Source organism: Lutra lutra, chromosome 1 (genome assembly GCF_902655055.1).
Source record: "Lutra lutra chromosome 1, mLutLut1.2, whole genome shotgun sequence".
Lineage (NCBI taxonomy): Eukaryota > Metazoa > Chordata > Mammalia > Carnivora > Mustelidae > Lutra > Lutra lutra.
Window position 1 is genome coordinate 71995910 of NC_062278.1, and position 72089 is coordinate 72067998.

Below are 72089 nucleotides of genomic sequence, written 5' to 3' on the forward strand. Positions count from 1 at the left end.
TCAGAGTATGCCATTTTCATCAGAAAATGGCAATTTGAGGAGGTGATAAAAGTGGAGAAGGTAAAGGAAATAGGATAGTTGAGTACTTACATTGTATAAGATATTGTGCTATTTTTATTTACATAAATTATATCTTTTTATAACCAAACAATCCTATGAAATATGTTAAATCATTATCATTTTACAAATAACATGTTAAATGCCAGGCCTAATCAAACAGTCAAATATGGACTTGTGATTCAAATTCATAATTTTTCTTTGCACTAATAGTATGACATTCCTAGTGATGATCTTTAGTCTTTTCATGAATAAATACGTGGAAAAATAAGTTTGAATATACTCATCCTGTCTACTGCACTGTCAAACAACTTCTTTTCAAGAACTAGCTAATTTCGACTGAGAATTATCTTTTCACTGTGTTTCCTCCAGCATTTATATTTTTACATCACTTATCAAAAATCTTCCTCTCATTGACTTGAAGGGATTTCTTTTACTTGACAATGTATCTCTGGTGTTCATTCCTTAAAAAAATAAAATCCCTGAGCCTTGCTTTGCCTCACTCCTGTGGTATCCTTCAAGATGATATTTAGAGTGTTGGAAAATTACTTAGGTGATAATAACAATAAATAGTTTTCTTCAGAACACTGTGTAGTCCTTTAAAGAACTATCAATAAAAAGACAATTAAGATACACCCTAATGCTTATAACATTGGAGTATTTGATAGATGTAAAGTATAAATGACCAATTATTTACTTTGTATAGTTAAGATCCCTTTTTCTCTTTCAATTGAGTATATAATAGAGAACAATTTGATAATAATGAAAATCTGTTCTAGACTAAACACGTTTTAAAATAACTTCACTCAAAGGTTACTGGAAAGGAAAATGCGTGTTTGTTGGAGTGTTCTCTTTGGGAGACAAGCAAACTACACTTCCTTATATTTAAAACAGTTGCAATTTTGATTCAGCTATGATTCCCCATTTGCTTCACGCAAAGCGATAGCAACCCTGCAGCTGAGATCAGCAGTTTATGATCTCAAATACATAAATGGAGAGGAACCATCACTCTCTGTCAGAAAGTAGGGTTGGGCAAACCAATTTCCATACATTACATTTCCCACTAGTGTTTTTATGTTTTTTCTAGTTTACATTGGAGCACTGACACCGAACACATTTTTCCTGCTTATCGCTCATTCGCATCGAAGAAGTCCAAAGCCCACAACCGTATTTCTGTTTGACATTTGCTGAACATTGACATATGATACCCATATCAAGTGACAATGAGGCACAAAGGAAACATCAATTTGTTTAGGGAAATCTTTAGGTTTTCTGTCTCTGCTATGAATTGAAGGCATTTACTGGATTTTCCATTATTTTTAGAAAAATTACTCAGAATAATTAAGCTAATTATTGTTAATCGTGTGCATGGACCATGTCTTACTTAGCTAAACACATCAAAAAAACTTATGCAGTGATTTATGTCAGCTTGGGAAATCTTAAGAACAGAAAAGTTCAACTTAATTATCTGTATTTGTGATTTTTCAGTAACTAGAATTTGGTGAATGCAATGAATATAATACCTTCACTGACAGATTGTTATTTTGACAATTAAAAATTGTCTAATCTGATTCCCAGAGCATAATAAATAGCTATATTTTCTCATAGAGTGATTAAATATCAGGAAGAATGACGGGTAATTAAAAGGATTATTTTTTTAAAGCCTTCTGCCAGTTCTGTGACAGTTCTTCCTTACAGATGAGAAAACTGAGGTTTGAGAGACTAATTTATCCAAGACCACACAGCTATTAGATATCAGAGTTGAGAGTAAAATCCATCTGTTGTATTTCATAGAAGATCCACTTTGATTCCTCAATATTACCATGACTATGGGTTCCATTACCAAGAAATGGATGCTATTTTGGTCATCTGGTTAATTATAGAACAGATGTTCTATGGAATTATAGCCATATCATGTTCTTTACTGAAGTAAAGATGTGTTCTTCTCTTCTCTTTCCCTTTTTTTAATTTTTAAATTTGATTAGCACAGTAATAATGTACATACTTTGTAATATGTCTGTCTTATAACGCATGTAAGGAACAGTCCCCTGCCTCAAACCTCCTCATAACTTTCCTGCTTTTCAGAGGTAAATATATTGTTAGCTGATACTTCCGATATTTACATTCATATTGCTAACACATGATTATTCTACTTTTATTTTTGATTTTAGATATCTGTTGATTTTCTATGAAAAAATAAGAGAACATGACTCTTCACTGTACCACTCAACCACATATACTTTTTCTCTTATACTCTTAGTATAGTTATACCATAATTTTGGCCTTTATAAATATTTATTGTTTTTGTTATTATAGCTATGTAAATATTGTTCATGGCTCAGTCACCTGTGTACTATAATTAAGTTCCATCTCTAGTAATAGTTGTTCCCTCACCTTGATGTCAACAGTTGCTAATATTTTGTTTGAACAGTTTTATGAATTACCCATTTTTTATAGTCTTCCAATTGTCTGACAGAATTATTGTGTCTAAACGATCTAATCTGATAAAACAGAATCCTCTTTCCTTTTCCAAATTGCACTTGGCCTCAAGGCCTATAAAGGGCACTTGTCCCAGGACTTTTCTTTACCATCACCTTAAAATATGCTCTTCCTCTCCTTTCCATGTGGATTCTCCTGTTCCCATGATCCAGTGCACCTTTGTTTCTCCTTCATTTTATGTAACATATTTGACCACATCTTTTTGAGGATGGATAGATGGAAATTAAATGTTTGAGTCATTGGATAAATTAATATATGTTGATTTTACCCTTACAAGCTCAGGTTTTTTATTGCTTCAAGGTCCACTGAGAGGCCAACAAACTTCTCAGTATTAAATGAGGTCATCTTCTGCACCTTCTGGGCAAATGATATTGAAAATTAAAACCACAATCTAATTTGAAGGGTAGCAAAACCACCAAAAAGATTTATGAGTAGACTGAACAACTCTCCTCTGCCAAATTATGGGCCTGATAGAGAAAAAGTGACACTCTGAGCCCTTTTGTCCCTTTGTGTGGACATGTTTGAGAATCTCCAATTCCTTAACATTCCAAGCTAATTGGCAAATCTCCCTCCTCCAGTTAGAAGAGAGCAGTTTCCTCTTGGAGACAATACAGAGATGTCCATTTTAGAAGGTGACTCATAAATTTATGATTTTCTACTTCAAAGAGGGTACCTCTCACCTCTCAAAGAGTAGCCAAAGAGAAGACACAGCACAATTTGAGCAAGGGGAATGTAGTTTCTTCTCCAGAAGTAAATATATTATACCCAGAAAGAATTGCAAGACCTCACTACAGGTATGCTAATAACTGGGAATACAACTGGGTGTGGTTCTTGTGAGTATTAGATCAGGGAGACCTTTATAAAAGGCCAGAAATTAAAAAAAAAAAAAAGAATTTGGAATGCTCTTTTATGAGTCGAAGTTTAAAGTCCTGGTAAGAATTCTTATAATCAGTCCTACTATGCTACTATGCTACTGGGATGACTCTAAAGTTTGGACATGTCGGTGTCCTATAGGGAGGATACCAAATTTGCTTTGATCCAAAATTGAGAAGATTCATGATAGCAGAGATGTTAAAAGAGATTTATATTTTCAGACCAAAGAATCTACACCCTGGTTGTGAAGAAGAACTAGAAGAACTCAAATTAAATTTCATTCAATAAGACAATATAAAATAAATCACATACTTAAGAAGATTAATGAAGATGGTGCATCACAGACCAGGGTTGAGAGAAAGACTATCATATATGGACTAGCTGCCATATAGGGTACTACAAAGAGTGAAGCCACTGTTAAAGCCATCATAAATCAGGAGTCACAGTCACCTCTCTAGCTAACAGATATGGGAGCTCAGCTGACAGTCTGCTCCAAAGGAGAAGAGTCATCAGCTGCTTGGCTGAAAGCCAGCCAACCCTCCAAAGGAGGGCCACTTAGATGATTGACAGCTGGCTACAGACATATGAATGATCCTAGAGGAAGAACTGTCCCAGCTGGGACCAGAGCAAATTGCAGATCCACAAAATTATAAGCCAAACAAATGGTTGTTGTTGTAAGCCACTAAATTTTGGGATAATCTATTATACAGAAAAAGCTAACTGATAGAGAAATTGGTCCATAGAGTGGGAGTGCTGCCATAACAAAAACCTTGAACATGTGACATTGCCTTGAGGAGGCTGGAAAAGTGGTGAGGAAATTTTAAGATATTCTAGCAAAATAGCTTATAAACTGGAAGTGCCTCCTTAGGGCTGTTAGAATGGCTATGTATATGTCTGGGAACTTATAAATTTTTTTTAGGTTATCTAATTTGTTGGTATGTAAGTATCAATAGTAGTTTCTTACAATCTTTAGTATTTCTGTATTATCACTTGTAATGACTGCTCTTCCATTTATAATTTTATTTATTTGAGCATTGACTCTTTTGTAATTAGTCTAAAGGTTTGCCAATTTTTTTTATCTTCTCAAAAGTCAACTCTTAGGTTTACTAATATTGTCATTGTTTTTTTGGTCCCTATTTCATGTATTTCTTTTCTGGTCTTAATTATTTCCTTATTTCTGCTAAATTTAGGTTTGACCTACTCTTCTTTTTCTAATTCCTTGAGGTATAAAGTTAGTTTGTTTATTAGAAATCTTTCTTTTTTCTTAATGTAGACATTTATCACCATAAACTTCCCCTTAAAACTGCTTTTGCTGCATCTTGTAAGTTTTGGTAGGTTGTGTTTCTAGTTTTATTTATCTCAAGATATTTTAAAATCCTTCTCCCTCCTCCCTCCCTGTCTTTCTCCCTTCCTTTCTTCTTTCTTTCCTTCCCCATTAGGTTATTCAGGGGGTTGTGATTTAATTTTTGCATATTTATGAATTTCTTCAATTTTCTTCCTTTTATTGATTTCTAGTTTCATACCATTGTGGCTTCAAAAGATACATGATATGAACTGCTTGTCTAACTGCCAATATTCTCTTCTCCCTTCCTGTCAGAACCTAAAAATTTTGTTGGTTCAATTTTTTTAGACAACAAAAAAATCCCAGCTACAAAACTAATTTTCTCAGCATCCCTTAAGCCAGGGGATGACTATTAGACACAGTTCTGGTCAATGCACTGCAATTAGAAATTATTTAGTATTATATACATGAAAGCTCCTTGGAAAGAGGACAAACTTGCCTGGAACCTCTTTTTGTTTCCGTCCTGTCAGGAAATTACTTCTGATCTTTGAAATTGAGTCAGCTATTTGCATCTACTAGAAGAGGTCTAGAGAATCACAAATCCTTAAGTTTGTATATTTTTGATTCACTGAATAAATGCTTATGACGAGATTTACTTTGTGAAAAAGATAAAGTCCTACTAGGCTAAATGAATACTATTTTTTATATACACTTCTGTAATAGAGAATAAGATGGAATAACATAGTTAGCTTTTAAAATAGGCAGAAATCAATGGGTTTCTCCTATATACTGATTAACTCTTTTTTGACTGGGCGATTATATAATGAAAATCAAATATAAATGCAATAATTGGCTTGAAGATATTATGAGTCTTAATGTAAAAGACTCAGAAAATCTGAAATTCATTATTAGAATTTGTTGCATTTTTCTAAACACTTAAGTATATTAATTATAGAAGATGTAAGTCAAAGTGAACACTAGTGAATATTTCCCCCAAAGAATGACTATGTTAAGCTTTAGTCTGAATTTTGAAAGAAGCTTGCACATAAATAGCAGAAGAGAAATGTAGTTAAAAAAGGATCATCTTATAAATAAGTCTGCTATCTGTCTGCTTGTTGTTTTGTTTTACATAGAAAATTGTTGTGAAATTATCACAAATCCATGTTGTAAGATGACAATGGAAAAATTAACGATAGAATGTATTTGCAATGGAAAGAGTAAATAAGAAGAAACAGCAGAATCTCCTATTTCTTTAAGTTATTATAATTTATGTAACATGATAATGAAAATATTGAATGTGCAATCATTAGAGAGGCAAGAAGGGGAAGTAATAGAATTAACTGTACATGCAAGTACGTAATTAATAAAATAATTAAAAGGAGAAAAAATTTATACACAATTAAAATCTCAGGTTTATTTACTTATTTTTCTTTTCTTTCTTTCTTTTTTTTTAAATTATTTTCTGCCTCTGGAAGCAAAACAAGAATAGTCATAATTTTCACGTCTTACCTGTTTTTGGCAATTGATGTGATACGCGTTAATCAGCTCCGGCTGCCATAACAAACTACCACGGACTAGGTGGCTTAAAAAACCTTTAAAGGGTCCAAGATTTCAAGTGCATGTAATGTAGTTTCATTATGAGGCCTCTTCTCTTCCCTTATGAGTATCTCCTTTCCCATTGGGTGCCCACTGACTTCTTTATGTATTCATAGGGAGAGAGAGAGAGTGAGGTTTCTGGTATCTCTTCTTATAAGGGCCCCAGCCTCTTATGAGAGCTCTACCCTCATGAGCTCATCTAACCCTAATTACATCTCAAGGGCCCCATCTCCAAATACCGTCAAATTGGGGATTAGGGCTTCAACCTATGAATTTTGTTGGAGTACAAACATTCAGCCCATCACATAATAAAAGCTTTTTATTGTGATTATCAAATTGATTTCATTAGCAAGCTAACAACTTTACTAATATTGTAAAACATACACATATTCATTCAATGTGAATGAAATTACATTTGATTCATTTAAATAGGTCTGGGTTCTATCTTTCATTGTAAAGCCTTTAAAACTTATTTGAGGATGCGAGATATGATAACTGCTTGTTTTCTGGGTAGCAAGAAGGTTTTTCTTCCTTTAAAATTTAATCTTGGGTGTTTGGTAGACATAATAGTGAGGACAGGGGACATGTTCTTTTTATCTTGGGGACAAAAGTTTCACTGTGGATGTGGATTCACTAACAACCTAATCTTTTGGTATCACTACCTTTGCTCTTAATACCAGCCAGATCTCAGAATTCTGACATTTCTTTTCACACTATAAAATTAAGATAAAATGAGTTAAAGTTTATGGTTGGTGGTGTGGAGAATTCCAAAATGGAGTAAGGAAGTGTATAGACTTGCCAATGAGTCATCAAATTCTCTGAGGTCAGGTTTATCTACCAGTAAATGGTTAAGTAACAACAAAACAAACAAACAAAACATGGATCCCAATTCTCACTGATAGATACACATTTTTCGTATATACATATGCTTTCACTGTATTTATGTATGTATTTATTGAAATCACTGTAAAAAGCTCTTGAGTTTTGAATCACACCTAGATCCTAAGCCCTTTCTGCCCTGAGGAGTTGTGAGACCTTCTAAACATGTTGAACTTTGGATTTCTTCATAAACTGGTGAAGACATCATGGTTGATAATGTCTAATGTTCCTCCAAGCAATTAATTGTCCATGATTTTCCAGTCAGTTTATCAGAGGGTTGAACCTTAACACTGTTCTGCTCAAGTATGTTAAAACAAATAAATCCGGGGCACCTGGGTGGCTCAGTGGATTAAGCCTCTGCCTTCAGCTCGGATCATGATCTCAGTGTTCTGGGATCTAGGCCTGCATTGGGATCTAGGCCTGCATCGGGCTCTCTGCTCAGCAGGGAGCCTGCTTCCTCCTCTCTCTCTGCCTGCCTCTCTACCTACTTGTGATCTCTATCTGTCAAATAAATAAATAAAATACTAAAAAAAAAAAATCCACCTTGATTTTCTTAAAGGAAGAGAATATGATAGGAGTAATCTCTTATAGTCAAAAATTCTTCTGAACCAAGAAGAAACAAAGGAAATTCTAGAAGGAGGCCCTGAAAGGAGGAAGAAAGAAATAATGGGTTTGTTTTGTTTTGATTCTTTGCCTAGAGTTGCGGATCATCAGGCCATACAAGAATGACTGAGGCAGAAGGAGGGACAAGTTTGGGAACAGGTATGGGGTATGCACTGAACATTTCTTAGACTCTCAGCTTTTAAGCCAAAATAATCGATTCAGTGCTGTGCAAAGGGAAAAGTTATTGATCGCTCACTGTGTGCTTTTCAGTGACTGTGACCTGCACATTAAATGTTGGTATTATCTGTGTATCTTCCTTTAGTTTTAAGAGAAGTTATTACTGGAGGATATGTCAAAAAAGAGACATTATGAACATTTAATCATTTCAAAGTATGATCAATATACCCAGTAATGCTCATGTCAAGACATTTTGTGGAATAGTTAAGTAACAGGAAATTGTGAGACATGATGCCATTGCAGATATATGAGGAAATATATTTGCCTTGTGAGAAATGACTTAATATTCAAAATCCAAAACCTAAATTAAAAAATCCAATTATATGTAAGTCATGCATACAGATAGTTTAAGAACATGCCAATCCTTTCCCCATAGCCCATACAAAATACTTATGTATTTTTCTAATATTTACAATACCAGTTAACTGAAGGAGTCTATTTTTTATTGAAAAATTACCAATAATGGGGCGCTCAGTGTAGGCTCAGTGGCGCTCAGAGCACTCAGGGTGCTCAGGTAGCTCAGTGGGTTAAAGCCTCTGCCTTCAGCTCAGGTCATGATCTCAGGGTCTTGGGATCAAGCTCAGCAGGGAGCCTGCTTCCCTTCCTCTCTCTCTGTGGGACTCTCTGCCTACTTGTGATCTCTGTCTGTCAAATAAATAAATACAATCTTTAAAAAAAAAAAAAAGAAAAATTACCAATATTAAGAAAAGAAAGAAGCAGAATGTCCATGTTTATCTAACAGGTTTCTCTGCTTCACGTTTATTTTTTAGGCAAAGCATTAATTGTTGCTAATGATTTGTGCAGGATTATCAATTACAAAGTTCCTTTGTTTTTTTTTCAAGAAAGGATATGAAAGTGTTCTCCAAATTCCTACCTAAGGTATTGTGAGAGGCTTTGGTGGCTCTGAGTTCCTTGCAGTAGTTGAAGACATGATCCTTCTGTTGCAATACTAATAATATTTGGTTTGTTCAAAAGCAAGGTTGACTCTTAATATTACGTTTGTCATAGTGGAAGAGTCTTCACTAGTTTGTGAATAAAATAGTTTTCTGCTAAAAAGTATCTGGCTGAAGATTAGGTCACTTGAGGAAGTCTCTCCTACATAGTTTCTTCATAACTTTTTGATCACATATATTCAGTCTAAAGTCATGTGCTTTAACTGTATAATGAAACCATTATTCATTTTAAAGTTATTCATAAGTGGCATCTATTTTCATTTTGGTTTTATATTAATGATTTCTTCTAGCCATATAGTATTCTTCAAAGCCTAATTAATGGATATTGCACTAAACTATACTTTTGAGTGTCTTATTGATCTTTTTAATGAAGGACTTCAGTGCTGTTTATTAGGAAAAGATCTTATTAAACTATACAGAAAATTTACTTTAAACTTTCTTTTTCTGTGACTGTTCATTTTAATAAAAACTTTATTGGATTTTCTGAGGAGAAACTCAGCAGGGGATGTTTCCTTCATTAGAAAATTTACAGTGCTTAAGGGAGTAGAATATGTTAGCTTTTTATTTTCAAATTCATTACCTTTTTTCTTATATTTGGCTAGTGGGATATTAGGCAAGAGGGAAATTGTCTTGCATTTTCCCACACTTGATAATCTATATTTCTTTACAATGATTTTTGCAAGATCTGAGCTTAGAGAAGTTTTACACAATGCATAAAAATTTGGGGAGATATGTAAAATATGAAATTCCTATCCCAGGATAAAGAGAAATAATAAACACATACACAGCAGAACAGTTTATTTAAATTTCATTCTACCTGATTATATTTTCACACTTCTGCAGTAGCTGTAGCACATGTGAATTCACTGCAGCTTATTAGATCTATAATCTGATTTTGGCTTCTGGGAATTTGTTTTTTGTTTTTTGTTTTTTGGGTTTTTTTTTCCCCCCTAAAGTTTTCATATGAGTACATTTACTTTAATCTGCATAAAAATATTCACACTGTCTGGAGCTAAGAAAAGGATTCTTATGTAAATGAGTTATTTAAAATTCTGAATAGCAGCTTCAGACAAATGGAGGAGAAATGACAGGGAATTAAAACTTTGGAGGAATATTTTCAATATGGTAATTGGATTCAAATAGTTTATTTTTTTGGAGAACATCAAAGACCCACTCACAAGCTTGTGCCCAGATTAAGAGAAAGTTAGAAGACATACATTTGAATATATTTAAACTTTAAAATTTTTCTAACAATTTAAAAATGTAATTCCCACATTCATTATGCTGCCTTATTATGCCCCAGGCTTCTTCATGTCAGTTTTCTGAGTGGGAGTGATAATATTGATCAGATCTTTCTGAAACGGGTATGAGAAACAACTGACCAAATAAGATGGACAATAGGCCAAAAACCTTTGTTCAGAACATCCCAGCGTCTACTGGATGAAACCTCAATCCTGGCTCTCATTAATCACTTTACTCTAGCTTCATCATGGATTTCCATAAGGAATCTCCGGCTCTTATGACTTTCTTTGAGACTTGGGCATTTTCTTTTTGTTCCCTGGACCACCTGGATCTTAGATCCCTGGCCAGAATCTCTTCTCTTCCCAATCTCTTCAAACTGAGGGTTGCTGGAGGGGAAGGGGTATAGGAATTGGGGTAACTTGGGGTTAGGCCTTAAGGAGGGCATGTGATGTAATGAGCACTGGGTATTATATAAGACTGATGAATCACAGACCTGTACTTCTGAAAATAATAATATATGTTAATTAAAAATAATTTTAAAATGAATAAATGTAAAGTTCATCATCTCAGATTAACTTCAGTAGTATACATTTATGTAATAAAAATACTAAATATAAAAGTGGGGTTTTATTTATCTTTTGATATATATTAAGGTATGTTACCACACCCTCCCTTTTCTCTACCATCTTACCCTTGATATATTTTACCAATTTATTCTTCATCAGATTTATATAAAAGTACACAACTCACTTTTCCACACTTGATGGATACTTTTCATGTTTATTAAGCATATATGTATAACAATGCTATTTTATTATTTATATTTTAAAACAGAAATTCTGGCCTTTATATCTAAATGCTTAGCAGGAATTGGCTTGGGATAAGTAGTATGCTTACCTACCGTTCTTTGTGAAAAGGTGCTGCCATTTTCCCTTAAACATGCATAATTATATTTGGATATATAAAAGAAATTCCAATATGGCTCCTTTATGAAATCCTGAATATTGTATGAGCTAGGCTTCACTGAGGGTCATAAGATATTATCTAATTACATGAGTATATATATAAAAGCATTAAAATAACAAGTCTAGCCTGTGAAAAATTTTTTAGTTCTGTCACATATAGTATTAATATACATTGCTCTATCCTCCATTTTTAGTTCTTTTTTAACTTCTTCATTACAAAGTATAAAATTTAACAATGACTATTCATAAGGGTTCACAAAACATTCATTCTGATACCAAATCGATGATCAAGACTATATTTACATAAATTAAATAAGCAAATATTATGTTAATTTAAACTGAGTCAAAATCAAAGAATTACTAAAGGTTCTTGAAATTTTGTAGAAAACTGGAGAAGATTTTAAAAGAAAATGCATCTCTCCCTTGATAGAACAAGCTAATTTACAGTCCTATTTCAGATACATGGCAATTTTCCCATGTCTTATTAACCTAACTTTCTTGTTTCTTTTCATTAACACCTGGTTGGAGTTCAGTACCCCATTGGGAAACACCTGTCCACAGTTAACAAGGTGTTAATTGTAAAAACAATAAAAAGTGAAGTCAGGGAATTAGTTCACAGATTCTTAAAACAAATCATAAATAATCCAAGATAGTAGACAATAAAAAAGTAGGTTATTTTTTGTACAAATCAATAGTTTAGAGTGATTCTAGCTCTGTAACTTTGGGCAAGTTCTTGAACTTCTCAGTGACTTTCTTTACCCATCATGAGAATGTGGATATTGATTATGTATATGGCATAAAATTCTTATAGAGATCGATGTAGGCAATACAGGTAAATGTTTAGCACATGGTAAGCACTAAAAATAATAGTGTCATCATTAAAGTTATTTTCCATACTTTTGGTTGGATTTTCTGTATGTATGTTTTTATGTGCATGAATAGAACATTATATTGTACTATAGATATGTATGATTTTCAGTGTTCTATGTGCTATTGTGTTCATTCACTCAATAATTCCATGAAAGCTAGTGAAGTGGTCTGTATTATTTTCTCATGGCTAATGATTTTGAGTGTACATAAAACAACTGCTAGTGAGCCAATGTGGTTTATAAGTATTGTGATTTGAACTTGTTAAATAATTTGAATTTTTACTGCATGTGGCCTATCTTTCTGCTATGCATATTTGGTTCTGGCAAATAATTTGATCTATAATGGCTTTTAAAAAGTACATTTGCTACTGCATTAAAAAACAAAGAGAATCATGCTAAATATTGATTGATGTAGAAATTTTGACTTTTACAACTGTACATGCTGACCTGCTGACACAACTGTAAGACCGATTACATATATGAGACATATGTTTTTGGGTATTGGAAACAAGGGACATAGCACAATGGTTCTTGAGAGAAGGAACCACATGAGATGAATCCTGTTATTGTCTCAATTTTTAACATGGTGGCATGTCCTGCTGTGGCCCAGAGAGGTGGAGCCTAAACAAATTATGGTCGTTCTGTTGATTTGAGGAGAAAGTGACTTGGTCTCCAACTAATGGAGCATCTGAGCACAATCATAAAAAAGAGGGAACTCCTAAATGGAATCTCCAAAATTCTATGAGTTGTATATACCATGGGTTTTTGAGTGAAGGCTAGACGTACATGTAGAAGACAAACCACAAAAGTCCAAGCAGAGTTCACCTGTTGGACTGAAGCTAAACTGTGATGCCAGAGTCATGAAACACCAGAGTAAAGAGAAATTGACTAGCACCTCAGCACTCAGTTAAGTCTCATGAAAGGCTGTGTTTAAGGATGGAGAACCATGCCCTAAAATAAATGCCACTTGCTAGGATTAAGTTCAATACCAGAGTCAACCCTCTCTAACCAGAAATAAAACCAAATGTTTTGGACCAAAAGTTTCAGCTAGTAAATCAACTGCCTGATGGAACAAAAATTAATACTCTTTAAAGGAAAATGTCACAATCTCAATCTTTATAATCATTATATACAATGTGCAACATATAATTGGAATTTCTAGACATGTAAAGAAGTAGTAAAATATCCATAATCAAGGAAAAGGCATTGAGACAGCTAAGGCATTGCTGTTCTCAGATGAAAACTTGAAACAGTTACAAAGTACAGTCTTAAATATTTGGAGAGAATGTAATTATAAAAAGTGAATAGTTAGTGAATCTCAGCAGATAAACCAGGGCTATTAAAAAGAAAAATAACCATTGAATGGAATCATTAGACCTGAAATGAAAATTTTACTAACCGGTGTTATTAGCATTGAGATTGCAGAAGAAGGACTGATAAATATGAAGGAAAAGCAATAGAAAGTATTTAAAGAAAAATGAGAAGAATGGTTAAAAAACCTTGGAGTCTCAGTGATTTGTGAGACAATATCAAGCAGGATAACATAATTATAATTGGAATTTCAGGGGAAGAAGTTCAAGAGAATGGAGGAGAAAAAAATATGCTTGAAATATTTGAAAATAATGTTAAAAATTTCCAAATATTTGAGAAAGATATAAGAAACTCAGTAACCCCCTAAGTATCAGGATAAATACAAAGATATACCTAGGCACATTATAGGCAAGTTGTTAAAATATAAAGATAAAGAGAGAATTTTAAAAACAGCCATAAAACTCAGTTATATGCAATACTTAGGACCATGTACAAACAGGATGACTGACTTTTCATCAGACCAATGGAAAAGGGAAGACAGTGGGATGCTATAAAAGTCACGGGCATTAAGGAGAACATGTGTTGAGATGAGCACTGAGTTATATACAACTAGTGAATCGTTGAGCACTACAACAAAAGCTTATGATGTACTGTATGTTGGCTAACGGAACATAATGAAAAAGTTAAAAAAATAAAAAAAAATAAAGCACAAAAAGTCAAAAATATTCCTCAAAAATGAGGGCACAGTAAAGACATTTGCAGATTAAAACATGGAGAGAAATTGTAGCCAGCTTATCTGCAGTGTAAGAAATTCAAATGAAGTTTTTCAGGAAAATGACACCATATGGAAGCTTATATTTTCAAGAAGAAATGAAGAGCAACAGAAGTGCTAAATGTGTGGGTAAATATGAAAAATAATCTTTTATATATATATTAATTTTTTTAAAGAAAAGTGAATATTTGAAGTAAAAATAACCACATTTCATTGTGAGACTGAAACCTTAAATATGTATAAAGTAAATGTGCCTATAGTACCAAATGTGGAGAAAGTAAAATAATTTTATTAATGTAAGGTTCTTGCATGTTACATGAAGTCATATAATGCTATTTTTTTTTAGTTAAGACATTTTATTCTAGTTGCTATACATATAATGCTATTTTTAAGTTTATAGTAGTAATTGTTACATATTGTAAGCCCCGTAGCACTAATTCTAAACAAATCGTAATTTTTTTCCCCTCATAAGACATTTCGAAGAACATGAAAAGACTTTAATGATCTAAAGAAACAGTACTAGCATCTAGAGGGCAGAAGCCAAAGATGCCACTAAATATCCTGCAGTATATAAGGCAGCCCCCTTACAGTACAGAATTACCCAGCCTTAAACATCAGTGATGCTAATACTGAACCATACCCTAAAGAACTATTTACAGAGTTAAATAAAGAGGCATGGCTGAAATGCCAACAGAGAAATTAAATTAGCATATGGAGAAGTATTAACTAACCCAAAAGAAGGCAGGAAAGGAGGAATTAAGGAAAAAAAAAAAAAGAGGTGGCAACTAGAAAGCAAATAGCAAGATGGTAGACTTAAATCTTAATATATAAATATATGAAATGTGTATTTAGTATATAAGTATATTAAATTTAGTGAATTAAATTCTCCATTTTATAGGCAAAGATTGTTGGGATTAAAAATATGTATATGCTATTTATAAGAGACAGTTTAAATACACAGAAACAGAGAGATTAGATGTAAAATAATGAGAAATGCTAACATAAGAAAGCTGAAACATCTCTACAAATATCAGACAAAAGAGGAAAGAGTATTATTAGGAAAATGAAGTTACATTGTGATGATAAAATGTGTGCATTCATCCAATAAAACTTCAAAATACATAGAGCAAAAATCGATAGCACTCTAGGCAGATATCAGTAGTTCTGCAATCATATGTGAATATTTTATCACCTTTTACTTAGTAATTTATAGAACTAGATAAGATGTCACAAAAAACATAAAATATTTGGAGGAGGAGTCAAGATGGCGGAGAAGTAGCAGGCTGAGACTACTTCGGGTAGCGGGAGATCAGCTAAATAGCTTATCTAAAGATTGCAAACACCTACAAATCCAACGGGAGATTGAAGAGAAGAAGAACAGCAATTCCAGAAACAGAAAATCAACCACTTTCTGCAAGATGGAATCAGCCTATAGGAGTCACCAGCAGGAGACTGAACAGTGAGAAAAGTGTGAGGCTTTCTTCTGGATCCCTGTCACCTCTAGTCTCCCTGCTCATCCCCCTGGTCCAGAAGTGGCTCACTGTTCCTCTCAGGTTTCTCCTCTGTCCCTTTGGTTCCTCTCCACTCTCCCCACACCTTTGTAATTTGTCCCCTGTAAATAAACTCTGTTGGATTATCTTAATTTGAAAAAACAAAACAAAACAAAACAAAACATAAAATATTTAAAGACTATCAAACAAATTAATTGACATTACCAAAAAAACATTACCATTTGATAACTAGAAAGCAAACTTTCTTTTCCACAGTTATATATAATGTGTATATATATAACTTTCACAGATCATGGTCTCTTTCACAATGGAAATAGTTAGGAAATTATAATAATAAAATTATTTAAACATTCCTAAATCTTTGGATATGAAAAGAACACAATTTAGAGCCCATAGGTCAAAAATGACAAAATATTTAAAACTGAATGTGTTTTTGAGATATAGATAAAGCAGTGTTTGAGGGAAATTTATAACTTTAAGAAGCTATATTTAAAAATAAATATTTAAAATCAGTGACCTTAATTTTTCCCTTAAATCCAGTGAGAGCAGAGGAGGTTAAACTCCAAGTGGAGTTAAGCTCAAAGAAGATTCCATGAGATAGAAAGGAAATAAATGGAGGATATTAACAAAACCTAAATCAGAGAAATGGTTTAAAAAATCCATTTGCAGTATAAGCAAATAACAAAACAAGCAAAATAAATTTTTGGAGTGAAAAAAAATTAGAACTTTCACTGAAAAGTACAAAATGTTGAGATGACCTAAATAAATGGAGAAGAAATAAACCATTCTCATGAATTGGAAAATCTAATATTGTCAAGATGTCAGTTCTTCCAGATTGATGTATATTTTCAGTACAGTGTCAATAAAAGTGCCAATAATCTTCCTTTGAAGAATTTGATAAATTTATTCAAGTATTAATATGGAAATTCAAAGAATTTAGAAGACTCACAGTAGTCCTGTTCATTGTAAGGACACACACTAGCTGATATCAAAACTTACTATAAATATATGATAATTAATACAATATACTGTTGGGCAAGAATAGAAAAACATACTGCATGCAGAACAGAATGGAAAATCCAGAATAGAAAATCACATTTATAAAGTCAATTGATTTTAGAAAAAGTCCTAAGGAAAATCAATGAGAGAAGGATTTTTTTTTCAGCAGAAGTTTGAAAAAGATTAAAAAATGTTTGAAAAAGGTTTTTTTCAAAAATCTTTAAAATACACACATGACAGACAAAGATGTATATACTGAATCTAGAAATAATTCATGCAAATTGATATAAATGTCAAATAACCCAATTTAAAACCTAGCCAAGAGATTTGAAATAATATTTCACAAAAGAAGACATATGAGCCACAAAAGAAGGTTTATAGATGGCCAGTGAACAAGCGAGAAAACCATTAATTATCATTTCTTCTCAGAGAAACAGAAGTTAAAACCACAACATGGTATATGTACTGGAATTGCTAAAATTAAAATGATAGCAAGAATAGTTAATTAACAAGGTTGTGAAGTAATTCAAACTCTCCTCCTTATTAAGGAAGTATAAGATCATATGACCACTTCAGGGACAAGTTAAAAAATGAGCAAAAATTCGTAGTCAAGTAAGGATTAGTACAAGCCTTTGGCATTAAAAAGAGCATTATAAAAATCACTTTAGCCTGAGGGGGTTAACCAGTAATTATATGAAGAAGATTAAAATAAAGTAAGTCTTAAAATATGTATTGAGTCGGAGATTTGAGAATTAAGGCTAATTGTAACTATAAAAAAAAACAAGGAACAAGATTTACCAAATCCATATACTGCTATTAGAAAAATAGTTAAAAAAAGAAAATCATTCACAGCAAATAGATGCTGAGGGGGACACTGTTTTGTGGCGAAGTGCATGAATTCTTCTTTGTTTTTACGATTGTGATGTTAATGGTGCCAGAAGAGTAGGTAGGCCAACTCATGTGTCCTGTCCAACATTTTGAACCGGAACTTTTACAGATCCTTTTGTGAATGCAGATCTCCCTACTCTCCTCTCTGCCGTGAATTCTAGAAGATGGAGAGGAATGGAAAGAGGGAGATGAAGGTCACGTTTTTCTTAAACTGAGAAAATTGCTATGTAATTTTAAGTGGTCATAAAGCTGTCATACAAATAAAAGAATAAAATTGGAAACCAACGTGAACACTAGGCAGTGATATTCAAACATTTTCCTTTTATACCTCCTAAAAGAATTTTGAGAAAAACTCTGTCTGCCCTTGCACATTCAAACTTAACATCAGCAATTTATTATTGATATTTTATTCAGCATAAAGGATTCTGGCATGTTATTGATTGGATCCTGTTTTAAGCACACAATAAAACCTATTGATACTACAAACTCTGGTGTCCTGCTGGTGGTTTCCACCCTTCATAGCAACTTCACTCTGTCATTTCTTAAGCTTCCAATAATGCAACCCTACATTAGTGCAATTTAAGTGTTTGAACTTCACTTTCAGTGGTAGGGTGGGATTTTATTTTGTTTGTCAACACCTTAAAGCTTCAGATTCAGTTTCTTCAAATTTGGAAAATATCTGTTCTATAACGTAAATAGCAAAGGTAGTTCTTAGCAGCCAAAATCAGACCCAGTTTCCATAAAAATACCTATCTGCTTCCTTTTCAGTTTAATCAACTTTGTATGCCTGTGACAGAAGTCTCTCTAGTGAATCGGAGATAAGTAGGTTAGATCAAATATATAGAAAGCCCCACCCTCCATTTATTACCTGGATAAAATAGAATGCTTCCTCTTCATATCATTCTCTTTATTTTGCCCTACAATACTTTCCTCAAAAGCAATGGATCTGGAATACTCCTTTTTTTTTTTTTTTTTTAGATTTTATTTATTAATTTGACAGAGAGAGATCACAAGTAGACAGAGAAGCAGGCAGAGAGAGAGAGAGGGAAGCAGGCTCCCTGCTGAGCAGAGAACCAGATGCGGGACTCGATCCCAGGACTCTGAAATCATGACCTGAGCCGAAGGCAGCGGCTTAACCCACTGAGCCACCCAGGTGCCCTGGAATACTCCTTTGATGCCTAAATGTGTGTTTACTCTGTGACAATGTCACCTCATTAGGTGGGATAGGTGAGAGGGACCCCTTTCTTTTGTATAGTGGTAAGAGGGGAGGCGAAAAAAAAAATGTTGCCAAATTACAGATGTTTTCTGGCAGATTGATTTTTGGAAAGGACATATTTCTAAGTTGAGGGTCTGGAAATTGATTTCTTAAAGACACTATGTATGTCTATGACTCCATACCTACTAGAAAATCTTTGTGTAACCTTGGATATTTATGTACCTTTTTTTGAAGACTACTGCCTTATAAAATATTAGCTTAAAAATGTTTTTCATATTGGCTTTCCACTGATAAGACTTTAAATGTTGCTCGATAAAAAGTACATAAAATAATGATTGAAAATATGAACAAGCAAGGCTACAAATATGGATTTGCTCTTATCTATTACTTTGGCGTTCACACATGCACACACATCCATAAATGCCCAATGTTTGTGCAACAGAAAATTTCCATTCATGTTTTATCCTCAGTTATTAAATACATTAATAGTTATTTATCTACTAGACACTCTGCTAGGCTCTATGAATATAAATATTTATAATCTGCAGTCTCTAATCCAAAGAGCATTCAGTGTAGAGAGGAAAAATACCAATAATCATTCCCTCTTCACTTCCTGAGTGTCTGATCACGTGACGGTGATTGGTGCCCATGCAACTACCCAGCACCAGCACTGCCTGGAGCTGCTCTGCTGCATGATGTCCTGTCACCTGGCAACAGCAGGTGCTGGCATATTCACAGCTACTTCTGTGAGGTCCCAGGTGATGTTCTCTGTAGTGGTAACTAAGGGTTGAGGAAATGTTGCTGTGTCTATAAAGGTATAATTGTAATGTCCTGGTTTTTTTTGTTTGTTTTTTAAAGATTTTATTTATTTATCTGACAGACAGAGATCACAAGTAGGCAGAGAGGCAGGCAGAGAGAGAGAGGAGGAAGCAGGCTCTCCGCTGAGCAGAGAGCCGGATGAGGGGCTCCATCCCAGGACCTTGGGATCATGACCTAAGCCGAAGGCAGAGGCTTTAACCCACTGAGCCACCCAGGTGCCCCCTGTTTGTTTTTAAGAGTGGTCCCAAATTCAAATAAGAACTAATACTTCACCCTAGATTAATCCTATGAGAAATTTGTTCCTTTGGGTTTTCATGTAGTGCCTTGCCCTGAAATGAGTTATTCGTGAGGGCTGCCTTATATTGTGAAAATAAGATAGCTAAATAGTCTTAACTATGAAAATGAGAGAAGGTATTTGAATGTGTAGAGGGCTATAATTTCAATTATAGCCATAAAAGGAATGAATAAATTAAGCTTCAATAGCTTCTTTGGGCTTTGCTTATTTCTTATACTAATAGATTTTTAAAAAGCACATTTGGCATAAAAAGTTAGGCTGATTCGATTTCTTAAAATAAGTTCCTATCATCAAAATTCATTGTCTTTAACTTTGCTTTGAGTATGCTTCATGGCCATTAAATGAATCTATATTGAGCAGAAAAAGATACACACTTAGAACATAAAAACTGCCACTTAGAAACAAAAAAAGGAACCTAAGCGCAGTTTGTATTTTATAGATTTTCCGATGCTTTAGTATAAAGATTCCTTCCTGCCAGTCACTAAAAATATGGCAATGAGGTTCATTTTGTTGCCACACAATAATTTTTATTTACCAAAAGTAAGTCTCAGATAACTGCATTGATTCTTCCACACTTGAGGCCATTGAATAAGGAAGAAAAAGCATTGTACAAAAGGCATTTTAAAATAACAATAGCAGCAAAGGGCAGCGGCTGGAGCTTTAATGAGATTTTCTGTTCAGATAAAGTTTAGCATTCCTGCAGAACAAGATCAATATTGGCTTATTTTACTTAGATATTCTGGAAGGCTTCCTAACAGTGATATTTTTAAATCATGGAGTCTACTAAAGGGCTCTTATAGCAGGTGGCAAAAGGATCCATACAAATTGCTCAAACTGTACTAAAATTGACCACATTCAAAATATTGGCTTGTCTTCTCCCTAAACTTGCTCTACAGAAGTAAGAATTTTCTGGACCAACCATATGGAATACTAGACCTTATGAAAAGCAAAAGGAAAGATACATAAGATACCAGGAAGAAATATAACCAGACAAAATTCCCAATGCCATACTTGCTTGAATGTGCACATTTCACAAAACCATGCCTGCTGTTAAAATAAGTAACTTCCTTTACTAAATATGAAGTTCTTTTTCCTGCAGACCAATTCGAAAGTGATCAGAATAAACTTAAACTCTATTGTAGGAGGCTGGTGGTTTTGGAGGACAATGCAATGGTAATTATTATTATTAATAATATTTCTGTTATCATCATTATTTTAAAAATTTATTAATGTACTCTGCAACTACTGTGTGACAATAAGGTCTCCATATGTATAAACTTCATTTCAAACACAGATAATCTAACCATACCTGTGAGGAAGGTGTTTTTAATCTTCATAATTTTATAGGTAGGGTCACCAGAGCTCAAAAGAAGTAAGTTATCCAGTGTTGATCTATGAATAAGTATTTGATCCAGGGTCTAATTGTGGGTAAGACTGGTGTCAAATCCTATGATCTTGCCAGTATTAGCTAAAAAACCTCTAAACAAGAGATTTCAGTACTAGAATGATTATGGTTACTAGTATCTAGGGATTCATGAAAGGAAAAAGTCATGAAATAATAATGTCTTTACCCTCCATTTCAGAAATGGTATGCAGACCTGTAGGATTCACAAAATGTAATTGTCACAATCCCTTAATACATTTGAAATTTTAATTCCAAGAGACTTACTAGAACTAAATTATGGTATTTCATTGGTGTACTTCTAACGATGTGTTTCATGAATGCTCTGGTTTGATATTTAAGCCCTTAAATTTGTCTGTCTGGAAGGGGACATTTGGAAGTATTCCTTAGAATAGGTAATGTACTGGCCATTGATCCAAACAGCAAATACAATCATTTATTACTCTTCAGTTGACAAACATTAATTTTTAACTGTGGCATTCAGTTTGTTCCATTACTTAGGATTGAATCTACATCCTTGTTCATCAGTAAATCTCTTGGGCTGAGCTTGACTTAGGTAATTTTGTTAGGCAATCTCTAAGCTCCATGTGATACAATAGAAATGCCTAATAGAATATGTTCCCTGCACACCTCCTGAAATTTTAAATGACTTCAGTGCACAACATTCAGATTGAAACAGTAGTAAAATATTGTATTGGTATATACTCTCTGAAGCACATCAAATATATTTTTTTAACTAAAGATAAAGAAGGAAAACAAAAACATTACCAGTGAAATCTGTTCAATGCAGACTGATGTATTTGATTTATTTTTTTGTTAGAGTTGGTGGAACAAATATATTTTGCTTAACACTTTATTTTAGGGACGGGTCCCTTGGTATTCTCACAATGCACTGATTTGATTTGGGAGAGATGGGAGATAAAGGCCAGCCTTATTTCCACCGTAACATTCTGAACAGTATATGATGTTAGATAACTAACTGCATAATTATATGGGAAAAGTCCGAATGAATATGCCTAGTTCTCAAAAGCATTGTTAGTTCTGTCACATAATATTTGCTTTACTTGAAAATTCCTCCAAGCTTAACTAATGTGTATTTTTTCATCTCTTCGAAAAAGCTTAATTTTCTCTGCAAAATATATTGCTACTAATAGGAAGTTTTTAGTGTTTGATAAAACATTAATTTTGATCGAACAAAGCGGTGTCAAAGGTATATTTTAAAAAATCAAATCAATAGTTTTGTTTTTTTTTTTTTAGAGATTTTATTTGCTTATTTGTCAGAGAGAGAGCGAGATCACAAGTAGGCAGAGAGGCAGAGTGAGAGGGGTAAGAAAGCTCCCTGCTGAGTAGAAAGCCTGATGCCATGCGGGGCTCAATCCCAGGACCCTGGGATCATGACCTGAGCCAAAGGCAGAGGCTTTAATCCACTGAGCCACCCAGGTGCCCCAAGTCAACAGTTTTAAACGTTGGTGTATGCTCGTGGTTCCGAACATTCACTGTTCCTCAGAGTTACATGTAGATCCTGGGCCTCACCCCAGAAATTCTTTTCTGGGGTCTAGATTTGGGCCTGAGCAGAGACACTTGTCTAAAACACCCCAGGTAATTCAAATGTGCAGGCAGAGCTGAGAACAACTGGTTCAGATTAAAATCGAGGAGATGAATTAAGAACAGTTTCTGAATCTTGGCAGAAGATGGAAAGTGATTTTTAAGAGAAATACTGCCTTGCTAGAACAAGGGTATTTACTGCCCAGTATCAAATACATGGTGGTTTTCCTGTCTCATAGTCACCTATCTTTCTTATTCCTTTTCATTAACAATTAGTTTCTATTGGGAAACATCTCTCCACTGTTTAACAAAGTATCTACTGTAAAACTATTTGACAGGGGATTCACAGAGCTAGTATATGGATTTTAAAGGAAGAAAAACATTTTTGAGTGGCAATGACCCAAACTTTACTCACAGCCCTCAGAAGCCATGCCAATAAATAAGTTAAGAAAACCCTGATAATTCTCACTGATTTTTTTTATTAACATATAATGTATTATTTGCCCTAGAGTTACAGGTCTGTGATTTATCAATATTACACAATTCACAGCACTCACCATAGCCAATTCCTTCCCCAGTGTCCGTCACCCAGCTGCCCTACCCCCCCACCCCCCCACTCCCCAGCAATCCTCAGTTTGTTTCATGAGATTCAGAGTCCTTACGGTTTGTCTCCCTCCTGATCCCATTTTGTTTCATTTTTTTCCCTCCCTACCCCCCACAAACCCCCATCCTGCCTCTCAAATTCTTCATATCAGAGAGATCATATGATAATTGTTTTTCTCTGATTAATTTATTTCACTCAGCATAATACCCACTAGTTCCATCCACTTTGTTGCAAATGGCAAGATTTCATTTCTTTTGATGGCTGCATAGTATTCCACTGTGTGTGTGTGTGTGTATGATAAATATATATATATGTATATATATAATGATAAATATATCTACAATGGAATATTACTCAGCCATCAAAAATGATATCTTGCCATTTGCAATGACATGGATGTAACTAGAGGGTATTATGCAAAGCAGAATAAGTCAATCAGGGAAAAACAATTACACGATTTTACTGATATGTGAAATTTAAGAAACAAAACAGAGGAGCATAGAGGAAGGGAGTGAAAAAAGAAAACAAGACAAAATCAGAGAGGAAGACAACCATAAGATACTCTTAACCATAGGAAAGAAACTGAGGGTTGCTGGAGGGTTAAGTGGGTGGGGTGGATTGTTGGGATAACTGGGTGATGAGCATTAAGGAGGGCATGTGATGTCATGAGCACTGGATATTATGTACAAGTGATGAGTCACTGATGTCTACCTCTGAAACTAACAATATACTATATGTTCATTAATTGAATTAAAAGAAAATAAAATTGAAAAAAAAATGAGTGTCTAAATTCCAGGATAAAATTGCTACTACTTATAATAATCCATAATATGGGGTGCCTGGGTGGCTCAGTGTGTTAAGGCCTCTGCCTTCGGCTCGGTCATGATCCCAGGATCCTGCAATTGAGCCCGCATCAGGCTCTCTGCTCAGAGGGGAGCCTGCCTCCTCCTCTCTTTCTCTCTGCCTGCCTCTCTGCCTACTTGTGACCTCTGTCTGTCAAATAAATAAATAAAATAATAATCCATAATATGGAATATATGATTATTGCCTAGGACTATGCTAATTACTTTGCACTTAATATCTCATATTTCGTACCATAACATCTGATCGGTATTTCTGGACAAAAATATTTTCCTGGTGTCCCACGAAGTCTCAGCAAATAGGGAGATTCATATCTGTGGATGTTCTTTTTTATTCAGAGATAATGTGACCAACATCTTTGCAAACCAGGCGGTATTACTTAAGTCTCAGCACAACACAGTGCATAATTTATTGACATGACAAGAGTCACACACGGATTCGGGAAGCATTCCCACTGCAGCTAAAGGAGTCCAGCTGCATCAGCAGGACCAGCAGCTCTGCAGAAATATTCTAAGCACTGTAAACAGCTTCATGATATTTTGTTTGTGTATAGATTTGGGGCTCATATAACAGAAATGGACAAGTTAAGTTCTCAAATTACACAGCATAGAGTGCTTATTTTGCAAGCTTTAACCAAAATCTTGGTGTAGTATTTATGGTCCATAGCATCATATGATTCTCTGCCCTCTGACCCCAGGTTCCATGCACACTGGCTTTCTTCCAGTTTTTAAAGTATGCACATTCTCTCTCCTCTTTGCCTTGTCTGGTCCCTTGGTCGTAAATGCTCTTCTTTTTATCTTGTGGTGGTAAGCTTCCCTTGTCATTCAACTTTAATGTTAAATTTAACTGCCTTTGACAGATCTTCGCCTGAATTCATAATCTAGAGAATTACTCAATCACTATCACATGAATGTATCTCATTTCTCTGCAAAGCACTTGTCACCACAGGAAATTTTCTTGTTTATTTATGCATGTATGTATTTACTTATCATCTGACTTTTTCCACTTCAGTGTAAGATCTTGGGCTTTTGATTCTCAAGTTCCTGGGACCTACTAAGATTCAGTAAATATTTGTTGCATCAACAGATGAAATTAACTCTCAGCTGTGTAATGCAAGTCTACTTTTTGAGACATATGGGTTAGAAAATAAACACCTAGGAAGAAGAGTATGTTGACTTATTGCATGAGGTCTTTAGATGTAAGCCAGTTAAATATTGAAAAGACATTTGCCCAACACAGTTACGTAGTGTTTAGACTAATTGATATCTGGACTTTCTTCTGTATAGTACATAATGGCGTATTGATGTTTTAAACCAAGGCCACATCATCCTAATTTGTAAGAATAAAACCATACTAGTATGTAAAGGAGGAAAGGGTTGCTTATCCTCATATTTCCTGTTGAGGGATATTGGAGCAAATCAAGGATACTAAGTATTTGGTTCTTCCTATAAAATATTATCCTATCAGACATTGTCAAAATGCTGAGTTCACGGAATTGGCTTTATAAAACCAATTCAGCCGCAGTATCGTCAGCCAGGGACAACAGTCCGTTTATTCAGCATGGCACTTACCGGATTCCTAGCCTCACAGTCCATATCCAAGAAAAACCCAATAAAAGCCACAAGTCCTCTTTGTTACCTTGAGTATAATTAAGAATTATTGGTGAGCAAATCAATACCAGTGATGGAATAGCAATGCCTAAAACCAACCTGCTTCTGTGGTAAAACATTGACTACAGAAGGATTACAGTTTCTCCGGTACAAACTTGCATGGTGAGCTACTTGATTACAATGGAGAAGCAAAGAGTTGACTTTTTTAAGAAGTGTGATAGACTTTTCAAAACAAGTATGCCTGAAATAGATTTTTGAAATAGTGAAAGCCTAGCATTGAGTGCTTTCCATAAATATTCTAGAGACAAGAAATATTTCTCATTGGTATATTTAGATCGAAATTTTAAAATGTGTTATACAATATGATATGGTATAATAACATTTATGTACGCATATTTTAAAGTATTCAATTACATGGTACATAAAATTAGCAAAAGGGACAGTGCATACTAAAATACTGATGATAGAGTTTTTCCAGGTAAGAAATAACTGTCCAGAAATTGAAAATAGGACAACAAGATAGCTGGTATGCATTTTCAATGTATACTGGAATAAAGTACTCCCCCCCAGCCCCAGCACCAAGTTTAGGGAAATATACCTTTCAATTCACTGCATGTTGTTAATTAAAGGCCCCCATTTAGTAAAGTGAAAAGTGACTTTGTTGATTTTTGTCCAGTAGAAATCCAATTTTTACTTGATGGAACAAATAACTCAAAGGTTATAGTTTATTGCCCTTTCGAACATTAACCAATTTTAAAACTGATGCAACCATTTTAACTTAATATTCTTTTTTTGAATTGCCTATAAATAGCTAGTTTCTCAAATGTTAATGTTTTCCTCTTAATTAGTTGGACAAAATATTTGCTACATTCATTTTTTTGTTTCACAATTTTTTTTCACAATTTTGCCTTTGCAAAATTATACTTTAACAGCCCTTAATCCATATATCAAATTAGTAATACCACCTTAGTATTCTATCTCCTAAAGCAGCTTTCTGTACAACCCACATCTCATGCTTTATCCATGGTGCCATTGCCTTAAAAGCCCTTTGTCTACAGTATAAAAAACATACTATCAAAGAAAGAATTATAGTTCACATCTCCCTCATCTTCTATGCCCCTATCGTCTATGCCCCAAAACTTGTGAGTTGTTAATAGTTAAAATGAACATGCCCAGCTGTTTCATGGAGCCTTTTTGATTTTGCTATTGTATTTTATTTTTTTATTTATTTCGTGGTCTGGGAATGCCTTTATTCTAAACATCTGTCTGGCTCCTTGTCTTTTTGTTTCACAAAAATATCAAATAACACTTTTTTATATAAAATATTTTTGGATTAGTCACCTAGAAATGCCCTGGGTGAGGCTAGATTTCTTCTATGGTTCCCTAATCCTAATTGAAGAACTCCCTCAGTGACGTGCAATTCTTTTTCACACTTATTTATTCACATGTCTTTCTCCATTTGCCAGACTCTATTTCTTCAGGAAGGATTATGTTTTATATGGCTTTGTCTCTGTAGTAATTCTGCTGCAAAGTTCTCTGATACATAGCAGGTAAATGACACATGACTATTGGAAATGAATTATAGAAGATACGGATTGGGGAGACATTCATGCGGCCTAAGTCATAAAGTGAAAACTGGAAAGAATTTTAAAGATTAGCTATTTTACTGATTCTAACAGATCACATTCTGGGTGGGTAACTCATCTAAATTCTGTATTTTATTCATTAAGAGTAGAATATGGAACTGTCCTTGTTTACCAGTGAACAAACACTCCACATCAAATCCCCATTTATGAGAAGAAATTGAGGCCCAGAAATAAAGCAAATTGTCCACAGTCATACAACAGTTATGTGACAGACCTTAGATCGCTTCTTTTGTCTTGACTCCCTAATGAGTATTCTTATAACTAGTACCCAGGAAAGGAAGTAGTTTTTAAAATGTCTTTTTCAATTCTGATGCTGAATTAGCCCTTTCCTTTAGGGAACTGCATTTATAGACAGGCCTGAGCCTGAGTAGAAGATGACCCTTTGCACCACATTGGCTTTTCACCATCCCTAAGGACATTATGACCTTTTAATTTCAGTTTCTTAATTCTCTGGGATGACCATATCCCCATCAGAGTAACACCAGGAGTCATTTCAGTTTTCTTCTGAGACAAAGAAACATTACAGTGCTCAGCTTCTGCTAATAACTTGACCTTTCCATTCAGTGGTGCTCATACTGGTATCACATGAGATTTCTTTAAGAAAGGAAGGGGGGAAAAAAGGGAAAAAGAAAATAGCAAGAGGTTTATGTTTTTCTATTAGTTAGAAATTCCAGCCTATTTACTACCATGGTACCCTGTCAGAAAGGCTCATAAACCTCATTTTCCTTTTTCTATCCAAAATTATAAAGCACTTTCTGTTTATTTTAGGCAAATAATGACCAAATTAGAAAAAAAAAACTTTAAAAATATGTGTAAAAGCAAACAGCCTTTAAAAAATGGTTTAAAGAAGAGATTATTGGAAGAGTCTTAGTAGGATAGGAAAAAAGAAGATTGGCTTTTACGCAAATGTAATTCTGATATTTATAGACTTTAAAGCAATTCATTTAAAATAATTTTAAAATGATAATATATCCCTTGGGGATATATTACCCTAACATTTAAATTGTTTGTCTACATCCTGGAAAATGAATTCTTGGGAATAGAACTTAACATTGGGTGATAACATGTGATTTCATTCTCTTTCGTGAAAAAGAGTGGAAGTACTATGTTTAAAAGAAATTGAGACTTATATTTACCATCAGGCTATATAATCTTCTATTCTTAAAGCACAAAATATTGGCAATTCACTTTTCTTCTTTCCTCTCTTCCTCCTTTAACCCAATCTCTTTGCTACACTCCTCATTCTTCAATTGCTCAAGAATAATGTTTGTTGCTGTCAATATGTTTCCAGAATAAATGCAAGGAGAGGGGACCAAGAAACCATCCTTGTTAGCTAAGAAAATAATAAATATTTCATAGTTGCAGATATATTCGTCTATAAACTATTTACTTTATTCTGTTGGTAATGTAATAAAAATCTAGTTATACATCACAGAGAATATAGGATTCACATACAATGATGTAAGTAGGCTTGCAAACAAGATTATTTTTAAAGGCATATTGACTTCATTGATTTTCATAAGGGCATACTCCATTCTATGTAATGGAGTTTTTATTGCAATTTAAAGGTAAAGAGTTGAAATACTTTAGGGCATGTTTTTCTTACTGTAGTGACAGAAGCTAAAGGTGAAATGTGTCACAATTAACCTTGAATCTATTGGGTTTTATTGGTGCGTGTTTCAGCCATCTATTACTTAAATATGTCTGTGTGGTGGTATGCTTATTTACTAACACCTACTTATATAGGACAATTCTGTATTTCAAGGTTAATGGTGACAATCCTGAATTACAGGGTTTATTTATTTATCTCACTTTTCTTGTAGTGAGATAGAAGATAATACTTCTTGAGTGTTTTAACAACAACAAAAAAATGCTACTTAATTTTTTCCAGGAAATGTGGTCAGTTTATAATTGTCTACTGGATAACCATGTGCGCCCACACACATCCACAAATGTACATGCATAGTTTCTGACTGTACAAGTCCCAGCAAATGTTGAAAGTTTACATCATTTTGCTTTCTGGTGTCACAGTCCCTTCAAAAATAATGATCACTTTACTAGGAAGTTTCTACTTCTTAGTAAATGCCCCCCCCCAGAGGGCATCTAGTTGAAAATAATTTGAGTCTCCTCACTCATTCAGGATCCTACATGATTAAATGTCTTGATTTTGAAAGAGCTTCAAAGTGAGATAGCATGGTGCTATTTAGAAATTAATGGAGATAGTTAAACTACTTGAAAACTTGATGTGGAAAGACCCCAATCTCCCTTTATTTAGGTATTTTTTTAATGGGGGAAGAATATATTTACAAATTCTGAGGTAATAAGTTTCATAATGATTTTGGGCAGGATCCTGGGATGAATTATTATCCAAGTACTTTAAGCCTTTCTACCTTAATTGCTTCTGTTTAAAGCTAAGACTTTAGTCCCTAGAAGGCAGAGCAGGGGGAAAAAAATAAACCAGAAAACACCCCCCAAACAAACAAACAAAAAACTGATCTGACTGTGAATGCAGATAAGACAGATTTGGAGTCCAGATTTACAACTGTATGACTCTGGGAAGGCCATTCAACTTTCTAGCTCAGTGACTTTTCACAAGTTACAAGATCTCTTTCTCATTTTCCTCATCTGTAAAGTGGACATAACATTATTATCTTTCTCATAGAGTTGCTGCAAAGTTTAATTTAGTTCATATTTGCAAGACACGTCGGGTGCCTTGGTGGCTCAGTAGGTTAAGTGTCTGCCTTCAGCTCAGGTCATGATCCCAGGGTCCTGCAATTGAGCCCCACATAGGGCTCCCTGTTCAGCCGAGGAACCTGCTTTTCCCTCTGCCTCTGCTCCTATGCTGTCTCTCTCTCACTCACTCTGTCTCTCAAATAAATAAATGAAATCTCAAAAAAAAATATTATATGTAAGACCTAAAAAGGGGTTGGCATATAGTGTTAGTGTCTACTATTATTATTACTAGGGTGAGCAGAATGATTGTCCCTCAGAGATATTCATATCCTAATCCCTTGAACTTGGGAATATGTTACATATATGGCAGAAAGAGACTTGTGGATGTGGTTAAGGTTGCACCCCTTGAGATGGGCTGATTATCCTAGAATCTCCCAGTAGGACCAAGATAATTATGTGAGCTCTGAAAAGCAAAATGTAGAGTCAGAAAAGTGAGTCAGAGAGACGAGACAGAAGGAGAGATTTGAATCATGAAGAGAACTTACCCAAAGAGTGCTAGCTTTGGAGATGGAAGAAGGGAGACACAAGCCAAGGAATGCACGTGACCTCTTCTCAACCCTATTACTTTAAGGAACTGAATTCTGCCAAGAATCTGAATAAGCAAGGAAGTGGATCCTCCCTTAAAATCCCTGGACCAGCTCCAGGGACAACTGCGTTATTTCAGCTGGTTGAGTGTCTGTCTTCCTCTGCCTTTGGCTCAGGTTATGATCCTGGGGTTCTGGGATTGAGTCCCCAAATTGGCTCCCTGCTCAGCGGGGAGTCTGCTTCTCTCTCTCCCTCTGCCCCTCCCCCTTGTTCATGCTCTCTCTCTCTCTCTCTCTCTCTCTCATTCCCACTCTGCTCTCTCTTTCAAATAAATGGGTGGAGAGCAGGGGAGAGGAAGGGACAGCCCTGACAGCACCTTGATTTTAGCTTGTAAAACCCGTGTCAGACTTCAACATGCATAACTCTAAGATAATGAATTTGTAGTTTTAGGGGCACCTGGGTGGCTCAGTGGGTTAAAGCCTCTGCCTTGGGCTCAGGTCGTGATCCAAGGGTCCTGGGATCGAGCCCAGCATCGAGCTCTCTGCTCAGCAGGGAGCTTGCTTCTCCTCTCCACCCCCTCCCCGCCCGCCTCTGCTCTCTCTGCCTGCCTCTCTGCCTACTTGTGATCTCTGTCAAATAAAAAAATAAAATCTTAAAAAAAAAACAAATGGTGCTTCATATTCCATAAAAAAATAAAATAAATAAATTTGTAGTTTTAAAACACTATGTTTGTGCTAGTTTGTTATGGTAGCAATAAAAAACTAAAACATTTACCATCACCATTATCTTTATTAACTTTTATATTTCATCATAGGTAATTTAAACAAATAATTGCTGCAAGGAAAACCTCATTGAGAGTCACTGTATTTCCAGAGAGACAACTGATGTTTTATTTGCAGTCAGAACCTGGGTTTTCTCATAAGGCTCTCATCTATGCAAGAACAGAAAGGAGTCCGTGATTAGTCACGTTGGTGTTGTGCTGGTCTCTCACACAGGATGTAGAGCAATGTGTCATATTACTTGGAGTCTCTTAATAGGGGCAATATTTTCCTTCGGAGAACCTTATTTCTACAAATGTTGGAGTCCCATAATCCTCTCTATATGGAGAAATTAGAAACAATATAATATTTTTTACGCCAAACAGGTAACAAACAATGAGAACATCTGTAGAAAATAAAGTTGGACTATTGCTTTTATGCCTAAGCACAGTGATCACTTAGAGTGCATGATAACATGTGTTGTTAGTTCACTTTAGAAAAAATGGAAATCCGTTTCCATGGAGCTCCTACAACATCAAGTATGTTCATGTCAATTTTTTTTTTCCAGGAAATCTTTCTGAACTGACTGGTTTGAGTATCCATCAAAGTGCCTTTTATAATATCTGAAAATCCAAAGGTTGAAAGAAGAAAAAAAATACCTTAAATTTCAAAACAGAATGTATTAAACTATAGAAGAGGGTAATAACCACACATTAGCTATCAAAACATTTTATTGTTGTCAGAGAATATTGAAGCTGGAGTAATTCCCAGATTAACACACAAAAGCTACACTAATTACTAGGATGAGATTTCAGCATCATGTATATTTTCCTCAATATTCCTTTTTATGTGAAGAACAATTGCACTAAAATCGCCAAGGTGCATAAGGCTAGTATATACAGACTTCTCTTATGCACATGAAGGTGAAACATGAAAATACATACATTATATGAATTTTATCATGTAACATTTGTAATTGTTTTTCTGTACGTGGTTTTAGTTTTCCTCCTAATCATAAATAAAGTTATTTATAATTTTTGAACAGGTCAATTATTCACTATCTTAAGCTACATTTCCAATCATAAAATGAATCAAAGAATAGTTGAATAAAATTTAAAAACATTAAAATTACCAATATTTAATATTTTTGGCCAGGTTTAATTTCTAAGTCTAAAACTAGCCAGGCAGGGGCGCCTGGGTAGCTCAGTGGGTTAAAGCCTCTGCCTTAGGCTCAGGTCACAATCCCGGGTTCCTGAGATTGAGCCCCACATTGGACTCTCTGCTCAGCAAGGAGCCCACTCCCCCGCCGCCTGTCTCTCTGCGTACTTGTGATCTCTGTCAAATAAATAACAAATCATTAAAAATAAAATAAAATAAAAGTAGCCAGGTAAGCATTATAATAGTGTTTTAAATTATTTTAAAGGATTGATAAAAACTATGATCTTATGGAAGATTGCCATAGGGCAATTCACAGTTTTTAAAAAATGTGCCTTTTGCTTGATGTGATTAACAAATCCCAGTTGTCTGTAGATACCTAGGAAGGCTACATATTCATTCTCAGCTTTTGATACATATATGCATCAATTCCCACATAATGTCCAGTCATTGTAGCCCCATTCCAGCTCTTTGATGGACGATCAAAATGGATGTTTGTATGTTATTTGCCTGTAAGTCTTTTCTATCTTCCTTTTTGTTTTTGGCTACACACACCATTTGCTCTATTTTGTAGAAACAGCTATGAATATTGATCTTTTTTCAAATATGTCAAAAGTAGCCCTAAAATGCTCTTCTCCAAAGATGTACTCTGTGTGTGTGTGTGTGTGTGTGTGTGTGTGGTAATAGCATTAAATGCAGGCAGATTTTCTCAGACAATTCATTCACAACTTACATATATGAAGTCTTATTTATAAAGAGCATCCAGTTTTTTTTTTAAAGGTATACATTATTTATTTGAGAGAAAGAGAGCTTGAGCAGGGGGAGGAGCAGCTAGAGAGGGAGGGGTAGAGAATCTCAAGCAGATTCCACAGTGTGTATGGAGTCCCATGCAGGGCTTGATCTCATGAGCCTGAGATCATGACCTGGGCCGAAACCAAGAGTCAGACACTAACCATTTGAGCCACCAAGGCATCCCAAGAGGACCCAGTTTTTTTTTTTTTTTTTTTTAATAAACATATATTTTTTATCCCCAGGGGTACAGGTCTGCGAATCGCCAGGTTTACCACTTCACAGCACTCACCATAGCACCAATGTCCATAATCCCACCCCCCCTCTCCCAACCTCCCTCCCCCCATCAACCCTCAGTTTGTTTTGTGAGATTAAGAGTCACTTATGGTTTGTCTCCCTCCCAATCCCATCTTGTTTCATTTACTCTTCTCCTACCCCCTTAACCCCCCATGTTGCATCTCCTCTCCCTCATATCAGGGAAATCATGTGATAGTTGTCTTTCTCCGATCGACTTATTTCACTAAGTATGATACCCTCTAGTTCCATCCACATCGTCGCAAATGGCAAGATTTCATTTCTTTTGATGGCTGCATAGTATTCCATTATGTATATATACCACATCTTCTTTATCCATTTGTCTGTTGATGGACATCTAGGTTCTTTCCATAGTTTGGCTATTGTAGACATTGCTGCTATAAACATTCGGGTGCACGTGCCCCTTCGGATCACTACGTTTGTATCTTTAGGGTAAATACCCAGCAGTGCAATTGCTGGCTCATAGGGTAGTTCTATTTTCAACATTTTGAGGAACCTCCATGCTGTTTCCCAGAGTGGTTGCACCAGCCTGCATTCCCACCAACAGTGTAGGAGGGTTCCCCTTTCTCCACATCCTTGCCAGCATCTGTCATTTCCTGACTTCTTAACTTTAGCCATTCTGACTGGGGTGAGGTGATATCTCATTGTGGTTTTGATTTGTATTTCCCTGATGCCGAGTGATGTGGAGCACTTTTTCATGTGTCTGTTGGCCATCTGGATGTCTTCTTTGCAGAAATGTCTGTTCATGTCTTCTGGCCATTTCTTGATTGGATTATTTGTTCTTTGGGTGTTGAGTTTGCTAAGTTCTTTATAGATTTTGGACACTAGCCCTTTATCTGATATGTCATTTGCAAATATCTTCTCCCATTCTGTCAGTTGTCTTTTGGTTTTGTTTACTGTTTCCTTTGCTGTGCAAAAGCTTTTGATCTTGATAAAATCCCAATAGTTCATTTTTGCCCTTGCTTCCCTTGCCTTTGGCGATGTTCCTAGGAAGATGTTGCTGCGGCTGAGATCGAAGAGGTTGCTGCCTGTGTTCTACTCAAGGATTTTGATGGATTCCTTTCTCACATTGAGATCCTTCATCCATTTTGAGTCTATTTTTGTGTGTGGTGTAAGGAAATGGTCCAATTTCATTTTTCTGCATGTGGCCGTCCAATTTTCCCAACACCATTTATTGAAGAGGCTGTCTTTTTTCCATTGGACATTCTTTCCTGCTTTGTCGAAGATTAGTTGACCATAGAGTTGAGGGTCTACTTCTGGGCTCTCTATTCTGGTCCATTGATCTATGTGTCTGTTTTTGTGCCGGTACCATGCTGTCTTGATGATGACAGCTTTGCAATAGAGCTTGAAGTCCGGAATTGTGATGCCACCAACTTTTGGCTTTCTTTTTCAATATTGCTTTGGCTATTCGAGGTCTTTTCTGGTTCCATATAAATTTTAGGATTATTTGTTCCATTTCTTTGAAAAAAAAATGGATGGTACTTTGATAGGAATTGCATGAAATGTGTAGATTGCTTTAGGTAGCATAGACATTTTCACAATATGTATTCTTCCAATCCAGGAGCATGGAACATTTTTCCATTTCTTTGTGTCTTCCTCAATTTCTTTCATGAGTACTTTATAGTTTTCTGTGTATAGATTCTTAGCCTCTTTGGTTAGGTTTATTCCTAGGTATCTTATAGTTTGGGTGCAATTGTAAATGGGATGGACTCCTTAATTTCTCTATCTTCTGTCTTGTTGTTGGTGTAGAGAAATGCAACTGATTTCTGTGTATTGATTTTATATCCTGACACTTTACTGAATTCCTGGACAAGTTCTAGCAGTTTTGGAGTGGAGTCTTTTGGGTTTTCCACATATAGTATCATATCACTTGCGAAGAGTGATAGTCTGACATTTCTTTGCCAATTTGGATGCCTTTAATTTCCTTTTGTTGTCTGATTGCTGAGGCTAGGACTTCTAGTACTATGTTGAATAGCAGTGGTGATAACGGACATCCCTGCCGTGTTCCTGACCTTAGCGGAAAAGCTTTCAGTTTTTCTTCATTAAGAATGATATTTGCGGTGGGGTTTTCATAGATGGCGCTGATAATATTGAGGTATGTGCCCTCTATCCCTACACTTTGAAGAGTTTTGATCAGGAAGGGATGCTGTACTTTGTCAAATGCTTATTCTGCATCTATTGAGAGTATCATATGGTTCTTGTTCTTTCTTTTATTAATGTGTTGTATCACATTGATTGATTTGCAGATGTTGAGCCAACCTTGCAGCCCTGGAATAAATCCCACTTGGTCGTGGTGAATAATCCTTTTAATGTACTGTTGAATCCTATTGGCTAGTATTCTGGCGAGAGTTTTTGCATCTGTGTTCATCAAGGATATTGGTCTGTAGTTCTCTTTTTTGATGGGATCCTTGTCTGGTTTTGGGATCAGGTGATGCTGGCCTCATAAAATGAGTTTGGAAGTTTTCCTTCCATTTCCATTTTTTGGAACAGGTTCAGGAGAATAGGAATTAGTTCTTCTTTAAATGTTTGGTAGAATTCCCCCAGGAAGCCGTCTGGCCCTGGGCTTTTGTTTGTTTGGAGATTTTTGATGACTGTTTCAATCTCCTTACTGGTTATGGGTCTGTTCAGGCTTCTATTTCTTCCTGGTTCAGTTGTGGTAGTTTATATGTCTCTAGGAATTCATCCATTTCTTCCAGATTGTCAAATTTGTTGGCGTAGAGTTGCTCATAGTATGTTCTTATAATTGTCTGTATTTCTTTGGTGTTTGTTGTGATCTCTCCTCTTTCATTCATGATTTTATTTATTTGGGTCCTTTCTCTTTTCTTTTTGATAAGTCTGGCCAGGGGTTTATCGATCTTATTAATTCTTTCAAAGAACCAGCTCCTAGTTTCATTGATTTGTTCTATCGTTGTTTTGGTTTCTATTTCATTGATTTCTGCTCTGATCTTTATGATTTCTCTTCTCCTGCTGGGTTTAGGCTTTCTTTCTTGTTCTTTCTCCAGCTCTTTTATGTGTAGGGTTAGGTTGTGTACCTGAGACCTTTCTTGTTTCTTGAGAAAGGCTTGTACCGCTATATATTTTCCTCTCAGGACTGCCTTTGTTGTGTCCCACAGATTTTGAACCATTGTGTTTTCATTATCATTTGTTTCCATGAATTTTTTCAATTCTTCTTTAATTTCCTGGTTGACCCATTCATTCTTTAGAAGGATGCTGTTTAGTCTCCATGTATTTGGGTTCTTTCCAAATTTCCTCTTGTGATTGAGTTCTAGCTTCAGAGCATTGTGGTCTGAAAATATGCAGGGAATGATTCCAATCTTTTGATAATTGTTGAGACTTGATTTAGGACCGAGAATGTGATCTATTCTGGAGAATGTTCCATGTGCACCAGAGAAGAATGTGTATTCTGTTGCTTTGGGATGAAATGTTCTGAATATATCTGTGATGTCCATCTGGTCCAGTGTGTCATTTAAGGCCTTTATTTCCTTGTTGATCTTTTGCTTGGATGATCTGTCCATTTCAGTGAGGGGAGTGTTAAAGTCCCCAACTATTATTGTATTATTGTTGATGTGTTTCTTTGATTTTGTTATTAATTGGTTTATATAGTTGGCTGCTCCCACGTTAGGGGCATAGATATTTAAAATTGTTAGATCTTCTTGTTGGACAGTTCTTTTGAGTATGATATAGTGTCCTTCCTCATCTCTTATTATAGTCTTTGGCTTAAAATCTAATTGATCTGATATAAGGATTGCCACTCCTGCTTTCTTCTGATGTCCATTAGCATGGTAAATTCTTTTCCACCCCCTCACTTTAAACCTGGAGGTGTCTTCAGGTTTAAGATGAGTTTCTTGTAGGCAACATATAGATGGGTTTTGTTTTTTTATCCATTCTGATACCCTGTGTCTTTTGATTGGGGCATTTAGCCCATTAACATTCAGGGTAAGTATTGAGAGATATGAATTTAGTGCCATTGTATTGCCTGTAAGGTGACTGTTATTGTATATTGTCTCTGTTTCTTTCTGATCTACTACTTTTAGGGTCTCTCTTTGCTTATAGGACCCCTTTCAATATTTCTGTAGAGCTGGTTTGGTATTTGCAAATTCTTTCAGTTTTTGTTTGTCCTGGAAGCTTTTAATCTCTCCTTCTATTTTCAATGATAGCCTAGCTGGATATAGTATTCTTGGCTGAATGTTTTTCTCGTTTAGTACTCTGAATATATCATGCCAGCTCTTTCTGGCCTGCCAGGTCTCTGTGGATAAGTCTGCTGCCAATCTAATATTGTTACCATTGTACGTTACAGACTTCCTTTCCTGGGCTGCTTTCAGGATGTTCTCTTTGTCACTAAGACTTGTAAATTTTACAATTAGGTGACAGGGTGTGGACCTATTCTTATTGATTTTGAGGCGGGTTCTCTGAACCTCCTGGATTTTGATGCTTGTTCCCTTTGCCATATTGGGGAAATTCTCTCCAATATACCTTCTGCTCCCCTCTCTGTTTCCTCTTCTCCTGGAATCCCAATTATTCTAATGTTGTTTCGTCTTATGGTGTCTCTTATCTCTCGAATTCTCCCCTTGTGGCCCAGTAGCTATTTGTCCCTCTTTTGCTCAGCTTCTTTATTCTCTGTCATTTGGTCTTCTATTTTGCTAATTCTTTCTTCTGCATCATTTATCCTAGCAGTGAGAGCCTCCATTTTTGATTGCACCTCATTAATAGCTTTTTTATTTCAACTTGGTTAGATTTTAGTTCTTTTATTTCTCCAGAAAAGGCTTTTATATCACCCAAGAGGGTTTCTCTAATATCTTCCATGCCTTTTTCGAGCCCGGCTAGAACCTTGAGAATCGTCATTCTGAACTCTAGATCTGACATATTACCAATGTCTGTATTGATTAGGTCCCTAGCCTTTTGCACTGCCTCTTGTTCTTTTTTTTGTGGTGAATTTTTCTGCCTTGTCATTTTGTCCAGTTAAGAGTATATGAAGGAGCAAGTAAAATACTAAAAGGGTGGCAACAACCCTAGGCAAATATGCTTTAGCCAAATCAGAAGAGATCCCAAATCGTGAGGGGGGAGAAAGGGGATAAAAAGAGGTTCAGAAAGAAAAGAAAAAAAAAAAAAGAAACAATTAAAAAAAGAAAACCAATAAAGAAAAAATATAAAAAGGAAAAAATATATATATATATTAGATAAACTAGTTACAAAACGTTAAAAAAAGGGTAAAAGTTAAAAAAATTTAGCAGAAGAAGAAAAAAAATTGAAAAAGAAAAAAAAATTAAATTAACTGCAAGGCTAAAGAATCATGGGGAGAAAGCCATGAGTTCCGTGCTTTTTTTTCTCCTCCTCTGGAATTCCGCTGCTCTCCTTGGTATTGAAACTGCACTCCTTGGTAGGTGAACTTGGTCCTGGCTGGGTTTCTTGTTGATCTTCTGGAGGAGGGGCGTGTTGTAGTGATTCTCAAGTGTCTTTGCCCCAGGCGGAGTTGCACCGCCCTTACCTGGGCCTGTCTGAGTAATCCGATCGAGTTTGCTTTCGGGAGCTTTTGTTCCCTGAGTGCCTTCCGTAGAGTTCCGGAGGGTGGGAATGAAGATGGCGGCCTCCTGGTCTCTGGCCTGGAGGAGCTGAAAGCCCGGGGCCCCACTCTTCAGTGCGCCCTCAGAGAACAGCGCCCAATTACTCCCGTCACCCTGGCCTCCGGCCGCGCTCCGAGCTGACTGAGCCTGTGACCGGTTCAAGGTAACCCTGAGCTTAGAGCTTACTCCTAGGCTCTGTCTCTGTAGCCTTCTTCCCCGTTCTAATACCTGTAAGCTCTGTGACCCTCAGACACCCCCGATCCTTCTGTGACCCTGCAGGACCTGAGGCCACGCTGACCCCGCGTGGGCTTCACCCTGGTTAAGCCTCTGGAGCGATGTCCCTCAGCGGAACAGTCTTTTAAAAGTCCTGATTTTGTGCTTCGTTGCTCCGCCGCTTGCCGGGAGCCGGCCCCTCCCCCCGCGGTCTATCTTCCCATCGCTTTGGATTCACTTCTCTGCCAGTCCTACCTTTCAGAAAGTGGTTGATTTTCTGTTTCTAGAATTGCTGTTCTTCTTCTCTTCGATCTCCCATTGGATTTGTAGGTGTTTGCAATCTTTAGATAAGCTATCTAGCTGATCTCCCACTACCTGAAGTAGTCTCAGCCTGCTACTTCTCTGCCATCTTGACTCCTCCAACCAAGAGGACCCAGTTTTAAATGAGTCCCTTTCAAGTTCTATACAGAGACAACTTATATTCCCAGACATAAAAAATTCATACTTAACAATGTACATTTCTAAAGACTAATGTTATGTGTTTTATTTCAATTTAAGTAATTCTTACTGAAAGTTAATATGTGTTTGGAAAGTTTCATTGGAAAACTATGCACACAAGTTACCCATTTTTATCATTAATATCTTCTTAAAATTCTCCAAGGTCATTATATACATCATTAATGTTTTCTAAATAATGTATTCCCCTTTCATGTTGTGTAGTCATCAAGATTTTGATCTCAATTTAATTTCTTTTCCCTTCCAGTTATCCTCATGACTCAACATTTTTAGCTGAACTTACCATAATTTCACATTTAGAAGCTAGGATTATTTGGTAGAACTTTTGATAGCTGTTTCTCATTTGTTGATTCCATTATTTTTTCATACAGGGTAAGTCTGAAATAGAATTGAAAACAATCATCATTCATAACTGTTTTCACTGAAATTTTCAGTAATCTATGTATTCAAATGAATCCAAAAATATTATTCCCAAATCCAGTTGTTTCCATATGCTTCAATATGATTTCATGTGAAGGAAATCATGGAGTCCAAACAACTTCTCTACCCTATTATTAACATTTATAAGGCTTTTTTTTCCCACAAAAAATATAATAAAATGCATTAAATCAATGCATTATATAATTTTAGTGCTCATGTTTTACAGTCTAGACAACCACTCTCCACATTATATCTCAGCTACATTCTCACACTCTTCACATAATAGTTCTATTCTCAAACTTATACTTGGTCATTATCAAGTATTTTCTTTATATTTTATTTTAATAATTATTAATTTAATTTAAATAATTATTATTAAACATACATAAAGTGGGATGAATGGTAGAAATAAAAGAGAACAAATGAGAAATGAGGGAAGGAAAAAAGGAAAAAGAGAAAAGGACTAACTCCACATGTGGAACTTATATTCTATCTCAAGTAGCCACACTTTCCAGTAGGACAGTATGTACATTGGGTGAGAATTTTAAGTGGATACTAAATAGAAAAAAACCTGGAGTAGGACAAGTCAGGGAAGAAGAGGTGCTTTTGAAGTGTTTTTTTTTTTTGTTGTTGTTGTTGTTAAATTCAACCATAATTAACATATAGTGCAAATTATTTTCAGGTGTACAGTATAATGATTCAACAGTTCTATACATTGAACAGTGCTAATCAGGATAAGTGTATTATTAATATTTATCTATTTCAACCATCTCTTCATCTACCTCCCCTATGGAAACCAACAATTCTCTGTATTTAGAATATGGTTTTTGACTCTTTTTTTTCTTTGTCCATTTGTTTCTTAATTTCCACATATGAGTGAAATAATACTGTATTTGTCTTTCTCTGACTTATTTCACTTAGCATTATACCCTGTAGGTCCATTCATATTGCCTCAAATAGCAAGATTTTGTGCCTGAGTAATATTCTATAGTGTGTATGTATATGTGTGTATTTACTTTCTTTACCTAGTTATTTATCAGTGGATACCTGGGTCATTTCCCTATCTTGGCTATTATAAATAATGCTTCAATAGACATAGGGCTGCATGTATCTTTTTAAATTGGTGTTTTAATTTTCTTTAGGTAAATATCCAGTAGTGGAATTACTGGATCATACAGTAATTCTCTTTTTAAGGAATTACCCTATTTTTAAGGAAACTCCATACTGTTTTCCATAGTGTCTGCACCATTTTCCATTCCCACCAAGAGTGCATGTGGGTTTCTTTTTCTCCACATCCTTGTCAAAACCTATTGTTTCTTGTATTTTTTATTTTAGCCATTCTGACAGTTGTGAGGTGATATCTCATTGTGGTTTTCATTTGCATTTCCCTGATAATGATGATGTTGAGAATCTTTTCATGTGTCTGTTGGCCATCTGGATGTCTTCTTTGGAAAAAGGTCTATTCATGTCCTCTGCCCATTTTAATTGGATTTTTTTTTTTTTTTGGTGCTAAGTTGTATTAGTTCTTTGTATATTTTGGATATTAATCCCTTAACAGATGTATCATTTGCAAGTGTCTTCTCCCATTCATTAGATTGTATTCTATTGTTGTTGATGATTTCTGTTGCTGTAAAGAATCTTTTTGTTTTGGTGTAGTGTCAATACACCCTTGCCAGAGGAGTCATTCTACAAAAAATTTTCTATAGTTGATGTCAAAGAGACTACTGGCCATGTTTTCTTCTAGGATTTTTATGGCTTCAAGTCTCACATTTAGGTCTTTAATCTATTTTGAGTATTTTTGTGTATGATGCAAGAAAGTAGTTCATTTTCATTCATTTGCATGTAGCTGTCCTCCTTTCTCAACACCATTTGTTGATGAGACTTTTTCTCATTATATATTCTTGTATCCTTAGTTGTAGATTAATTGACCACAAAAGCATGGGTTTACATATGGACTCTCTATTCTGTTCTATTGCTCTCTTATATCAGTATGATAGTGTTTTAATTACTACAGTTTCACAATGTTTCTTAAAATGTAGAATTGTGACAGGTCTGGTTATTATTGTTCAAGCAAAACTTTCACTCTTATTCAAAATTGCTTTGGCTATTTAGGGTGTTTTGTGGTTCCATATAAATTTTAGATTTATTAGTTTTAGTTCTGTGAAATATATTGTTGGTATTTTCATAAGGCTTGCACTAAATCTGTAAATCACTTTGGGTAGTACAGACATTTTGGCACTATTTGTTCTTGCAGTCCATGAGCATGGAATATCTTCCCATTTGTTTATGTTATCTTTGATTTCTTTTTTTTTTTAAGATTTTATTTGTTTATTTGACAGAGAGAGATCACAAGTAGACAGAGAGGCAGGCAGAGAGAGAGAGAGAGAGAGAGGGAAGCAGGCTCCCTGCTGAGCAGAGAGCCCGATGCGGGACTCGATCCCAGGACCCTGAGATCATGACCTGAGCTGAAGGCAGCGGCTTAACCCACTGAGCCACCCAGGCGCCCCATCTTTGATTTCTTTCATCAATGTTTATGTAATTTATAGGGTACAGATGTTTCACCTTCTTAATTAGTTTCTATGTATTTTGTAATTTTGGTGCAATTTTAAGTGGGATCATTTTCTTTATTTCTTTTTCTGCTACTCCATTATTAGTGTATAGAACTGCAACAGATTTCTGTATATTAATTTTATATCCTGTTGTTTTACTGAATTCATTTATTAGTTCTAGTATTTTGTGCATGTGTATGTGTGTGTAATATTTGGGTTTTCCATATATAATATCATGTCATCTGCAGAATGGAAGTTTTGCTTCTTCCTCACCAATTTGTATGTATTTTATTTCTTTTTCTGGTCTAATTGCTGAAGCTAGAACTTTAAGTATTGTATTGAGTAAAAGTGGTGAGAGTAGACATACATACAGAGAAGTGAAAATGAAAATGCAGTGGTCCAAAATCTTTGGGATGCAGCAAAAGCTGTTCTAAGAGGGAAGATAATAGCAATAATCTATCTACCTGAAAAGCAAGAAAAATCTCAACTTTACACCTAAATGAACTAGAAAAAGTAGAACAAATAAAGTCCATAGCCAGTAGAAGGCAAGGAATGATAAAGATTAGAGCATAAGTAAATGAGATGGAGACAAAAAAACAAAACAATAAAACAAACTAGCGAAACCAGGAGCTGTTTCTTTGAAAAGATGAATGAAATTGATAAACCTTTAGCCAGACTAATCGAAAAACAATTGGGCTCAAATAAAATCATAAATAAAAGAAGAGAAATAATATCTGACACCACAGAAATAAAAAGGACTATAATAGAGTATCATGAAAAATTATATGCTAAGTAATTGGACAACCTAGAAGTAGATAAATTTCTAAAAACAGATAAGATCCCAAAACTGAATTAGGAAGAAATAGAAAGTTTGAACAGACTGATCACTACCAGTGAAATTGAATCAGTAATTAGAAAAATATAGGACCAGATGAATTCTACGAAACTTTTAAAGAAAAATGAGTACATTCTTCTCAAACTATTCCAAAAAGCAGGAGGAAATCTTCCAAATTCAGTTTATGAGCCAGCATTACCCTGATACCCAAACCGGATAAAAACACCACCAAAAAAAGACAACTATAGGTCATTATTTCTGATGAACATAAATCCAAGCACTCTCAACGAACTATTAGTATACTGAATGTGACAGTACATTAAGAAAATAATCATTCACCATCATCAAGTGGGACTTATTCCAGGGATGCAAGGGTGGTTCGGTATTCACAAATCAAATCAACATGATACATTACATTAATAGGAGAAAGGATAAAAACTGTATGATTATCTTAATAAATTCAGAAAAATAATTTGCAAAGTACAACATACATTCATGATAAAAGCTCTTAAGTAGGTTTAGAAGAAATATACTGCAGCATAATAAAGGTTGTATATGTAAAACCCACAGCTAACATCATACTAAATGGTGACAAACTGAGAGCTTTTCTCTAAGATCATAAACTGTACTTTAAATAACTATACCCACTTTATATTGAGTTTTAGTTGAAATGATTTAAAGAGCTTCATATCATGCTTGTATCAGAATAAGTAATTAATAAATGGTAACTTATTACTTGAATTGCTACTGCAGTTGCTAATTTTGTTAGCATGGGTGTAGATTCCAAGTTGAGGAACAGTACAAGAGTTGCATGTTGGAAAAATGGTGAATTGTCTTGATTAAATTGGAAAACAAAGGGATAAGGGTGGAAAGTTATAAGGTTGAATAGATGTTTTTAAAGGCCTATTTGAAAGCTTATTTTTTTTATCTTTCATGTTAATGAGTATTTAGGAAAAACAATACTCCAGATAATTGCAAAAGCATAGCAAAATAATTTCAAATTTCATCATTTTAATCACTGTAAACATTTTGATATATTTCCTCCACAGGAAGCAATTCTCCACACAGCTGTTGTTTTTATTTATTTTCTTGTTTTATTTTATTTTTTCAATTCTATTCTATTCTTTTCTATTCTATTCTTTTTTTTTTTTTTATCATTTAGAGAAAGAGAGAGAAAGAGACAGTGATAAGGGGAGAGTCAGAGGGAACAGGAGAGGGAGAATCTTAAGCAGACTCCATAATCAGCATGGAGCCCCAGGACCCTGAGATCAAGATTTGAGCTAAAATCAAGAGTCAGGTGATCAAGTGACTGAGCCACACATGTACCCCTCTACACAACTGATTTAAATACTTGACATTACAGTTGACATTATAATGCCTTAAATTATAATGATTTATATTTTTTATACCTTGATTCTTTTTTTACCATCTTTTTAAAAATTTATTTTCTTTATTAACTTATAATGTATTATTAGCCCCAGGGGTACAGGTCTGTGAATCGTCAGGCTTACACACTTCACAGCACACACCAAAAAACATACTCTCCCCCATGTCCATAACCCAACCACCCTCTCCCTACTGCTCCTGCCCCCTGACCTGCCCCGGCAACCCTAAGTTGTTTTGTGAGATTAAGAGTCTCTTATGATTTGTCTCCCTCCGGATCCCATCTTGTTTCATTTTTTTCCTTCCCTACCCACCAAACCCTCCATTTTGCCTCTCAAATTCTTCATATCAGAGAGATCATATGATAATTGTCTTTCTCTGATTGACTTATTTCAGTCAGCATAATACCCTCTAGTTCCATCCACTTCGTTGCAAATGGCAAGATTTCATTTCCTTTGATAGCTGCATAGTATTCCATTGTATATATATACTACCTCTTCTTTATCCATTCATCTCTTGATGGACATCTAGGTTCTTTCCATAGTTTGGCTATTGTGGACATTGCTGCTATAAACATTCGGGTGCACATGTGCCTTCGGATCACTACCTTTGTACCTTTAGGATAAATACCCCATAGTGCAATTGATGGGTCATAGGGTAGCTCTATTATCAACTTTTTGAGGAACCTCCATGCTGTTTTCCAGAGTGGCTGCACCAGCTTGCATTCCCACCAAGAGTGTAGGAGGGTTCCCCTTTCTCCCATCATCGCCAGCATCTGTCATTTCCTGACTTGTTAATTTTAGCCATTCTGGCTGGTGTGAGGTGGAATTTCATTGTGGTTTTGATTTGCATTTCCCTGATGCCAAGTGATGTGGAGCAATTTTTCATGTGTCTGTTGGCCATTTAGATGTCTTCTTTGCAGAAATGTCTGTTCATGTTCTCTGCCCATTTCTTGATTAAATTATTTGTTCTTTGGGTGTTGAGTTTGCTAAGTTCTTTATAGAGTTTGGATACTAGCCCTTTATCTGATATGTCATTTGCAAATATCTTCTCCCATTCTGTCAGTTGTCTTTTGGTTTTGTTGACTGTTTCTTTTGCTGTGCAAAAGCTTTTTATCTTGATGAAGTCCCAATAATTCATTTTTACCCTTGCTTCCCTTGCCTTTGGTGATGTTTGTAGGAAGAAGTTGCTGCAGCCGAGGTCAAAGAGGTTGTTGCCTGTGATCTCTTCAAGGATTTTGATGGATTCTTTTCTCACATTGAGGTCTTTCATCCATTTGGAGTCTATTTTTGTGTGGAATGTAAGGAAATGGTCCATTTTGGTTTTTCTACATGTGGCTGTCCAATTTTCCCAACACCATTTGTGGAAGAGACTGTCTTTTTTTCTGTTGGACATTTTTTCCTGCTTTGTCAAAGATTAGTTGACCAAAGTGTTGAGGGTCTATTTCTGGGCTCTCTATTCTGTTCCACTGATCTATGTGTCTGTTTTTGTGCCAGTACCATACTGTCTTGATGATGACAGCTTTGTAATAGAGCTTGAAGTCTGGAATAATTGTGATGTCACCAACTTTGCCTTTCTTTTTCAACATTCTCTGGCTATTCGAGGTCTTTTCTGGTTCCATATAAATTTTAGGATTATTTGTTCTATTTCTTTGAAAAAAATGGATGGCATTTTGATAGGGATTGCATTAAATATATAGATAGCTTTAGGTACCACAGACATTTTCACAATATTTGTTCTTCCAATCCAGGAGCATGGAACATTTTTCCATTTCTTTGTGTCTTCCTCAATTCTTTCATGAGTACTTTATAGTTGTCTGAGTACAGATTCTTTGCCTCTCTGGTTGGTTTATTCCTAGGTATCTTATGGTTTTGGGTGCAATTGTAAATGAGATTAACTCCTTAATTTCTTTTTCTTCTGTCTTGCTGTTGGTGTAGAGAAATGCAACTGATTTCTGAGCACTGATTTTATATCCTAACAATTTACTGATATCCTGTACAAGTTCTAGCAGATTTGGAGTGGAGTGTTTTGGGTTTTCCACATAAAGTATCATATCATCTGCAAAGAGTGAGAGTTTGAATTCCTCTTTGCCAATTCAGATGCCTTTTATTTCTTTTTTTTTTTGGTCTGATTGCTGAGGCTAGGATGTCTAGTACTATGTTGAATATCAGTGTTGATAACGGGCATCCCTGCCATGTTCCTGACCTTAACGGAAAAACTCAGTTTTTCTCCATTAAGAATGATTTGCTGTGGGTTTTTCATAGATGGCTGTGATGATATTGAGGCATGTACCCTCTATCTCTACACTCTGAAGAGTTTTGATCAAGAAAGGATGCTGTCCTTTGCCCAATGCTTTTTTAGCATCTATTGAGAGTATCATACGGTTCTTCTTCTTTCTTTTATTAATGTGTTGTATCACATTGATTGATTTGCAGATGCTGAATCAAACTTGCAGCCCTGGAATAAATCCCACTTGGTTGTGGTGAATAATCCTTTTAATGTACTGTTGGGTCCTATTAGCTAGTATTTTGGTGAGAGTTTTTGCATCTGTGTTCCTCAAGGATATTGGTCTGTAATTCTCTTTTGATGGAGTCTTTGTCTGGTTTTGGGATCAAAATAATGCTTGCCTCATAAAATGAGTTTGGAAGTTTTCCTTCCATTTCTATTTTTTGGAACAGTTTCAGGAGAATAAGTATTAATTCTTCTTTAAATGTTTGGTAGAATTCCCCTGGGAAGCCTTCTGGCCTGGGCTTTTGTTTGTTGGGAGATTTTTGATGACTGCTTCAATCTCCTTACTGGTTATGTTCTGTTCAGGTTTTCTATTTCTTCTTGGTTCAGTTTTGGTAGTTTATATGTCTCCAGGAATGCATCCATTTCTTTCAGATTGTCAAATTTGCTAGCATATAGTTGCTCATAATATGTTCTTGTAATTGTATTTCTGTGGTGTTGGCTGTGATCTCTCCTCTTTCATTCATGATTATATTTTTTTTGGTTCCTTTCTCTTTTCTTTTTGATAAGTCTGGCCAGGGATTTATTAATTTTATTAATTCTTTCAAAGAACCAGCTCCTAATTTTGTTGATTTGTTCTACTGTTTTTGTTGTTGTTGTTGTTGTTGTTTTGGTTTCTATTTCATTGATTTCTTCTCTGATCTTTATGATTTCTCATCTCCTGCTGGGTTTAGGCTTTCTTTGCTGTTTTTTCTCCAGCTCCTTTAGGTGTAGAGTTAAGTTGTGTATTTGAGACCTTTCTTGTTTCTTGAGAAAGGCTTGTATCACTATATATTTTCCTCTCAGGACTGCCTTTGCTGTGTATCACAGATTTTGAACAGTTGTATTTTCATTATCATTTGTTTCTATGAATTTTTTCAATTCTTCTTTAATTTCCTGCTTGACCCATTCATTCTTCAGTAGGATGTACTTTAGCCTCCATGTATTTGGGTTCTTTCCAACTTTCCTCTTGTGATTGACTTCTAGCCTCAGAGCATTGTGGTCTGAAAATAGGCAGGGAATGATCCCAATCTTTTGGTACCAGTTGAGACCTGATTTGTGACCCAGGATGTGATCTATTCTGGAGAATGTTCCATGTGCACTAGAGAAGAATGTGTATTCTGTTGCTTTGGGATGGAATGTTCTAAATATGGTCCGTCTGGTCCAGTGTGTCATTTAAGTGTGTTATTTCCATGTTGATCTTTTGCTTGGATGATCTGTCCATTTCATTGAGGGGAGTGTTAAAATCCCCTATGATTATTGTATTATTGTTGATGTGTTTCTTTGATTTTGTTATTAATTGGTTTATGTAGTTGGCTGCTCTCATGTTAGGGGTGTAGATATTTAAAATTGTTAGATCTTCTTGTTGGACAGACCCTTCAAGTATGATATAGCATCCTTCCTCATCTCTTATTATAGTCTTGGCTTAAAATCAATTGATCTGATCTAAGGATTGCCGCCCCAGCTTTCTTTTGCTGTCCATTGGCATGATAAATTGTTTTCCACGCCCTCACTTTCAGTCTGGAGGTGTCTTTGGGTCTAAAACGAGTTTCTTGCAGATGGCATATTGGTAGGTCTTATTTTTTATCCATTCTGATAACCTGTGTCTTTTGATTGGGGGCATTTAGCCCAATTGCATTCAGGTTAACTACTGAAAGATGAATTTAGTGCCATTGTATTGCCTATAAGCTGACTCTTACTGTAAATTGTTTCTGTTCCTTTCTGGTCTACTACTTTTAGGTTCTTTCTTTGCTTAGAGGGCCCCTTTCAATATTTCTTGTAGGGTTCGTTTGGTGTTTACAAATTCTTTTAGTTTTTGTTTGTCCTGGAAGCTTTTTATCTCTCCTTCTATTTTCAATGATCGCCTAGCTGGATATAGTATTCTTGGCTGCATATTTTTTCTCATTTAGTGCTCTGAATATATCATGCCAGTTCTTTCTGGCCTGCCAGGCCTCTGTGGATAAGTCTGCTGTCAATCTAATGTTTTTACCATTGTATGTTGCAGACTTCTTGTCCCTAGCTACTTTCAGTGTTTTCTCTTTGTCACTAAGACTAGTAAGTTTCACTATTAGATGATGGGGTGTGGACCTATTTTTATTGATTTTGAGGGGGGTTCTCTGTGCCTCCTGGATTTTGATGCTTGTTCCCTTTGCCATATTAGGGAAATTCTCTATAATAATTCACTCCAATATACCTTCCGCCCCTATCTTTCTTATTCTTCTGGCATCCCAAGTATTCTAATATTGTTTCATCTTATGTTATCACTTATCTCTTGAATTCTTTCCTCGTGGTCCAGTAGTTGTCTCTCTTTTGCTTAGCTTCTTTATTTTCTGTCATTTGGTCTTCTATATCACTAATTCTCTCTACTGTCTCATTTATCCTAGCAGTAAGAGCCTCCATTTTTTATTGTACCTCATTAATAGCTTTTTCGATTTCAACTTGGTTAGATTTTAGTTCTTTTATTTCTCCAGAAAGGGCCTTTATTCCTCCAGACAGGGTTTCTCTAGTATCTTCCATGCCTTTTTTGAGCCCAGATAGCACATTGAGAATTGTCATTCTGAATTCTAGATCTGACATATTACCAATGTCTGTATTGATTAGGTCCCTAGCCTTCAGTATTGCCTCTTGTTCTTTTTTTTGTGGCTAGTTTTTCTGCTTTGTCATTTTATCCACATAAGAATATATGAACAAGAGAATAAAATACTGCAACGGTGGCAAAGACCCCAGAAAAATGTATGCTAACCAAATCAGAAGAGACCCCCAAATTGGAGGGAGAAGGAAGGGGGTAAAAAGAAGTTTAAAAAATTTAAAAAAAATTAAAAACTATACACACACACACACAGACACACACACACACACACACACACACACACACACACACACACATATATATATATATATATATATGTGTATTAGACTGGTGAATAGAACAGAGCCACCAACTTAATTTTGGGTGTATTTTGGCCCCTTAGAAGAAACTACCTCTTGGGGCACCTGAGTGGCTCAGTGGGTTAAGCCTCTGCCTTCGGCTCAGGTCATGATCCCAGGGTCCCAGGATCGGGCCCTGCATTGGGCTCTCTGCTCAGCAGGGAACCTGCTTCCTCATCTTTCTCTGCCTGCCTTTCTGCCTACTTGTGATCTTTGTCTGTCAAATAAATAAATAAAATCTTAAAAAGAAAAAAAGAAGAAGAAACTACCTCTTAATATTTTTTAAAGAAAGATAAACTTATATATATACAAAAATAAAGGTAAACATGATGAAGGGATTGGAATATGACTGTAAGGATGAAAACTTAAAAAAATTTCTTAAAAAAGGAATTTATAAGTTGGTTGGTAAAAGAAAGAAAAGAAAGTGGAGAGAATTTGCTTAGGCTGGAGACTAGAACAATGCCCTGTGCTAGATTTAGGGTATATTTTTGATCTATTAGAAGAAATTGTATCCCCCCCCCCAATTTTTTTTTTAAGATTTTATTTATTTATTTGACAGAGAGAAAGATCACAGGTAGGCAGAGAGGCAGTCAGAGAGAGAGGGGGAAGCAGGCTCCCTGCCAAGCAGAGAGCCTGATGTGGGGCTTGATCCCAGGACCCTGAGATTATGACCTGAGCCAAAAGCAGAGGCTTAACCCACTGAGCCACCCAGGCACCCCATCCCAAAAAATTTTTAAAAGAAAAAAGCCTATATGTATACAAAAAATAAAGTTAGATGCAATAAAGGATAAAATATGCCTATAATAATGAAGGTTTAAAAAGATTTTTTTTACAAAAGGTATTGTTCAGATAAACTAGTTAAAAAACATTAAAAGAAGAAGGTGGAAAAGTTTAAAAAAATTATAATAAGAAAAAAATAAAATAAAAAAAATTAACTTTGCAAGACTAAAGAATCATGGGGAGACAGCCATGAATCCCCTGCTTTGCTTTCCCCTCCTCTAGAATTCCACTGTTCTCCTTGATCAGTGAGCTTGGTCTTGGCTGGATGTTCTTGCTGATCTCCTGGGGGAGGGGCCTGTTATAGTGATTCTCAAATGTCTTTGCCCCAGGCGGAATTTCACCGCCCTTGTGGGGGGCCAGGCTTAGTAATCTGCTCGGGTTTGCTCTTGGGAGCTTTTGTTCCCTGGATACTTTTCGTAGAGCTCTGGAGGATGGGAATGAAAATGGTGCCCTGCTAGTCTCCAGCCCAGAGGAGCCAAGAGCTCGGGACCCCATTCCTTAGTGTGCCCTTGGAGAAAAGTGCTCAATCACTCCTGTCTCCCTGGTCTCCAGCCATGCTCCAAACTCCCCTGGCCTGTGACCAAGCATTTCTGTCTCTGGCACACAGTCCTGTTTGGAGTCTCCAAACTCAGCAGATTCCTGCCTCCAGAGAAGGAAGATGAATCTCCCCAGATCTGCCACTTGTTGGTTCCCTGCTCAAAGAGCAGTGGCCGGCTGCTGTGGTTCATGGTTTAAGGTAATCCCAAGCTGAGAGCACACCTCTTGGCTCCATCTCTGTAGCTGGCTTCCCTGCTATAATACCTGCGAGCTCTACTACACTCAGACACCCCCAATCCTTCTGTGACTCCATGGGACCTGAGACTACATTGTCCCCACAAGGGCTCCCCTGCTTAGCCTCTGGAGTGATGTCCCTCAGTGGAGCAGACTTTTTTAAAAGTTCAAATTTTATGCTCCGTTGCTCCACCGCTTGCCAGGAGCCAATCCCTCCCCCCACGGTCTATCTTCCCGTCACTTTGGATTCACTTCGTGCATCCTACTTTTCAGAAAGTGGTCAATTTTCTGTTGCTAGAATTGCTGCTCTTCTCTTCAATCTCCTGTTGGGTTTGTAGGTGTTCAGAATGGTTTGATAACTATCTAGCTGAACTCCTGTGACCTGATGTCATCTCAGTCTACTCCTCCTCCACCATTTTGACTCCTCTCTACCTTCTTTTTAATTTAATTTAATTTAATTAATTAATTTATTTAAAGATGTTATTTATTTATTTGACAGAGAAAGAGCACAAGTAGACAGAGAGGCAGGCAGTGGAGAGGGGGATGCAGGCTCTCCACTGAGCAGAGAGCCCGATGTGGGGCTTGATCCCAGGACCCTGAGATCATGACATGAGCTGAAGGCAGAGGATTAACCCACTGAGCCAACCAGGTGCCCCTCTACCTTCTTTTTTAACTTAACATTATAACACATTTTCTGTGAAGCTGAGAGTTGTATACAATTGTCGAACTATTATAAATAAACTTCTCTCTTTACTTTATCACCTCCTACATAAAGTTGTAGCAATCTGCATGCATTCTCCTGAAGTTTCAAACTATAGTTTACATGTCTGTAACTTTTCTTACTCCATCCTATTAATGAAACTATTTCTCATTTCTGTCTTTCAACCAAACTGATTTATAATTTTTTCATAGTATACTCAAACACTAGCTCCTCTATCAATACTTATCATTGAGTCTTAAGCATCAACAAAGGGGAAAGTGGGTAATTTTGTTAAAGGGTTTTATTGTTGAATCAAATAGGGTGAGAAATAGAGTGAGAAATGAGACAAGATTTCAGGTAGAAATATCCAACAAAATGAGACTATATATGTCTCTGCAGCTCAAAAGAGAGGTTTTTATTTTTCTTTAGTTATTTTTGTTTCAACTTTTGATTTAAATTCGAGCTAGTTGACACACAGTGCTGTATCGGTTTCTGGAGAAGAATTTAGTGATTTATCACTTACATACAGCACTCAGTGCTCATCACAGGTGCCCTCCTTAATACCGATCATCCATCAGAAGAGAGTTTTTTTTTTTTTAATTTATTATTATATTTTTTTAATTTTTTTTCCTCTCCAATACCCACCACCTGGTTCCCCCAACCTCCCACCCCCCGCCCCTTCAAAACCCTCAGATTGTTTTTCAGAGTCTATAGTCTCTCATGGTTCACCTCCCCTTCCAATTTTCCTCAAATCCCTTCTCCTCTCTAACTCCCCTTGTCCTCCATGCTATTTGTTATGCTCCACAAATAAGTGAAACCATATGATAATTGACTCTCTCTGCTTGACTTATTTCACTCAGCATAATCTCTTCCAGTCCCGTCCATGTTGCTACAAAAGTTGGGGATTCATCCTTTCTGATGGAGGCATAATACTCCATAGTGTATATGGACCACATCTTCCTCATCCATTCGTCCGTTGAAGGGCATCTTGGTTCTTTCCACAGTTTGGCGACCATGGCCATTGCTCCTATAAACATTGGGGTACAGATGGCCCTTCTTTTCACTACATCTGTATCTTTGGGGTAAATACCCAGTAATGCAATTGCAGGGTCGTAGGGAATCTCTATTTTTAATTTCTTGAGGAATCACCACACTGTTCTCCAAAGTGGCTGCACCAACTTGCATTCCCACCAACAGTGTAAGAGGGTTCCCCTTTCTCCACATCCCCTCCAACACATGTTGTTTCCTGTCTTGCTAATTTTGGCCATTCTAACCAGTGTAAGGTGGTATCTCAATGTGGTTTTAATTTGAATCTCCCTGATGGCTAATGATGATGAACATTTTTTCATGTGTCTGATAGCCATTTGAATGAAAAGAGAGGTTTTTAAATAGAAATTTAATACATGAGTCAAATAGTCCATAATAGACAAATGAAGTTTGAGAAGAGGAGAGGAAAGGAAAGGAGGGGTGAAGAAGGAAAGGGAGTAGATAGTGTCTTGGGAAATATCAGCATACAGAAAGCTAAATAAAGGAAATAAAACCCAAAAAAAGATACTAAAAAGGAATGGAAGTGGAGTTAGACTAGAACATTTTAATGTAATGAAAATCAGTGAAGGATGGTTTTCAAAAGGTAAAGATCAATAATACAAATGTCACTGATAGGTCAAGTAAGAGGAATTTAGTAAGGTATTAATTGTATTTTTCTTTCCACATTTGTGAAAAGGAATGATGGAGGTTGAAGGCAATTGATAATCATCTGAAGAACATGTATGTTTCTTATGAAAGATTAATCATTATCTCCCTTTAATTCATACTTTTCAAATTTAAATAATTAGAGTTGGAATACTTACTATATGCTAGATACTGATTTAAGAGCATTCTGGTCTTAACTCATTGAGTCAACATTATAGCCCTAATGCTCAGTTATAAAATGAGATTTTACCCTCAATTCACAGTGGAAGAAAACAAAAGATTCATGAAAAGGCTAAGTACCTTGAAAGGGAAACCCTATAATGGAGGAAACACAACTTTGAGAAATAATCTAATTACTTTTTATCATTATGGACTAAGTACACAGGTCTTATATATCTTTTGCTAGATTTATCCCCAATTATATCATATTTGTGATGATGTTTTAAGTGTTAATGTTGTTTTCATTCAATTTCTGTTCATTTGATTCCAATATATAGAAATAAGATTGGGGGCACCTAGATTGCTCAGTCAGTTAAGTGTTATACTTTTGGCTTCAGCTCAGTTGATGATCTCAGGGTGGTGTGATAGAGCCCTCCCGTCAGGCTCTGTGCTCAGCAGGGAGTCTGCTTGACTCTCTCCATCCTGCTCTGCCCCTCAAATAAATAAATAAGTCTTTAAAAAAATAAGATTGAATTTTGTATATTGAAATTGTATTCTGAAGCCTTACTAAATGCATTATATTTAGTAACTTTTAAAAAAATACAGATTCCATTGGATTTTCTATATAGATAATCATGTCATCTGTAAATAAAGACTTCTTCTTTTCTAAACTGGATTTCTTGTATTCCTTTTCTTGACTAATTATAATGCCTATAAGCTCCAATACAATGTTAAGTAATAGTGGTAAGAATGGACATCCTTGTCTTGTTTGTAATGTTAGCAAGAACATTAACTATAAATCTTCTTATAGGTTTCTCCTAGATGCCCATTATCAGGTTGAGATAATTTCTATTTCTCATTTGCTGATAATTTTTATCAAGAATAGATGTTGGATTTTGCCAAATGCTTTTCAGTGTCTACTAGTATTAGTGGTAGAAAACTCAGGCTTCAGTTATACATGTCCTAAGATGGTTGGGATAGGGCTTTCTTCAACAGGGACTCAGGACAGGGTCTTTGGTTCTGTGAATAGCAATATTAGCAGTAATGATACCAATTATTGCTCATGCACATGGGGTGTTTATAAATCATCCCTATTCAGGGACTGACTGTCTACCATATTTTCAGTCTCCTAAGTCAAACTTTAACACTTTATTACATATTTCTTTTCCCTTGTTGGGACCTACCAGAGAAAGTTCTCTTTTCTCCATGGTACTTTAGAATGTTCTTAGGTAGTAAAAGAAGTCTTTCTTTTTTCAATATAGAAATATTAGGAAAAAAATAGCAATTCTACTTCATGCTACATCTCAGCTATTGAGTTCCCAGGAATCCTGCTATGCATATGGACTCAGTGTAATGAATTATTTTCAGTATAATTGTTAAATAAATTTAAAAAAAAATCCTTAGGACTCTGAATGCAAAGTGAAGAAACCGTGAGTCTTTATTCCACTAATTTGTTCCATAATCCTACAGGAGTCTTTTAAACTCTCTAGGACTCAGTATCTGCATTTGTAAGATGACTTGGATGGAATATTATTTCAGGTTGTTCCCAGTTCTTAAATTCTGTAATCTTGTAGTGTTTTCAGTTTTGGGGCCCTCTCTGGGAACCTCCCCTCTTCTGGATTATTTGCTGTACAAATATAAAGTTTGTATAAAGTTTGCAAAGCCTAAACTAGTCTTCAAATAAAGATAATGAAACAATTTCTTTGCCTGAGGGATTTTGAAGCTTGAAGTAAGAACTTGGTCTGATTTTTGTGACTCATAGGCATCAATAAATCATCATATCAGAAGTGCCTTTGATGGACTATATTTACATCTTTGGCTGACTGTCTTTTGCATAAGTGCATTTTAGTTTGGGGGCTGAAATGTTCTTATATGATGCTTTGCATTGCTGAGAAAGATCAGGAGTAGAGTGGAAATTTTTCTTTGAAAAAGAGGATCTGCGTGTCAATTACAGATATCAAGAACTATGGTTGTCACTTCAACATACCACAGAGAAGAGTGGATATGAAAAATGAGGTAGGAGCTTCAGAAAAGACGCTTTTTTGGGTACATTAATCAATGCTTTTCTCCCTTCTAAGTCAGCTTGTGTGCAAAAAGGAAGAAGACAAGGGTTTTGTCTCTAATCTTCAGTTTGCAAGTGCAAGTCTTATCCCAGTTCAGTTACACTAAAATGGATTAAGACTTGGGATGGGGAAAGGGTTTTATATGGAAAGGGTTACAATGAAGAACTACTCCAGGTTTTATTTCTCTCTGGTATTTAGGTGTCAACACTCCTTATGAGAATAAGAGGTTGTTTTTTATGTTGAATGCCTTTCAAGCACAATAACTCCTATTCACCCTGCTGCTGATGCAGCTGCCTTTACTCATGCTCTAAAAGTAAAGCCAAAAGTAGAAATCCTAGATTGTGGATCTTATGAAAATAGATAAGATAAAGTAAACTATGACCTTTTGGGAAGAGGAAATACACTTTTGGCTTTTGGCTTATTTGTGTAGCTATTCAGCATTGTTTTATGAATTCCTTTGGTTATTTTGTTTTAGCATTTACATTATTTGCTCTGTTTCCACAGAAGAAGGAACCTGAATCAAATAGGTCTTGGAAGGTTTTATCCATGTCACATGGAAGAGCCATGGTACTTGTAATTTCAAAATTCCTGTACCCTGGTGATTTATAGTTACCTAATGGAGGCAGATTAGTAAAGTGAAAGGACCTCGTCTTTCAAATTAGGCAAATAACATTTAAATTCCCAACTTTACCACTTAGCCTATATAAAATTAGTATGCTATTCAATCTTTTAGATCCTGAATTTGTCAAATATACAAATAAGGTAGTAATAATTCCTTATAAGCAATTTATAAGGTGTAAATTATGGGAAAAGTATGTGTAAATCAACTAACAGTCTCTGACATGTTACTGGCAATTTTTAAAAAATATTTCTCCTCTTTCCTTGGCTTTCACTTCTTATTAATTCCCAGGTCTTTTAACAGCATTTTAATACTTTTTTTTTTTAAGATTTTATTTATTTATTTGTCAGAGTGGCAGGCAGAGGCAGATGGAGAAGCAGGCTCCCTCTGAGCAAGCAGCCCGATGTGGGACTCGATCCCAGGATGCTGGGATCATGACCTGAGCCGAAGGCAGCGGCTTAACCCACTGAGCCACCCAGGCGTCCCGCATTTTAATACTTTTAATATTTTTGGTAATAATTGATGTGAAAGCCTAAAAATGAGCAGGTATACTTTTTTTTTTTTAATAGAGGCACTTTTGAGTTCAGGAACATTTAGTCAACTTGAAATTATTCAAATCTCTATTTGTACACTGCTCTCTGAAAACAAACATTTTTGTTGCTGTTAAACTTCTAAAAGTAACTTTCATAAACAAGGAGAAAAAAATATCTGTAGCATTCTATCAGCTGGCCTTCTGAAGAAGCTGTCCTGGAACTGGCCAGTATTCAAGAGTTCAGGGCATAGTTCCCTAGACTGCCTTCACTTCTGACACCAGCTCCAAGTTTGAGGATTCCCCAAACCACCTTTAGGTTCAATAATTCACTAGGAGAGTCCATAGAACTCATTGAAAGCTGTATACATGGTTATGGTTTATTACAGGAAAAAATATAATCAAAATCAACCCAAGGAAGAGATGAATGGAGAAGAGTCTGAGAGGGTTCCAAATGCAAGGCTTCTCCTGTCTTTTCCCATAGAATCAGGGTACATTACTCTTTCAGCATCAGTGTGTGACAACACACACAGAATATTGCTACTCAGAGAGGCACACCCAGGCTTTGGTGTCTAGTTTCTATTGAGCTCCTTTATATAGTTGTGATTGATCTCAGCTTTCAGATAACTGATACAGCATTGCTGAAAGCCTCCACTCCAAATCACATGGTTGATATTTCTGCATGGCCCACCTCAAGGTAAGACTATCAAACATGCCAGCTCTAGCCTGAGATCCTGTGTGATTGACCTCTGATCTAAACAAAGGCCCTCTTGGCAGGCATAACATAGATAGCCAGAAGCCAAAGGTAAAGGTCAGACTTTCTTGGGGCTAGACCAAATTCTTTATTGCATAACTAGGAATGAAGTTTTTTGTTTGTTTGTTTGTTTTTCTTTTCCCTAGTAGCCCCACCCATTTCTCATGGTAGGATTCAATTATAAAAACAAGTTTGTCCTAGAACACTTACAATTCCATTATAATATATTACTGCACTCTTGCCATTGGAAAAATCTTTTACTATTTTCCCACATTTTCTCCATTATATCCCACAGCACCTTAACCATAGTGTGTTCCTTGCATTGCATTGCATTGTAGTGCAATGATCTTAGAATGAAAGGCAGAAATCAGTGCAATCAGAATGATTGGACACAAATGTCAATGGACTATTAGAAACTCAAGAGGACTTCAGAGTTTCAAGGTAGTGGTTTGGCAGAATGGTGACCATTAAAAGAGATTAGAGATACTGGAAAATTATCTAGATTGGTACTGTTCAAGCAGTAGGTCATGGCTCTTGGTGATTCATTAAATGAATCCTTACTGTGGGTTAGAGTTGAAAAATATTGCTTGTTTTCTCTGATGTGCAGCCAACTTAGCCAACCAAGAGACAGAACTTCCAACTTTTGTCTTGCTTTCTATGATAACACTTTAACAAATGAATACAATATAGGAGGCAGTAGGCATGAAATGATACGATTTAATTACTACCTTGACCTACTTAGACTCAATAGCTATAGCAATTGCTCTGCAACACTCAGAAATTCTATGCATATATTTGCATTTAACCACTCTTTTCTTTGTTTGTTTTGTATGTCTACTCTATTCAAGCTTCTAAGATCTCCCTCCAGCTAGTGAGTAATATTGCCACATGACCTCTGCCCCAGTCTCACAAAGCTGCTTAATTCCATGACCAGTCTAGCTGGTCTCTATAACCTGGGTATGGGTGTGTGACCTAGGATATATAGGGAAAGAGCCAAATGCTTTCTTTTCCAAGTGGTATCATTCTGACCTATGTTTATTCACCTGTTATCTCTCCTTTTTTTCTTTTTTCTTTTCTTTTTTTTTATTTTTTGGGGATTATTACTGAGCTAGAAGAAAGTTATCTTTTTTGAAAGGTAAGGATCTTGTTTTTATTGAGGTTAGATATAATTATTTCTGAAATAATATTTGAAATTTAACATATTAATATATTCTCATTGTCAACATAAATCCTAATCATTTTCCTTCTCAATATCTTCTTTGAAAAAGAAGGGGGAAAAAATCTCATTTTTCATACTACTGAATAAGCTTATAACAGCAAAGGAGAATATGGTTTTGGCAGTTTATGTAAATACTATACAGATCTGTATTATAACATACTTAAATGAATTGATTACAAAGCAAAGTAAAAAGGAAGAGGAAACAGGGACACTTGGGTAGCTCAGTTGGTTAAGTGTCTGCCTTCAGCTCAGGTCATGAGCTCAGGATCCTAGGATCCAGCCCCATGTCAGGCTCCCTGCTAAGCAGGGAGTCTGCTTCTCCCACTCCACTCTCCCTCAGTGATTTCCTTCCCCCTTACCTCTCTCTCTTAAATAAATAAATAAAATCTTCAAAAAAAAGGAAAAAGAAAATATATATCTAGAATGATGACAGAATTCTATGAGCAATTTTTCGAAACTTTGGGGCCATGTGAGCCTCCGATATCAAAAGTTTTGGATTCTGGAACTTTAAGGTGCTTTATAAACCATATGTTATGCATCACTGCCAATGGAGTCTGAAGTATGATGCCTTAATTAAACTTATATTATCTCAACGGCAAAGAAAAAAAAATATTTCACAAAGTGAGTTAACTAAAGATGATACAGAGCGTCACAATGATTTAAATCAGGCTTTGACTCTAGATGAAGTTCACCAAAATTTACAAATATATCTATTTTAAAAGATATAATTTTGGAATTGTGGCTAACAGATTTTATGCTATAATGAGTATTAATTTAATTTAATTTTTGACAATATTATCTTTACACTTATTTCTGATTATAATAGAGAATTTCACAATTATATATTGTTTTCATCTTTTTTCCCCACAATTATATATTGTTAATTATCATAGCAAATCACCCCAAGAAGCTTGGGTATTCTTGGTGCCTGGGTGGCTCAGTCATTAAGCATCTGCCTTCGGCTCAGGTCATGATCCCAAGGTCCTGAGATTGAGGCTGGCATTGGACTCCCTGCTCAGCAGGAAGCCTGCTTCTCCCGCTCCCACTCCCCCTGCTTGTGTTCCCTCTCTTAGTGTCTCTCTGTCAAATAAATAAAATCTTAAAAAAAAAAAAAAAAGAAGCAGCAGCCACTTGGGCATTTTGACAAAAATCAAAGAAATTTATTAATTATAATTTATGTAACTGGTGCTAGGACATGCAGCCACTAAAATAAATGTTTTTAGCAATGAAGTATTTGTGGAAATCCAATTTTATTTTCTTGTAAGTCAGATACTTTTAAGTCATCATTTTAGAAAGTTATTCAATATGAAAGTATTATAAACTTATCTTAAAGTTAGTTTCATATTTTATCAGTTTCTCAATTTTCTTATTTTATGGCAGTAGATGACCAAAAAGAAACAACAATTAAGCATTGATTTTGGTGGGGTGCCTGGGTGGTGCAGTCAGTTAAACATCCTACTCTTGTTTTCAGCTCAGTCCCTGATCTCAGGGTCATGAGATCGAGCCATGCCTGGGCTGCTTAAGACTCTCTCTCTCTCCCTTTGCCCCTCTCTACCATGCTCCTGATCTTTCTCTCTCTCTCTGAAATAAAATAATTAAAATAAATACCTCTCTAAAATAAAATAATTAAAAACAAGCCATTGATTTTGGCTATTTTGATAAACCAATACCAAATGTCTTCATAGGTACTCCTGTATTCATTTTACATAAAATTTATATACTTGGCAATCTGTTTGACCTTTGAAATACTTTTCATTGAAATCTCATGTAAAACATACCAGAATTTTACAGAGCCTGCTCTGTTATACAGTTGTTATGGAATAGCAAGGACAATTGTGACTTTCAGGGGTTTTTTTCCTTCTGAGTAAGAGAAAATGACACTTTTTGATTCTTATTATAGTACAGGATATAGATGCAACTCCCTTATTACTGAGAGAAGGGAAGGTATCTGGTTCAACTTCATGCAGCAAGAAAACTTTCTGCAAACCACTATTGACTAAAAATGAAATAGTCTGTTAAGAATTATAAGAAAAGAGTAACTTGAAAAGTAACAATTATTTCAGTAGAAGGTTGTAAATAAAAAGTATAGTGAAGTGAAGAAAGAGATGATAGGAATAGATAGAAACACCTCAGCAACATAGCTTTTGACCAAGATAGCAACACAGATGTTACCTGGCTGGCTGTTTTGGCAGAATGACAAACATAAGCAGAGTTGGCACCAAATGGGTTAAACCTTTATGTGATAGCATTTTACACAGATGCTTGAACATATAAAAACCTTTTATTTTTTAATGACTATTTTCAATGAATATCTATCATTGACTACTTCACAATCTTGGTGCTATTTGTTAAATTACTTTTTTTTTGTTACTGGAATTTCACTTCATTAATATGATATCAGTAATGCTTCCTTCTAGGGAGTCAATGGAATGAGATCATCTTATTATTTAATATTAAATATGTGAGTTGTAATTTCCTAAACATTCATCACCAAGAAAGATATATGTAATTTACCTGGTATATGGTACAAATTGAAACAATGTCATTTCCTTTTACTTCCCACTCCTTCTCTTAAGGATTAAAAATCATAGTATACATAAACATCTAACTAGTAGACAACCTAAAAATATTAACTGCTTTACCAAAAGAAATTTTTCTTTGCCTAAATAAGGACAGCCAAAAGGAACTATGTATGTTGACAGACATAAACAATTCTCTCTTTTCTAGACAGTGTTTACAATTTTCAGGATTGAGAGACATTTTTATGAAAGGAAACTTTGGCAGATAATGTGACAATTTCACTTCTCAAAAGAACAAAGTATTTTACTTTATATTTTATGTTTTTATTTAAGAATACTTGACATATATTGGGGTGCCTGGGTAGCTCAGTGTGTTAAAGTCTCTGCCTTCGGCTCAGGTCATGATGCCAGGGTCCTGGGATCCAGCCCCGCGTTGGGCTCTCTGCTCAGTGGCGAGCCTGCTTCGCCCCTCTATCTCTCTGCCTGCTGCTCTGCTTACTTGTGATCTCTCTGTCAAATAAATAAATAAATAAAATCTTAAAAAAAAAAGAATAATTGGCATATAATATTGCATTAGCTTCAGGTGTATAACAAAGATGTGATATTTATATACATTATGAAATAGTCACTAGAGTAAGTCTAGTTACCATCTGTTACCATACAAAATTGTTACAGTATTTTTGACTATATGGTCTATATTACCAGTGTCATATATTTTATAACTGGAAGATTGTACCTCTTAATTCCCTTCACCTCTTTTGTCCATCACCCTACTCCCTCCCCTTTAACAACCATCAGTTTGTTCTGTGTTTATGAGTCTGTTTCTTCTTATTTTGTTTTCACATATAAGTGAAATCATATAGTATTTGTCTTTCTCTGACTTATTTCACTTATCATAATCCTCCCTAGATTGAGCCATGTTTTTACAAATGACAAGTATTTTGAAGTTTTCATGGCTGACTAGTATTTCCTTATGTGTGTGTGTGTGTGTGTGTATGTATCACATCCTCTTTTTAAAAATATTTTATTTATAGGCAATATGCCCATTTTTTAGGAGTTGATGGTTTCAGATCTTACATTTAACTCTTTCATCAATTTTGAGTTTATTTTTGTGTATGATATAAGAAGGTGGTCCAGTTTCATACTTTTGCATGTAACTGTCCAATTTTCCCATCACCATTTATTAAAAAGACTATCTTTTCCCCTGTATGTTCTCACCTCTTTTGTCATAGATTAATTGACCATATAAATATGGGTTTATCTCTGGTGCTCTATTCTGTTTCATTGATTTTTGTGTCTGTTTTTGTGCCAGTATTACATTGTTTTGATTACCAAAGCTTTGTAGTGTAATTTGAAATCAGGGAGCATAATATCTCCAGGTTTGTTCTATTTCTCTTGGCTATTTGGGCCTTTTGTGGTTTCATATGAATTTTAGGGTTATCTATTTATTTAGAGCACATCAGTGGAGGGAAGGGCAGAGGGAGAGAGAAAATGTCAAACAGACTCCATGCTAAGCACAGAACCCTCATGACTCTGAGGTCATGACCTGAGTTGAAATCAAGAGTCAGTCACCTAACTGACTGAGCCACCCAGGTGCTCCATATCACATCGTTTTTATTTACTCATCTATTGATGGATATTACAGTCCATAACTTTTATATCTTGGCTATTCTAGTTCTGTGAAAAAATGCTATTGGCATTTTGATAGGACTACATTGAATCTATAGACTGTTTTCAGGAATATGGAAATTTTAATAATATTCTTTCAATTCATGAACACATTGTATGTTTTTATTTATTTGTATTGGCATCAATTGCATCAATGTCTTAGTTTTCAGAATGCAGGTCTTTCATCCTCATGGTTAATTTATTCCTAGGTATTTTATTCTTTTTGGTGCAATAATAAAATGGGATTGTTTAATTTCTCTTTGTGATATTCATTGTTAGTGTACAGAAATGCAATATTTTTCTGTAATGATTATTTTGTATTCTATAAACTTTACTGAATCCATTTGTTAATTTTAATAGGTTTTTCATTTGTGGAGACTTTATGGGTTTTTATATATAGTATCATGTCACCTATAAATATTAAGTTATATTTTTCTTCCTTTACAATCTGTATGCCTTTTCTTTCTTTCTCTTACCAAATTGCTGTGGCTAGAATTTCCAATACCATGTGAATAAAGGTGGCAAAAGTAGACATCTTCTCTTTTTTTGGCTCCTAGAGGAAAACATTTCAGCTTTTCACCATTGAATATTGTATTAGCTGTGGGTTTGTCATATATGGCTTTTATTACGGTGAGCTACATTCCTTCTATATCCACTTTGGTAAGAATTTTTATCAAATGGATATTGAGTTTTGTCAGATGTTTTTTCTGCTTCTATGAAGATGATAATATGATTTTTATCCTTTATTTTGTTAATGTGGTTTATCACATTGATTGATTTGCAGATATTGAACCCTGCTTGTACCCTTGGTATAAATCCTTCTTTATCATGATATCTGATCCTTTTATTGTATCGTTGAATTCAGTTTGTTAATATATGGGTGAGGATCTTTACATCTAAGTTTTAAGGTATATTTTCCTATAATTTTCTTTTCTTATTGTGCCTTTCTCTGATGTTGGCATCAGAGTAATGCTAGCCTCATAGACTGAGTTTCAAAAGCATTCCTTCCTCTTCGGTTTTTTGGAATAGTTTGAAAAGATTGGGGATTAACTCTAATTTAAATGTTTGGTAGAATTCGCCTGTGAAGCCGTCTGGTCCCGATCTAAAATACTGACCAAGTATTTTGGTTATTGATTTTGTTTCATTGCTAATAATCAATCTGTTCATAGTTTTTATTTCTTCCTGATTCTGTCTCAAAAGACTATATGTTTCTAGAAATTTATCCTTTTGTTTTATTTTGGGATTTATCCAGTTTGTTGGTATATAATTGTTCATAGTAGTCTCTTATAATCCTTTGTATTTTTGTGTTAATAAGTTGTAAGTTCTCTTTCATTTTTTATTTTATTTATTTAGGCCCTTTCTCTTTTTTTTCCTGACAAGTCTGCCTAAGGGTTATCTTTTGTATATGTTTCCAAAGAACCAGCTTTTAGTCTCATTGATAATTTCTGTGTTTTAATTCTTTATTTAATTTTTTTCCACTGTGCTCTTTATTATTTTCTTCCTTCTACTATCTTGGACTTTGTTCCTTTCCTAGTTCTTTTAGGTACAGGGTCAGATTGTTTGAGATTTTTCCTTTTTCTCAAAATGGACCTGTATCACTATAAACTTCTCTCTTAGAACTGCTTTTACTGTGCCCCAAAGATCTTGGGACATGGTGTTTTTATTTTCACTTATTTTAAGTTAATTTTTGAATTCCTCCTTGACTTCTTCATTGACTCATTGGTTGTTTAGTAGCATGCTGTTTAGTCTCCATAGATTTCTGTGTTTTTTCCAGTTTTCTTCTTGTAATTGAGTGCTAGTGTCATATACTGATCTGATCAGAAAAGATGATTGATATGATTTCAGTCATCTTACTGACACTTGTTTGGTGGCCAACCATGTGATCTGTCCTGGAGAATGCTCCATGTTCTCTTGAGAAGAATGCGTATTCCACTGGTTTTGGATTGGATATTCTGAATGTATTTACTAAGTTGGTCTGATATGTAATCTGTGCCTAACTATATCTAGTCTAATGTGGTTTTTTAAGGTAAATGTTTCTTTACCAATTTTCTGTCTGGATAATCTATCCATTGACACCAGTGTGTTGTTAAAGTCCCCATTTATTATTGTATTACTGTCAATGTTTCCCTTTCTGTCTGTTTAATATTTACTTTTAATGTATTTGGTGTTCCTATGTTTCATGAATAAGTATTTACAAGTTTTATATCTCCTTGTTGGATTGATCCTTTTATTATTACATGTTTCCCTTCTTTGTTTCTTGCTACAGTATTTATTCTTAAGTTTGTTTTGTCTGGTATAAAGTATTGCTACCCATCATTCTTCTCATTTCTGTTTGCATGGAATATCTTTTCCATCCCTGTACTTTCAGTCTGTATGTGTTTTTAGATCTGAAGTGAATCACTTTTAGAGAGCATATAGATTTCTTTATTCACTCAACACCCTGTGTTTTTTGATTGGAATATTTAGTCCCTTTTCATTTAATTATCAACAGTTATATATTTATTGCGATTTTGTTAAGATTTTAATTTTCAGGGGCATCCGGGTAGCTCAGTTGCTTAAGCCTCTGACTCTTGATTTTGGGTCAGGTCATGATCTTGGGGTCATGCAATTGAGCCCTGCATCAAGCTTTGCACTTGGGGGTCTTTTTGAGATTCTCTCTCTTCCTCTCACTCTCCCCCCACTCTTTCTCTCTTTAAAATAAATAAATAAATCTTCAAGAAGTTTTCAATTTTCATATGTGAGTACCTAGCAAACGCTATAAAATTTTAGATTTGGTGAGAATTAAAACATTTTATATAAATTATGGTCATGTTATCCATGTATCTAATATGGAAAATGAAGCTATATATAAAGAGAGTTTGTATTTGTAAGAACAATAGAAAATGACTTTATTCATACAAATTTCATTTTTCTTAATCAGATTTATTCTGGACACATATATTTATTCTGTACCAGGAATAATTCATTTCTCTAACATATATTAAGTGTGTTAAAGATGTTTATGGTCCCATGAGGTGAAACTTTAAAGGAGAATAAAGTAGCTACAGATATTGTCTTTTACTTATACTACATTTTGAAGCATTAGAGTATTTGTATGTGCCTTAAGAGGAGATGTATCCTTGTTTTTTCAGAGTGAAATGGTATTCCACTTCATTTACTCAACATATGAATGTACCAGGCAGGCTTCATGCTAGATTACTGGAAAACAAAGATATCTATCTATATCTATCTACTCTACTTTCCTCTGAGTTGTTTATGAATAGGTACATAAGTTTAAAAAATATATAGGGCTTAGGTACCAATACAATAAATTGGGAATTTTGGAGGAATGTAGTTAGAACAAGTGATCCAGTGGAAATTATTTCGTGGAGTCCTTCAGGAATGTTGAGTTTACCAGATATGCAGGTAGAAGGAATCTAATCTAGAAAGAGAAACAGGTGTGTATCAGTTCAAGGGATGAGATGCTGAAATTGTGAACTTAAGGAAGATGAAAAAAACCTACTGATGTAAGGAAAGATATATGAGAAACACAGTGTTCTGGGGAAGAGTTTGGTTTATCTTAAAAGCCATAGAAGCTAGTGAATTATTTTAAACAGGAAAGTGGTTTGTTCTTTGCATTTCCCCTCCCCCCCCCAAAAAAAACAAAACAAACAAACAAAAAAAACCTCTTCACATACAGAGGAAAAAATCAGTGAGAAAGGACTATGACTGAAATTAGGAAAATCAGTTAGAAGACTATTACAAAATTAAGAAAAAAAATGATGAATGTTGAAACATAGGTGTTGTCCAAAGGACTTGAGAAACAGGGAAACATTTGAGAGATATGAAGGATGGAGAATGATCTAATCACTTTGAAAGATTTTATGTGCAGGTTGAGAGAAAGTAATGATAAAAAGTCTCTCTCATATTCCTGGCTTGGGAGACTGGGTGATTGGTGTTGCTGTTCCTTTAGATATAGAAAATATAAATAAGAATAGAGTAAGTATGGAAAAAGATAAAGTAAAAATGAGTTTAGCACCAGACATGTTGAATTCAGAGTACCTGTGGGACTTTGGAGTGCTGATGTGGATTATGATGTGATAAACGCCTTGCTAACAGATCATAAACTCAAATTTATTATTTGAAAGCAGTCTCTTCCATAATAATTTAATCATAAATGTATGCTCGTTCAGACCCTTTAGTATGCCACATTCAAGCAGTTAAGCACTAATGTCTCCTCTGTATCAATGCATGATTATATTTGCAGTTAGATTCTATAAGAGAAAAGTTCATTTTCTTATTCTGAGTTTAGATTCAATCATTGAAGAAGTTGTTCATTTTCCTAGTTATTTCCCAAAACTCTAACTTCTGATTATAATTAATGAAATAGAAAACTGGCAGAAGGGATTTTTTATGCATGATTTTCCCAAATGGTTACCTGACTTGGAGGAATTTTAGGGAGATACTGTATCTCTGTTGGGCCAAGATGAACATATCAATTCAAAGTAATATATCAACTATTGAGTTTTACATAACATTTATACTCAGAAAAATGTGTCTGCTTCATTTATATGCAGTTTCCCCCATGCAGTCCTTATTGTCTAATAAAGAAGCCCCACACCTGGGCTGAAATCTTTTTCTTTTTTTTTTAAGATTTTAAATTATTTATTTATTTATTTATTTATTTATTTATTTTAAGATTTTATTTATTTATTTGACAGACAGAGATCACAAGTAGGCAGAGAAGCAGGCAGAGAGAGAGGAGGAAGCAGGCTCCCTGCTGAGCCGAGAGCCCCATACGGGGCTTGATACCAGGACCCTGGGATCATGACCTGAGCCGAAAGCAGAGACTTTAACCCACGGAGCCACCCAGGTGCCCCAAGATTTTAAATTATTTATTTGAGAGAGAGTAAGACAGGGAGGGAGAGAGAGAGAGAGAAAGCATGAGCATGGGAGACAGGAGAGGGAGAGAGAGAAGCAGGCTCCCACTGAGCAAAGAGCCTGATTCCTCAATTCCAGGAACCGGGGATCATGACCTGAGCCAAAGGCAGACACTTAACCAAGTGAGCCACCCAGGTGACCCATGGGCTGAAATCTTTAGACTATTTTGATGGCTTGCATTTCTGTCTTGGTTGTAACTCCACAAGCAATATGGAATTAGCTATAGGTTATATGCATTCATACACATGCTGGTTCTTTTGGAATGTCTTCTATTGCATAAGACAAAAGAACTAGGGGTACCATTAACCCATGTTGTGTAGACCTCCTTTAAACCTTATTAATCTTCTTATCAACAGATGGGAGACATCTTGCCAAGATAATTTCCTTTCACTATCTGTCTCCCTTCTCTCAAAACCAAAAGCAACATTGTACTGCAGAAAGCAGATATGAATTAAATGAGATACTTATATACATAAAAATGCTCATACATAAATAAGAAGGAATCTGCTGTCAATGTGTAGTGTCCATTCATTTGAAAATATATACTAAGCCCCTATCTCACATCAAACACTATGTTAGACTGCACTGTATACAAAAGCAGGCATGATTCTTGCTTTCCAGCAGCTAATACTAAGTACAGTAGGAAATATAAGCATTGATTTAAAACAAGATGGTCATCAGTACATAAACCATCATATCTTTTAATTTTTCCTTTGTTGACATCTCCCTGAGACCTATCAAGTTTAGCTTATAATGTCAAACAAGTAGCCTTTTATTTCAGGGAAATCTTGAGTATGAGAAAAGCCACAATTCCATAGACTTCTTTTTGCTGTAGCTGTTTTGGGAATACATTATTTGTTTTAAAACAATTTGTCTGGATCAAAGTAATTGAAAAAGACTATAAATAAAAAGAAAACAGTGTATGGAATAAAAAGTATTTTTCAATTCCTTTGTGCCATTTGTGTTTTGTTTAATTTTTATCTTCTGAAGAAATTTTGTTAATACTATATAGAAAGTTATAATCATATATTTTAGATGTACTATACTATTTTTACTCATTTTTCAGACCTAAAAGTTATCATTCATTTTCATTTAGTTCTGTCTGTTGCATTTATTTGCTGGTATTTAACTCATTTGAAATCTTTTATTTCTGACAAAAATTATATTGTCAGAATACAAATTTTCAGAACAGATATAATTAGTGGAAATTTTGACATTTTAAAAAGTTGAATGAAGTCAAAATATTTTTTCCAGAAAAACAAATGTCTCCAAGAATAAATATAAATTAAATCTTCTGAACCAGAAACTAGAAAAATGAATAAATTCTTCTTGAAAACATTTAAAAAATATATACAATTGTGTTATTTTACATAACTATTAGACAAAAAAAAAACAAGAGTAAAATAAATATGCTAAAAAGTCTATTTAAATGTTTTTAAAAAAGGAATAATAGGACTCCTGGTTCCTGGTTCCACATTTTAGGACCTTAGAAGTCACTACATAGCCAACAACCAAAAGTTGAAAAAATTGAAAAATCAACAACTCTTTTGGGATCCATAAGAAATGAGGACATTAAAAAAAAAAAAAAAAAGAAATGAGGACATTAAAGGGCAACCGGAATACAGTAAGCAACTCAATGCCCAAAATCTTGGGTGGAATGGATCAAGACCTTGGAGAACACAACTTGCCAAAACACACAAGAAGAACTAGAAATCTGGATAAGCCTTTATCTATTAAGAATTGAATCAATAAATACTAACTTTCTAAAAGAGAAAACACCAATCCCAGTTGGGTTCGCTGGTGAATTCTATCAAACATGTAAGGAAGAAATTACACTAATTCTCTGCAATCTATTTCAGAAGATAGAAATAATGGAAGTACCACTTAACTTAGTTTAAGAGGCCAGTTAATACTGCAAAACCAAAGGAATTACAAGAAAAAGACCAGTATCTTTCATGAACATAGATGCAAAAGTCCCCAACAAAATATAAGCATGTTAAACCAACAGTGTATAAAAAGAATTATATATTATGACCAAGTAGGATTTATCCCATGTAGGCAAGACTGGATCAACATTTCAAAACTGATTAATTCATCACATCAATAAGCTAAAAAAGAAGAATCATGTGATCTTATCAATAGATGCAGAGAAGGCACTGACAAAATTCAGGAGCCATTCATGATAGAAACTCAGTAAACTAAGAATAAAGGGAACGTCTGCAACTTGATAGAGAGTAACTACAAAAATCCACCACTAACATCATACTTAATGATAAAAAACTTCAAGCTTTCCCATTAAATCAGGTACAAAGCAAGGATGTCCCCTCCTTTTCAACATCATAGTGGAAGTACCAACTAATGCAATAAAACAAAGGGAATAAAACATATACAGATTGAGAAAGAAGACCTAAAACTATCTTTGTTCACAGACCTGATCAGCTATAGAAAATGTAGAAAATCTGAAAGAATTGACAAACTCCCATAACCAATAAGCAGTTACAGCAATAAGAATAGGATTGTAGGATACACTGTTAGTATACAAAAATTAATCACTTTTCTATAAACCAACAATCAAGTTGTAATCTGAAATTAAAATCACAAATGTTATTTACATTGGGTCCCCCCACAATGAAATACTTCAATATAAATCCAACAAAATGTATATAAAATCTATATAGGGAAAACTACAAAACTGAATGTCAAATAACTAAATGGAGAGATAGTTCTTGGTCATGGATAGGAAGACTCAATATTGTTAAGATATCAGTTCTTCCCAACTTGAATAATAGAGTCAGTGCAATTTCAATAAAATAACTGGTAAATTATATTGTGGACCTTGACAAAAATTATAAAATTTATCTGGAGAGGCAAAAACCCACAAATAGCCAAACCCCAAACAGCCAACTTTGAGGAACAAAGTTAGTGGGCTGACAGTATCCAACTTTGTTACTTCTTATAAAACAACAGTAATCAAGACAGTGTGGTATTAACAAAA